Here is a 72089-nt window from a genome sequence, read left to right as displayed (position 1 = left end):
ACTGTGTGCAGAATTATTAGGCAAGTTGTATGTTTGAGGATACATTTTTATTATTGAACAACTACAGCGCTCTCGGTCAATCCAAAATGTTAATAAACCTCAAACCTGAATATTTAAGAAAGTCAAAGTGAGGTTTTGGCTTTCTTTGGAGAATATCTATGTGTGCACAATTATTGGGCAACTATTAGTGTGCAGAATTATTATGCAACTAAATGAAAAACGAAAAGTTCCCCATCTCACTTGTTTATTTTCATCTGTTAAAGTGAGAATAATAAACAAACAACTCAAAATATATAGATAAACATTTCTGACATTTCAAAAAAATAATTGACCAATGTAGCCACCCTTCTTTTCAATAATAGTCATAAGCCTTCCATCCATGGAGTCTGTCAGTTTCTTGATCTGTTGACCATCAACTTTTTGTGCAGCAGCAACCACAGCCTCCCAGACACTGGTCAGAGAGGTGTACTGTTTTCCTTCACCGTAAATCCTCCGTTTAACAAGGGACCACAAGTTCTCAATAGGGTTTAGGTCAGGTGAGGAAGGGGGCCATGTCATTATTCTTTCATCTTTAAGGCCTTTACTGGCTAGCCACGCAGTGGAGTACTTCGATGCATGCGATGGAGCATTGCCCTGCATAAAAATCATGGTTTTCTTGAAAGATGCAGACTTTTTCCTGTACCACTGCTTGAAGAAAGTGTCTTCTAAAAACTGGCAGTAGGTTTGGGAGTTGAGTTTGAGTTCATCTTCAACCTGAAAAGGTCCAACTAGCTCATCTTTAATAATACCACCCCATACCAGTACGCCACCTCCACCTTGCTGGCGTCTGAGTCGAAGTGGAGCTCTGTGCCCGTTACTGATCCAGCCACGGGCCCATCCATCTGGTCCGTCAAGAGTCACTCTCACCTCATCAGTCCATAAAACCTTTGAAAAATCTGTCTCCAGATATTTCTTGGCCCAGTCTTGACGTTTCAACTTATGTGTCTTGTTCAGTGGTGGTCGGGTTTCAGCCTTCCTTACCGTGACCATGTCTCTGAGCACTGAACACCTTGTACTTCTGGGCACTCCAGATAGGTTGCAGTTCTGTAATATGACAGCACTGGAGGATAATGCGTTCCTGGTAGCTTCATGTTTGATTCTTCTCAAATCTTTGGCAGTTAATTTGCATCTCTTTTTCTCAACATGGTTCTTGCGACCCTGTTGACTATTTGCAACAAAAGGTTTGATGGTTCTGTGATCACGCCCCAATATCTTAGCAATTTCAAGAGTGCTGCATTCCTCTGAAATACTTTTTAACATTTTTGACTTTTCACAGTCAGTTAAATCTCTTTTTTGGCCCATTTTGCCTGAGGAAAAGAAGCTGCCTAATAATTATACACACCTTATACACACCCTCCCTCATTACACAAATACACATCACCTGATATGCTTAAATCCAATAAGCATTCCAGTTTATACTGCTTGGAGTTGGGAAATATGCATAATAATGATGATATGGTCAATACTGACTTGCCTAATAATTGTACACACAGTGTAGAATCGGCTTCCTATTTCACAACAAAGCATCCTTCAGTCATGTTGCCAAACACACCCTTGTAAAACTGACCATCCTACCGATCCTCGACTTCGGCGATGTCATTTACAAAATAGCCTCCAACACTCTACTCAACAAATTGGATGCCGTCTACCACAGTGCCATCCGTTTTGTCACCAAAGCCCCATATACAGAGTTGGGAAAAAGTATTTGATCCCCTGCTGATTTTGTACGTTTGCCCACTGACAAAGAAAGGATCAGTCTATAATTTTAATGGTAGGTTTATTTGAACAGTGAGAGACAGAATAACAACAAAAATATCCAGAAAAACACATGTCAGAAATGTTATAAATTGATTTGCATTTTAATGAGGGAAATAAGTTTTTGAATCAGAAAGATTTCTGGCTCCCAGGTGTCTTTTATACAGGTAACGAGCTGAGATTAAGAGCACACTCTTAAAGCGAGTACTCCTAACCGCAGCTTGTACCTGTAAAAAAGACACCTGTCCCCAGAAGCAATCAATCAATCAGATTCCAAACTCTCCACCATGGCCAAGACAAAAGAGCTCTCCAAGGATGTCAGGGACAAGATTGTAGACCTACACAGGGCTGGAATGGGCTACAAGACCATCGCCAAGCAGCTTGGTGAGAAGGTGACAACATTTGGCGCGATTATTCGCAAATGGAAGATGCACAAAAGAACTGTCAATATCCCTCGGCCTGGGAATCCATGCAAGATCTCACCTCATGGAGTTGCAATGATCATGAGAACGGTGAGGAATCAGCCCAGAACTACACGGGAGGATCTTGTCAATGATCTCAGGGCAGCTGGGACCATAGTCACCAAGAAAACAATTGGTAACACACTACGCCGTGAAGGACTGAAATCCTGCAGCGCCCGCAAGGTCCCCCTGTTCAAGAATACATATACATGCCCGTCTGAAGTTTGCCAATGAACATCTGAATGACTCAGAGGACAACTGGTGAAAGTGTTGTGGTCAGATGAGACCAAAATGGAGCTCTTTGACATCAACTCAACTCGCCGTGTTTGGAGGAGGAGGAATGCTGCCTATGACCCCAAGAACACCATCTCCACCGTCAAACATGGAGGTGGAAACATTATGCTTTGGGGGTGTTTTTCTACTAAGGGGACAGGACAACTTCACCGCATCAAAGGGACGATGGACGGGGCCATGTACTGTCAAATCTTGGGTGAGAACCTCCTTCCCTCAGCCAGGGCATTGAAAATGGGTCGTGGATGGGTATTCCAGCATGACAATGACCCAAAACACACGGCCAAGGCAACAAAGGAGTGGCTCAAGAAGAAGCACATTAAGGTCCTGGAGTGGCCTAGCCAGTCTCCAGACCTTAATCCCATAGAAAATCTGTGGAGGGAGCTGAAAGTTCGAGTTGCCAAACGTCAGCCTCGAAACCTTAATGACTTGGAGAAGATCTGCAAAGAGGAGTGGGACAAAATCCCTCCTGAGATGTGTGCAAACCTGGTGGCCAACTACAAGAAACGTCTGACCTCTGTGATTGCCAAAAAGGGTTTTGCCACCAAGTACTAAGTCATGTTTTGCAGAGGGGTCAAATACCTATTTCCCTCATTAAAATGCAAATAATTTTATAGCATTTTTGACGTGCGTTTTTCTGGATTTCTTTGTTGATATTCTGTCTCTCACTGTTCAGATAAACCTACTATTAAAATTATAGACTGATCATTTCTTTGTAAGTGGGCAAATGTGCAAAATCAGCAGGGGATCAAATACTTTTTTCCCCCACTGTACTACCCACCACTGCGACCTGTACGCTCTCGTTGGCTGGCCCTCACTTCATACTCGTCGCCAAACCCACTGGCTCCAGGTCATCTACAAGTCTCTGCTAGGTAAAGCCCCGCCTTATCTCAGCTCATTGGTCACCATAGCAGCACCCACCCATAGCACGCGCTCCAGCAGGTATATCTCACTGGTCACCCCCAAAGCCAATTCTTCATTCGGCCGCCTCTCCTTCCAGTTCTCTGCTCCCAATGACTGGAACGAACTGCAAAAATCACTAAAGCTGGACTCTTACCTCCCTCACTAGCTTTAAGCACCAGCTGTCACAGCAGCTCACAGATCACTGCACCTGTACATAGCTCATATGTAAATAGCCCATCCAATCTACCTCATCCCCATACTGTATTTATTTATTTATCTTGCTCCTTTGCACCCCAGTATCTCTACTTGCTCATTAACCTTCTGAAAATTCTACCATTCCAGTGTTTATTTTGCTATATTGTAATTACTTCGCATCCGTGGCCTATTTATTTGCTTTACCTCTTTTATCCTACTTCATTTGCAATCACTGTACTTTTCTACTGTATTATTGATTGTATGTTTGTTTATTCCATGTGTGTGTTGTTGTATGTGTCGAACTGCTTTGCTTTATCTTGGCCAGGTCGCAGTTGCAAATGAGAACTTGTTCTCAACAAGCCTACCTGGTTATTAAATAAAGGTGAAATTAAAAATATATATATTGTTGCATGATTTAATTCAATCACGTAATCAATTAAACGTTAGGTAATGGATTTGATAAAATAGCATGTCATCACATTAAGGATAGTAAAGACACGACAGTATTGTGTGTAGATTGATGAGGATTTTTTACAAATTTAATCCATTTTATAATAAGGCTGTAATGTAACAAAATGTGGAAAGAGTCAAGGGGTCTGAATATTTTCCCGAAGGCACTGTACAAACATCACATTGAATATTCAACTCACTTTCAAAAAGCTCCATGAGGAAGAAAGGATTTCCAGAATATATTTTAGATGTTCTGTCTTCAGGATGTTCTGGGTTGATGGCTGTTGGAGAGGGGAGGAGCAGTTGAGTGAGCTGGGGCCTTTTATTGCCCTTCCTCTGGGAGCCTGTCAGCTTGTGACATGATGAGAGAGATAGAGTGAGAGGGCCTACCTGTTAGATATTTCGTGCCATAAACATACTTCTATTTGAAGAGGTTTTTGACCATTCAGGGACCTAATCTCCCCCAAAATATTGAATTTGAATTTAGTCATAAAAATGCTTTTTGACAAGTTATATGCATGAAAAAAAGATGCTTAAAAGATTTGTCATTTTGGAGAGGTTTCTGCAGACTATATGGGAGGCCTAAGCCTTGTTATGATAAATGTCTATAAAGAATGACTGGTATTAGATATCTGCTCCATTTTTGGGGAACATGTTGACAAGATGTTGGGGAATCACTGGAGGGGAATATTGACTAACTGAGCATCTCAGTGTACAGTTCAATAAACACAATAGCAGTTTTGGTACATTTCAGTCTTCTGTGATGTATTTGAAGTGTCATATTGGGATGTAAACTCAAATATGAATACATTTAAACTATATCTGACATAGTACTGGTGTCTTCTTTTTTTAGTCACACACTAAATATGGTGAGAACATCTGGAGACGATGTCATTAACAGGTCAACGAGAGGACAACCAAAGGACACAGAAAAAAAACACATCAATCACTTTTAGACAGCAACCATCTACTATAATCTCTCTCACAAACAATATCCCACTGGCAAAAACTGGTTGACTCAACATTGTTTTCACGTCATTTCAACCCAAACGATCTATGTGATGATGTTCGCAAAAAAGTAATCAACATAAAGGCATTTCATATTTTTTTTCACTCAACTTTTTACCTAAATTCAATGTGTGTCTTTGTGTGTGTGTGTGTGTGTGTGTGTGTGTGTGTGTGTGTGTGTGTGTGTGTGTGTGTGTGTGTGTGTGTGTGTGTGTGTGTGTGTGTGTGTGTGTGTGTGTGTGTGTGTGTGTGTGTGTGTGTGTGTGTGTGTGTGTGTGTGCATGAGTGTGTTGATCATTCCACTCAGAGATTAATTTAAATTGTGTAGATCAGTGATAATACTGACAGCTAGGTTCCTGCCAAGACCCCCTTTTTGATTGGCAATTGAAGTTTTTCAAATTTAATTTTAGGTTGCTTGTTGTACCAAATAAATATTGACATTGCTCTGTGAACTGTTTTAAAGAACTTCTCAGTGATATGATGGGAGATCATCTGCAAAGGATATAACAGCCGAGGGAGTACATTCATTTTAATTACCGCAATACATCTAACCAATAAAGTCTCAAAGATAATCACCTAATCAGATCCTCCGTTTATTGACTAATACTCTTTCTACTGAATAGGCTGCATGATTTATGGAAGATGACATCCAACAGTTCCCTGGAGAGGCGCCGGGTATGGACAACATTAATATGTGTGGGTATAGACAACATAAATATGTGTGGGTATAGACAACATTAATATGTGTGGGTATAGACAACATAAATATGTGTGGGTATAGACAACATTAATATGTGTGGGTATAGACAACATTAATATGTGTGGGTATAGACAACATTAATATGTGTGTAACTCTTGCCCAGGGCTGTGTGTGTAGACCTTTTGGGTCTGACACGGGTTCAGCCTTTTCGCTGCTCGAATGTACTGCAAGTTCCTGTGGTCCGTCCAGACAAGGAATGGGTGTTAATGACCCTCCTGCAAGTGCTGCCATTCTTTCAGCGCCTTCTTCACGGCCAACAACTCGCGATCCCCCACGTCGTAATTCTGTTCCGCAGGAGACAGCTTCCGTGAGTAGAAGGTGCATGGATGGAGTTTAGGCGGCGATCCAGTGCGTTGGGAGAGAACGGCCCATACTCCAACCTTGGAGGCGTCCACCTCCACGATGAAGGGCAGATACGGGTCAGGGTGAGCCAGAAGAGGTGTGTTAATAAAACGTTCCTTGAGCGCACGGAAGGCTTCGTTGGCCTCCCCAGTCCAGCCAGCTGTCGAGGATCTCCCTTCATTAGGGTGGTGAGAGGGGCCACCACTGTGCTGAAACCCCTAATGAAGCGCCTGAAATAGTTGGTCAAAATCAAGGAAGCGCTGCACCGCCTTGATGTTGGATGGAACAGGCCACGACCGTACTGCACTGACCCTCTGCTCTGCCATCTCCACTCCTGCGGTGGATATCCGATAGCCCAGCAAGGAGACCGCCTGCTGGAAGAAAAGGAACTTCTCCGCCTTGGCGTACAGGTGATGCCCTATCAGCCTCTCCAAAACGGACCTGACATGAAAGACATGTTGCTCGTGTGTAGTGGAGTACACCAAGATGTTGTCTATGTACACCACTACACTGCGACCCAACATGTCTCTAAACACCTTGTTAATGAAGGGTTGAAACACAGAGGGTGCATTTGTCAGGCCGTAGGGCATTACCCAGTATTCGTAGTGCCCGGTGCTGGTGCTAAAGGCAGTCTTCCATTCATCCCCTTTCTGACGCTCACCAGGTTGTAGCCACTGCCTAAATCCAATTTAGTAAAGTACTTAGCATGGTGCATCTGTTTGATCACAGTGGGTATGAGAGGCAGGGGATAACTGAATTTGACAGTAACCTAATTCAGTGTCCGGTGATCAGTACAGGGGCGGAGACCTCCCTCCTTCACAAAAAAGAAGATGGAGGCGACCGGAGAGGTGGACGAACAGATGAATCCTTGGGCCAGCGCCTCCTGGACGTAGGCCTCCCTGGCTTCGGTCTCCCTGGCTTCGGTCTCTGCATGCAAGAGACGGTAGATGTGTCCCCGCGGAAGGGTAGAACCAGACAGTAGGTCGATAGTGCAGTCCCATGGGTGATGAGGGGGCAGGCACGTGGCACGAGTCTTTGAAAAGGCCACCTGTAGGTCCCGGTACTCCTCCGGGATAGGGATGTGGGTGGCCTGGTTCGGACTTTCCACAGAGGTGGCACAAATCGACACAGAGAGACACCTCCCCTGACACTCCTGCGAACAACCTAACAACCTCATCTCTGTCCACGATATACTGGGGTTATGCAACTGTAGCCAGGGGAAACCTAAAACTAGTCTAAGATGAGGAAAGTGATGCGTTCATGGTGGTTGTGAGTAACTGTGAGGGAAATGGGAATTGTGGTCTGGCGCATCAGTCCTGTTCCTAGGGGATGGTTGTCTAGGGAAAGGACTGGGCTGGGGGTTGTAAAGAGACTAGAGGAATGCGTAGTGATAAGGCCACTGACCGGTTTAGGAAATTGCTTGCAGGACTCAATGGGGGACCAGGATAGTCAGGGAAGGTGACATGGAGGAGGACGGGCTGGGTGGACAGAGAGGAGCAAGGCACGTCCACGCCTACCTGGGAAGGTGCAGGAGCGCTCCTCGGCCTGTCGCTCCTCGCCTGGTTCTCCTTCTGGGACAGGTGTTCCAGGGGTGGTCTGACTCCCCGCTGTAGGAGCGTTGACGTTCCTCAGGGGGAAGGTGCGTCGTGCCCACCTCCATGGGCTCAGTCTCGCTGGAGATTCCTGGGAGAGACCCTAACCCCTGAGATGGGCGACGACGGGCACGCAGGAGGTTATCCAGGCAGAGGGCCATGGCGATGAGCTGGTCTAGTGTGAGGTCCTCATCGCGACAGGCCAGCTCGGTCTGGACGTCTGTCTGTAGCCGGCTGCGGAAAACCTGGTCGCTCCAGCCAGTGGATGCAGCCGCCGTCCGGAAATCCATAACGTACTCCGACGCTGTCCTGGACCCCTGGCAAAGACAGAGGAGAAACTCACCTCCCTGTCAGCCCTACCTCCCTCTCGCCTCCCCCTCACCTCCTTCTCACCTCCCCCTCGCCTCCCTCTCGGCCCTCTGTAGGGTGGTCGAAGATGGCATGGAAGAGTTGGGTGAAGCTGTCATAGAACTGCACTTCTGGTCTGTCCCTCTCCCGGATGGTGGAGCACCCACTCCAGAGCCCGGCCTGTCAGCACCGAGATCACCAAGGCCACCTTGTCCATCTCGGAGGCCGTCCCGGCATGACGGGCCAGGTGGAGGTCACACTGCAGGAGAAACTCCCTACAGTGAGCTGGGGTGTCATCAAACCGCTCCAGGAGGGGCAGGTGGACGTTGCTGATTGGACCGGGTGATGTAGATGGTGGTGGGATGGCTGGAACGACCGCGGGGAGCTGGGAAGGTGGTGGTGTAGCCTGCAGTTGGAGTATGGCCCGGAGCACCCCGTCCATGGCAGTCCCGAGGCGCTCCAGGCACGAGTCGGGGTGGTGGAGCTTCGCTCCTACAGAGGAGAGGTCGGGATGTCCTGCTGCTTCCTGTTTTCTTGGGTCGGTCATTCTGTCACTGGTGTAGAGAGGAGTAGGCAGGATGCAGTCACAGGTTTATAAATGCAGAATTGATTTAAGCACCACAGATCAAAGCGGGACGAAACCCAAACACCGTTGTGCTCAAATTATATTTTCATAAACAAAAAGGCACAGGCCCAAGGTGCAAAATATAAAGTAGGAACAATTCCTCTCCTGAAAAAAAGTAACATTTACAATGACCGACAAAGACAAATGGCAGAGGGAGTATATATACAGTGATAGACTGGGGATTGGAACCAGGTGTGTGTAATTATGACGAGACAAGTCCGGGGTTGATGAGTGGAGGGCGTTTGCCAGCATTTGGTTCGGCAGCAGCTAGAAGGCCAGCAACGCTGAACGCCTAAACTGGACAGGAGGGCGAGCCAAAGCGAAGGCTGGTGTGACATAATGAGAGAAAATCAATAGAATATTTAAGGCCCTATCAAATAAAAATAAAATGTTTTTACCTAATTCTGTTTTAGTTTTTTTTTTCAAATTCCACTTTCTCGGTTTAGTTTTTCCAGGTTTCTGATTTGTCCTTGTTTTTCACTTTTTCACTCTCAAAAACAGCAAAAGGAGACGACTTCAAATCTGAGAAAAATCAAAGACATTTTCATTTTTGTGTGTAGATACCCTTTAATTCAAGTGGCACCAACAAGAGCCTTGCTTGGTTAGTGGTGTCTCTGTAGCACACATGTGATTGCAGAGTTTGCTGAACAAATCACAACTGGATTGATGCAAATAATCATGATATCATTCTGCCATGTAGGCATAGACTACTTTGTAGTTAACATTTAATTGAAAAGTTATTTTTCCATCAACCAGAAGATGGTTGTCATTCGAATCATCGCTAACAACTACACATAGTGGTAGACAAACGCACACACCCAGACAGGGGCATTTCCGGGCTGTTTCCTCTTCAGAAACTTGCAGGCAGTGGGTTCAGAATAACTCAAACAGAAAATGGATACAAATTATACCACCACGCAAAAGGGCACTTTAGAGACAAGAAGTACAAAACAGCCCTGGAGGAAAGTATTGTCTGTAAGAACTAAGAGAAAACATAACACCTGGCTGTTTTAAAATGACATTTTATGACAGTGTTATCCAGATTAAACGTTCTAATGGAGAATTTTTCCAATCTGCGTTACCCACTCCAGTCAGCAGATGGCGATATGAGTATTTCAGGTGACGCTTCTGGCGTGACGTATAATCTAGTGGACGGACAGGAGGCTTCTTCAACAGCGACAAAAGGCTTCTGATTCTACAAACCAACGTGGTGGTTTGTAGCGACATAAAACTGAAACATTGAAGCTCTTTAGACCAATTTTGTGTATATTATTCTTAGTGTTTGGAACATAATTCTGTTTACTTGTCTACTAGTTCATTTAAACGTAATTTGCTTGTTAAATTGATACTGCACTTGGCATGAGTTCGCTGAACTAGACGGAGAAAGAAGCTCTGGTGAAAGGAGAGGAAGAAGCTTTCAGAATGGAAGAGGAGGCTATCACATTGAAAAAAGAGGACGATATTACAGTGAAAGAGGAAGATGGGAAAGAGGTTGTCAGAGTGGAAGAGGAGGAGGTAGAAGCTTTCAGAATAAAGGAGGAAGATGCCATAACACTGAAAGAAGAGAATGTAGTGAAAGAAGAGGAAGAACCCTTTGGAGTAAAAGAGGAAGAGGAGGCTGTCTCAATAAAAGAGGAGGAAGAAAACGTTTGGGGAGTGAAAGTGGAGGAGACTGAAGATCCGATTAACACCAGTGAGTATTGTCTTAGAAACGGGCACAAACGATGCAGTTGTTGTGGTTTTAAAGGGGCATTCTACTGAAGTTATACACTTGAATATGTTGTTCAGTACTGTAGGAATTGTTTAAGGGGCAATATGCCATTGGTACATATATTTTGGGGCTTTTACATTAATTTATTGAATTCTCCACGTGGTCTATATTAAAGTGCACTTCATCTAATATAACAGGCTTTTAAAATTCAATACTGGAGCATAATTTTTACTTCAAATGTCGAAGGGATGCAAAAGGCACCCATTTAGTGGAACGACCCTTTAACATTTACAACACAGTATTTTTTTATATTTTTAATCATGATAAAAGTGTAAATTTTAGGCCCTTTTAGACATATTAATGCTTCCTGTAAGACCCTATGATTGCAATAGAAGATCATAAGTTTACCATCTGTTTGATGTTCTCATTCACACAGGAGAGAGACATGACTATTGTGGATCCTTTGGGGAGCCTCAACAACATCCTGATGCTGACGAGGCAGAAAAGAGTCTCTCCAGATCAGAACACCAGATGGTACAGCTTGGTCTGGTCTAGCATACAGCTTGCTCTATCGGGGTCTGGGCTGGGTTTCTGTAAAGCACTTTATGACAACAGTGACATCAGCATCCATAATGATATGTGTCTGTGTCCCCTCTTTATGGTTACCAGGACAACGCTAGCCCTTCCTCCTTCTCGGAGTCCCCATGTCGTGCCTCTCCCGGTAGTGCCTTACTGCTGGGTATGAAGAGGTTGTCTGTGCTGCTGGTGGACTGCAGGAAAACAACGGGGCTGAGTGGAACTGTGAGAGGAGGAGAAGAGAAGAAAGGATCAGATTTGACTCATCAAAGTAAGTGCTGTAGTTTAGTTTGAACAAATACAATAGATCTGCCCACTGGTATCTGTTATCAGGACTGCCAATGAACAGAGAGAAGCCAATAGACCATATAAAACCTTGATGAATGTTAGCTTTAGAGAGACATTTTCAAGATGATCTGATTCTGGGTGAATATTTTACAAAAACTTTCCCTATAAAATTGTGGATGTTACATTGCCTGTCCCAGTCAACACCCTGTCTTTTCAAAACTATAGAAGAGGCAGACAAAACCCCAGACACTTCAATGTGGTCTGTATTGCTTCATTAACGTCTGATCTACAGAACTTGTTAAACATGCAAATGTACAGTTGTAGTCGGAAGTTTACATACACCTTAGCCAAATACATTTAAACTCAGTTTTTTACAATTCCTGACATTTAATCCTAGTACAAATTCCCTGTCTTACATCAGTTAGGATCACCACTTTATTTTAAGATTGTGAAATGTCAGAACAGTAGTATAGAGAGAGATTTATTTCAGCTTTTATTTCTTTCATCACATTCCCAGTGGATCAGAAGTTTACATACACTCAATTAGTATTTGGTAGCATTGCCTTTAAATTGTTTAACTTGGGTCAAATGTTTCGGGTAGCCTTCCACAAGCTTCCCACAATAAGTTGGGTGGATTTTGGCCCATTCCTCCTGACAGAGCTGGTGTTACTGAGTCAGGTTTCTAGGTCTCCTTGCTCGCACATGCTTTTTCAGTTCTGCCCACACATTTTCTATAGGATTGAGGTCAGGGCTTTGTGATGGCCACTCCAATACCTTGACTTTGTTGTCCTTAAGCCATTTTTCCACAACTGTGCAAGTATTCTTGGGGTCATTGTCCATTTGGAAGACCCATTTGGCACCAAGCATTAACTTCCTTATTGATGTCTTGAGATGTTGCTTCAATATATCCACATCATTTTCCTCCCTCATGATGCCATATATTTTGTGAAGGCCACCAGTCCCTCCTGCAGCAAAGCACCCCTACAACATGATGCTGCCACCCCCGTGCTTCAGGGTTGGGTTGGTGTTCTTCGGCTTGCAGGCATCCCCTTTTTCCTCCAAACATAAATGGTCATTATGGCCAAACAGTTATAATTTTGTTTCATCAGATCAGAGGACATTTCTCCAGAAAGTACGATCTTTGTCCCCATGTGCAGTTGCAAACCGGAGTCTGGCTTTTTTATGGCGGTTTTGGAGCAGTGGCTTCTTCCTTGCTGAGCGGCCTTTCAGGTTATGTTGATATAGGACTTGTTTTACTGTGGATATAGATACTTTTGTACCTGTTTCCTCCAGCATCTTCACAAGGTCGTTTGCTGTTGTTCTGGGATTGATTTGCACTTTTCGTACCAAAGTACGTTCTTCTCTAGGAGACAGAACGCGTCTCCTTCCTGAGTGGTATGACTGTTGCGTGGTCCCATGGTGTTTATACTTGTGTACTATTGATGAACGTGGTACCTTCAGGCATTTGGAAATTGCTCCCAAGGATGAACCAGACTTGTGGAGGTCTACAATTTTTTCTGATGTCTTGGCTGATTTTTATTTTTATTTTTCAATGATGTCAAGCAAAGAGGGACTGAGTTTGAAGGTAGACCTTTGAAATACATCCACATGTACACCTCCAATTGACTCAAATGATGTCAATTAGCCTATCAGAAGCTTCTAAAGCCATAACATCATTTTCTGGTATTTTCCAAGCTGTTTAAAGGCACAGTCAACTTAGTGTATGTAAACTCCTGACCCACTGGAATTGTGATTAAGTGAAATAAGAAATGTGTGGAGTGGTTGAAAAATGAGTTTTAATGACTCCAACCTAAGTGTATGTGATCTTCCGACTTCAACTGTATGTATATATTTGTAAACAAGCTGTGTCAGCCTTTTCTAAAACCTGTGAAATCTACTTTAACAGGTCAAATAAACTCCAACATATAGACTTTAAAGAACATTGTTGATTAACTTTTTTTTGTTCATGTAACTGACATCAGTGTGCTGCTTACAGTTTAGCTTCCTCCACTGTCCCCATACTTGACTCAAACTAGTGATCCTGTGCTTCTCAACATGCGTGACCTCTCTCCTTGACAATGAACCGATTGAGCTATACAAAAGGTACCAGTTGGATAGCTCCATCTGTGACGTTTCAAGCTAGCTGTGGAGTGATCTTACGGCACGTTCTTACCTCCGTTACACTTGTTCAGGTTGACTTTCCCACGGAATCAACCATATACAGTACCAGTCAAAAGTTAGGACACAACTACTCATTCAAGGGTTTTTCTTTATTTTTACTATTTTCTGCATTGTAGAATAATGGTGAAGACATCAAAACTATGAAATAACACTTATGGAATCATAGGGTAACCAAAAAAGTGTTAAACAATATGCCACACCTGTCAGGTAAATGGATTATCTTGGCAAACGAGAAATTTTAACTAACAGGGATATAAACATATGTGTGCACCAAATTTGAGAGAAATAAGCTTTCGTGTGTTTGATAAAAAATCTGGGATATTTCAGCTCATGAAACATGGGACCAACACTTTACATATTTATATTTTTAATAACATCTACCCCAAATATTTCACCTTCTTTTTTACTTTACCCAAAATATCATGACATTAACGATAGTTAAAATGTGTGAACGTCTAAATAAAGAAATGCCATTGTGTCGACCCCATCGACAATGGGGAGGTGTTACTGATGTGCTTTGTGTCTGTCTCCAATGTAAAAAAAAAATGTTGGTCTTCTTAAAACCTTATTTGAGGTTTTAAGGAAGTGTGTAGGTCGCATTCTGTATCATACAGCTATGAAGCTTATATATTTACAGCCACCTTCCTGATAGGAATCCAGTTCTGACTTGTAAAATAGAATGAATAAAATAAGTAATGTAAACATATCAGTAATTACCAGGAAGCTCTACAACATTTGTTTTAAAATCACACAAAGATTTTTGAAATGTTTGAAAGCTGGCCTCAGGTTATTGAGGGATCTGATTTGGTTTAACCTGTCTGGGCAAGGTGGGACGCTTGCATCCCACCCTAGTCAACAGCCAGTGGAATCGCGTGCCGCGAAATACAAATACCTCAAAAATGCTATAACTTCAATTTCTCAAACATATGACTATTTTACACCATTTTCAAGACAAGACTCTCGTTAATCTAACCACATTGTCCGATTTCAAAAAGGCTTTACAGCGAAAGCGAAACATTAGATTATGTCAGGAGAGTACCCTGCCAAAAATACTCACACAGCCATTTTCAAAGCAAGCATATATGTCACAAAACCACAGCTAAATGCAGCACTAACCTTTGATCTTCATCAGATGACACTCCTAGGACATTATGTTATACAATACATGCATGTTTTGTTCAATCAAGTTCATATTTATATCAAAAACCAGCTTTTTACATTTGCATGTGATGTTCAGAACTAGCATACCCACCGCAAACTTCCGGTGAATTTACTAAAGTACTCATGATAAACGGTCACAAAAAACATAACAATTATTTTAAGAATTATAGATACAGAAGTCCTTTATGTAATCGCGGTGTCAGATTTTAAAATAGCTTTTCGGTGAAAGCACATTTTGCAATATTCTGAGTACATAGCTCGGCCATCACGGCTAGCTATTTTGACACCCACCAAGTTTGGGGCTCTCTAAACTCAGAATTAGTATTAGAAAAATTTGATTACCTTTGCTGTTCTTCGTCAGAATGCACTCCCAGGACTTCTACTTCAACAACAAATGTTGTTTTGGTTCCAAATAATCCATCGTTATATTCAAATAGCTCCGTTTTGTTCGTGCGTTCAGGTCACTATACGAAGGGTGACGCGTGAGCGCATTTCGTGACAAAACATTTCAAAATATTCCATTACCGTACTTAGAAGCATGTCAAACGCTGTTTAAAATCAATTTTTATGCTATTTTTCTCGTAAAATAGCGATAATATTCCAACCGGGCAACGTTGTATTCATTCAAAGGTGAAAGAAAAAAATTTAGAATTCTCGGGAACGCGCATCTCAGTCTCACTGTCCCCAGGCTGACCACTCAAACTCTCCTGCTGTTCTTCGCCCAGAGACAGCAGACACCCCATTCCACTTTCTGGCGGCTTTAGAGAGCCAATGGAAGCCTTAGAAAATATCACGTTACAGCACAGATGCTGTATTTTCGATAGAGATGCAACAGAAGGACAACAAATTGTCAGACAAGGCACTTCCTGTATGGAATCTTCTCAGGTTTTGGCCTGCCATATGAGTTCTGTTATACTCACAGACACCATTCAAACAGTTTTAGAAACGTTTGTGTTTTCTATCCAAATCTACTAATTATATGCATATTCTCGTTTCTGGGCAAGAGTAGTAACCAGTTTAAATCGGGTACATTTTTTTATCCGGCCGTGCAAATACTGCCACCTAGCCCCAACAGGTTAAACCTCATAGCAAGGCGGTATTATCATGTGGAGATTTCATTCTGGTCTGTCTTAAAATAAACACTGTCTTTGGCAGGAGGAAAACCAAACTTGGAGGAACCAAAGATGTCCAAACCAGCAAGTCGACACCTCTGCTCCCAGATTGGAAAGAGTTTTAACAAGATAGGAAGCCTGAAAATACATGAGAGAATACACACAGGGCAGAAGCCTTTCCATTGCTCCCAGTGTGGGAAGAGTTTTAAGCGGTTAGACACCCTCAAAGCTCATGAGCGTATACACACAGGGGAGAAGCCTTACACATGCTCAGACTGTGGGATGACATTTTACTCTTCACACTCACTTAAAAGTCACGCGAGAATTCACACAGGGGAGAAGCCTTTCCATTGCTCCCAGTGTGAGAAGAGTTTTAAGCGGTTGGACACCCTCAAAGCTCATGAGCGTATACACACAGGGGAGAAACCGTTCCATTGCTCCCAGTGTGGGAATAGTTTTAAGCGGTTACTCACCCTCAAAGCTCATGAGCGTATACACACAGGGGAGAAGCCTTTCCATTGCTCCCAGTGTGGGAAGAACTTTAAGCGGTTAGACACCCTCAAAGCTCATGGGCGTATACACCAAGGGGCGAAGCCATTCCATTGCTCCCAGTGTGGGAAGAATTTTAAGCAGTTAGACACCCTCAAAGCTCATGAGCGTATACACACAGGGGAGAAGCCTTACAAATGCTCAGACTGTGGGAAGACATATTACTCATCACACTCACTTAAAAGTCATGTGAGAATTCACACAGGGGAGAAGCCTTACCTCTGCTCCCATTGTGGAAAGAGTTTTAGTCACTTTGGAAACATGAAAGCTCATGAGCGTATACACACAGGGGAGAAGCCTTACCACTGCTCCCAGTGTGGAAAGAGTTTTAACTATTCAGGAAACCTAAAAGACCACATGAGACTGCACACAGGGGAGAAGCCTTACAAATGCTCAGACTGTGGGAAGACCTATTACTCTTCACAGTCACTTAAAATTCATGTGAGAATCCACACAGGGGAGAAGCCTTACCACTGCTCCCAGTGTGGAAATAGTTTTAGTCACTTAGGAACCCTGAAAGTTCATCAGCGACTACACACAGGGGAGAAGCCTTACCACTGCTCCCAGTGTGGAAAGAGTTTTAACCATTCGGGAAAGCTGAAAAAACATGTGAGAATCCACACAGGAGAAAAATAATTACTTCTCCTTGACTTCTTAAAATTCATCAGAGAACATACACAGTGCTCCCAGTGTCTTATATTGTTGACTGAGAATGTGTTTACTTGTTTATACCATATGAATTTAAATTGTCCAATGCATATTCAAAATATATTTGTTTTTATTAGAAAACATGAATTGAATATGGAGTACAGTGGTTCGTCCTTTAAAAGTTGCAGCGTACTGTAGCACAGCTTGCATGGTGCCACATAATTCTATGGCATGTTATTTAAGTGTCAACCACTGTCACCATCAATGCTAGTTAGTGCTAGTTTGACCACCAGAGGACATCTTTGAGAAGCATTTAATCGCCTTCAATAGTGGCTGTACTAGAGAATGTAAAACTTTTTTGTAAGAACAATGTAAATAAGACTGATTTCAAGAAATGTTGCTTTATTAATTTGATTAATATTATGGTGTTTCTATTCCAAAAAAATGAAAAACCCTCGGTTTCCGTTTAGAATGGAACGTAAAATATGGCCCTGTACAATGTGACGGTCTGGAGTGGGCTACAGTACTGGGCTATTTAGCTAAAGAATCCCCATGTAGTGCGGGCACACCGGAGACCGGGGTTCAATTCCCCTATGGGGAGGAAGGAGTAGGCTGTTCTTGTAAATAAGAATTTGTTCTTAACTGACTTGCGTAGTTAAAGGTTACACTAAGAGCATAACATTTCTACACCATAATTGTATAATTGTAGTCTAACCAATACCCAAACGGAGAAAACAATCTAATTGATTGATCAAGACCAGTCCCCATGCTTGTCTCAGAGCAGCGCAAAACAGTGCTAAAATAGTTGTAGGCTTTTGCTTCAAATCCTATTGCTTCTAGCTTCAGTATGCTCTTTAAATAAATAAGACCTACACCACTTTAAACAGCACATTACTCAACACTCGTGTGACTCATGTCACCTACTGTAAATTGAAAAATATCACGTGACTCTCCGCCAATAATTACATATAGAGGATTCTAAATTAAAACCAAAAGCCGCCGCATTGGTCTCCCGGTGGCGGCCGGCACGGGTATCGAACCTGCATCAGAGAAGTGTTGGTAAAGGTATATTGTCCTGCTAATAGCCCATAACGGGCTATTATAATACTGTACGTGGTGTCTACAGTGAGGGGAAAAAAAGTATTTGATCCCCTGCTGATTTTGTACGTTTGCCCACTGACAAAGAAATGATCCGTCTATCATTTTAATGGTAGGTTTATTTGAACAGTGAGAGACAGAATAACAACAAATAAATCCAGAAAAATGCATGTAAAAAATGTTATAAATTGATTTGCATTTTAATGAGGGAAATAAGTATTTGACCCCTCTGCAAAACATGACTTAGTACTTGGTGGCAAAACCCTTTTTGGCAATCACAGAGGTCAGACGTTTCTTGTAGTTGACCACCAGGTTTGCACACATCTCAGGAGGGATTTTGTCCCACTCCTCTTTGCAGATCTTCTCCAAGTCATTAAGGTTTTGAGGCTGACGTTTGGCAACTAAAACCTTCAGCTCCCTCCACAGATTTTCTATGGGATTAAGGTCTGGAGACTGGCTAGGCCACTCCAGGACCTTAATGTGCTTCTTCTTGAGCCACTCCTTTGTTGCCTTGGCCGTGTGTTTTGGGTCATTGTCATGCTGGAATACCCATCCACGGCCCATTTTCAATGCCCTGGCTGAGGGAAGGAGGTTCTCACCCAAGATTTGATGGTACATGGCTCCGTCCATCGTCCCTTTGATGCGGTGAAGTTGTTCTGTCCCCTTGGCAGAAAAACACCCCCAAAGCATAATGTTTCCACCTCCATGTTTGACGGTGGGGATGGTGTTCTTGGGGTCATAGGCAGCATTCCTCCTCCTCCAAACATGGCGAGTTGAGTTGATGCCAAAGAGCTCCATTTTGTTCTCATCTGACCACAACACTTTCACCCAGTTGTCCTCTGAATCATTCAGATGTTCATTGGCAAACTTCAGACGGGCATGTATATGTGCTTTCTTGAGCAGGGGGACCTTGCGGGCGTAGTGTGTTACCAATTGATTTCTTTGGTGACTATGGTCCCAGCGTCGCTGAGATCATTGACAAGATCCTCCCGTGTAGTTCTGGGCTGATTCCTCACCGTTCTCATGATCATTGCAACTCCATGAGGTGAGATCTTGCATGGAGCCCCAGGCCGAGGGACATTGACACTTCTTTTGTGAATAATCGCACCAACTGTTGTCACCTTCACACCAAGCTGCTTGGCGATGGTCTTGTAGCCCATTCCAGCCTTGTGTAGGTCTACAATCTTGTCCCTGACATCCTTGGAGAGTTTGCTTCAAAAATATAACACTCTTACAAGAACCTTTGAATTCAATATAGACTTTAATACAGAGTAGCAAAGCCGAACCCTTCCACTAAAAAGACTAAATTCTCATATTACAGAGTCCTATCTTTATAGGATTCTGTCTTTGCTTAACGTATAGAGTCCCCTCCCTCTATATGAAAATAGCTTCCCTTGACCGTTCTTTACCATTATCTCTCCATATCAGTTGTTGCTTGATAACGCCCACATCTGACAGCTGTATAGGTTATAATGCTAGCAGGGCCTGGTCCTATATGTTCCATTCCTTATATAGCCATTCTGTTTAAGCTCTTCAAAGTGGACGACAGCTGTATAGGTTATAATGCTAGCAGGGCCTGGTCCTATATGTTCCATTCCTTATATAGCCATTCTGTTTAAGCTCTTCAAAGTGGACAGCCTAAATGCTGCTAATAATGGAAATGGAATCAGAGTCATGAGTTTTGCTCCCACACAAACCCCCCTTTGAGACTAAACAGTCTCACACAAAACACACAAACCACACATAGCCTTCCCTGAGGTTATCTCAGTTATTTAAAACATAAAGAAAATAAGAAAACCCTTATAAAGTCATTCTAAATTCGACACTTAAACAAGATCCTTCCTTACAGACACCTCTGTAACAACAGTGGAATCACAAATGAAAACACCTGCTAAAGGACTAAGGACATGGTCCATGGACACTTGTAACCGGAATTTCCCCATTTTACCCACAAGTCTAAGTAAACAAAATTCAGAAGTTCTAACTTAATTTATCCCTTGTCAAAGGTAGAAAGGAAATAGACAATACACTCCATAGTAAATGATTACCAGGTTATACATACTGCATCAGTCCAGTTTTCAATCAAGCACATTATAATCAGGTGCTTTACTAAAACAGGAAACCCTTGAACACAATCATTGCTATCATGTCCTCCTCCTGGAGTAACCCCATTTACTTAAAGCTAATTCCAACCTGTCCCAACCATGGGTTCATTGTCCTTAACCTCTTGTCACAATCCCTTCAGTTTGGTCATAGCTAAAGGAAAGTTCCATCTAGTACATTTGTTATTATTAGGTGTTATCCAAAGAAATATTGACTCAAACCCTGATTTAACCTCATCTCTTGGTTTGTATTCATCAGGAACTCCTCTCACCTGTCCAATCGCATCTAGATGTACTATGGGATCTGATTCATAGGCTTCCCTTACTCTATGCTTTACAGACTCATCCTGCTGTGATTTAATGATAGACACCTTTGTATCGTTCTAACCAAGGCACAGTCCAGCCTTCTGGTAAAACATTCAAGAGTTTGTTCTGCCCACACATCCCGAAACTATCAGCTATACCTCTATCCTGATTCTTTAATATTGCAAGAGATAATGCTACTTGAGTTATATTACCACATGTACCTTTGTGATCCATAATCATTCCTTTATCATCAAATTTACTAACTCCTGCAGTTTCTAACACCCAAATAGTTTAACAATTAACTGTAGTGTTTCTCACATCTATCCCATTATCTCCATAGCTGTAGAAACATGATCTACTTTTTACAATAGTAAACCTATCATTATGAGGACCATTTAATTCAGTTCTCATGTCATATGTTGCACATTCATGTTCTCCCAACATATTTTGGTTTAATTCACTTCTACCTTTAGTGCTACCTAATGCCAATCTGCATTCTATGTTACACAAAGGTATGTAGTATTGACTCTGAATACATTGAACATTTTCCATTTAACACATTCTTCAACAGATGCAAGTTCAGGTACTATTAAAATATTAGACGAATGTGATTTGCTAGACAAAATGCAATTGTCCATCCTATGTTTAGTTGCTTCTTACTGAGCCCACCTACACAAGCCATTTGTTATTGCTTTTCTACATTTTTTATCAATGTTTGATTCTTGGGTAGTTTCTTCATTGTAGCTACCCCAGTTGGTAACAGATGTCCAGATTTTCTGCAGCAACCCACTTTCTTATGGTTTTTCTATTGTTTAGTTGGTGTACTAGTCTCTATTGGGAGGTCATTTTACAATTTCTTCTAGGTTTGTTGCTGTTGCTGTCAAGACCATTCTACCATTCTTCATCCATCCTGTTTCACTGTCTGTTAAAAAGACCATGGTGAGGACAGAGAAGTTGATAAGAAAGTCTCCTTTCCATCCTCCTGTCGTTGTTTCTCCGTCCCCTTGAACAACACCTCTATCAGGGGTATCTGCCAGAGTAGGTATGTCATCAGGAGCAACAGGCATGTCACTCCTCCCCATCCCTGGACTCTCTGGATATTCAGGAGAGTGTCTGTTGGCTGTTGAAAGTTGCTCCTCGATCCACCTCCTCTTCGTCTCCTGCCTGGCTCCTGCCTGGCTCCTGCCTGTCTCCTGCCTGGCTCCTTGATCTCCTCTGCTCCTTCATGGCCTGGTGGTTGTCCCCTCCTTTCCGACGGGACTTTGGTACAGTGGTTTAGATGGTACCACGTGTTGCTTCCTTTCACCCGGACAGCAGTTAACATTGTTCGAGCCACCTTGTAGGGACCTTCCCTCCTTGGCTCATTCCATTCTTCCGGAACACTCGGACCAGGTCTCTTGGATCACCAGACGTGGAACCTCTGGTCCTGGTTCAGGTTTCTGCCTTCTTTCTGTGAGGCATTCAAACTTAGAGACTTATGGCCTCTGTTTTATGATCACACCATACATCCACTTATTTCCATCACTCATCATACACCAACTAACATTCCAGCTGAAGCTGGCGACCCCTCTCCTTCTGGTTCCTAAGCATAAGACTTGGAAAGTGAAAAACAAAAACACAACAGCATTATCAATGTGATATGTCATGCATAAATATATTAATGGAAACCGAAATCTGAGACCATGACAATTCCCGCTCTCTCTTCACCTGACTCTATGCCTCCAGGATACTTTCCTGCTGGGTTCCACAAAAATAAAAGCACTAAAAAGCTTCCTCATGCTTCCACCCAGTCTTCCCCTTTCGGCCCCAGGATCTGAGAGGTGTTCCCAAATCATGTCATTTTCACTTTGTTTTCCATCTGCTCCATTTCACCCGATAGGCATATCCCTAATCAACATTATATCTTATCTTCTTAATTCAACACTGTATATGCTTTCGCATTATTGCCGTCAACATGTTGTTTAGAGCACAATTACCCTAACATCTGTCCTTTTTCATATAATGCATTAACCAATAAAATAAGTAGCTCCCAAACCCAACAACTGTATGTCTACAGTGGAATCTAGTCTCTCTCTCTCCGCGTCCTCTGTCATGGTGCTTTCAAGCTCACCCATTATTCAGCTGGACCTTACTTCTTGTGAGAATTATGCGCCCACCGAAGAGAGACATGATGATCTTTACCACTGCAGGTGCTGTAAGAAGTATACCCCCAGCCTGGTGTATCTTGATGTACACTCAATCTCTAGAAGTCAGCCCATGCCCTTGGTTATTTCTGGCTTCTTATGTGCTGCTTTTCTCCTGAGGACATACACACTAACACATGGGTTATTTCCTGACAGACTTTCCTCTTATGTCAAGATCACTACTTTGTAATATTTAAATAACAGCCCTATGTAAACATTCTGTCTCAAATACCTGGCCTCCTGCCACAGATATACTTATACATAATGATAGTCACATTATGGTCCCTACAGCAACTGCTGTTAGAATAACATGTAATCAGTCAAGTGTCTTCCAGTTGGAAGAATATCCAACCTCTTAACTCCAAATCATAACTCTTAAACTTTTACCATAGTGTTAAATGTCACCACTATCACTTTTACTCTTACCTTAATCTAGGTATGTGTAATGTTCAATTTACTTAGAATTGTCCCTATATTTTACACAGCCAGCTGTCCTTTCTCTTCTGTGAGTTCTCTCTTCTATTAATATCCATAGTCTCTAGAAATAACACCCCTCTACTACCATAACCTTCATTTATGAGCCCCCTCAGATCCCCAATGCAGTCACAGTTCTTCTAACTTTTAACCCATAACACATCATTTCCTACTTCTAATTTCCTTCCACCGTTTGATACATACCAAAACATTCTCAAATCAATTTTAGTCAATTTATATCATTCCCTCCTCAGGAACAATAAACACACTTATGTTCCTTAAAACAAAAAGTAAATTGACCAGACAAGAAAAGGGGAAAAATAAATTACAATAACTGCATATTTGTAATAAGTGACCACTACTCATAATGTAACTAAACCTGGAGAAAACGTCCATCCGTTACGTTCTATGACCACTACTCATAATGTAACTAAACCTGGAGAAAACGTCCATCCGTTACGTTCTATGACCACTACTCATAATGTAACTAAACCTGGAGAAAACGTCCATCCGTTACGTTCTATGCCCACTACTCATAATGTAACTAAACCTGGAGAAAACGTCCATCCGTTACGTTCTATGACCACTACTCATAATGTAACTAAACCTGGAGAAAACGTCCATCCGTTACGTTCTATGACCACTACTCATAATGTAACTAAACCTGGAGAAAACGTCCATCCGTTACGTTCTATGACCACTACTCATAATGTAACTAAACCTGGAGAAAACGTCCATCCGTTACGTTCTATGCCCATGTTATGTTGGTCTCCTCCTTCATCCTTGTGTGTTATCGCAAAACAGACCATAAACCTTTTATGCAATTAATTATATCAATATAATTTAACATTAGAATTCTAATGAGATGATAAAACAAAAGAAACAAATACCTTTAATATAATCTTCTGTAAGTTCTGTCAACCTCCCTGTCTCAGGATTTAGTCTCCAGAGCTTCCCTAGGCCTAGTAAATTTAAACAGTTCTATGTCCAAATCATAACTAAAACGTTTTATAAATTGTCCAACCCAAATTCAGAATTCAGTCCTTAGTGCTTCATCCCCTTAAAAATGTACATTTATACTAAACTTGTAGTACCAGTAATATCTATTCTTATTACAGCCCCCCTTTGCCTCTGGTTTTCTGTCACGAGAGGCCTGGTAATGAAAGGTCAGTAACCTATTCCCCTTTAGTCTTCCTCCTCCAGCACATATCATTCCAGCATGTCTATTTCAGATACAGTTCACAGGTCATCAGACGCAGTTGTCCCTCACTCTTCCGCTGGTTAGGGAGAGTTAGAGCTTCACACACACTTGTTGTAAAAATATCTCTCCCATGCATTAAAGCATTCTGACATCACCTTCCATGATAACTCCCTTATTCTACTGGTGATCTCTCAGACGAGTTACAGATAATTTAACAACATAATCTCTCGCAAACTTCAATATCCCAATGTTGCAAATTTTGTATTGAAACAAAAACACACAATGAAATCATCTATACTTATATCATAATCCATTTGGAGTAACTGTCATCCCTTGTTAACAGATATTTCCTTTCTATATGCAGACTGAACAAAGCACATGTGTATATTTACCCAAAAACCATAACCCCATGGAACTGATCATTTTCCCTCTGAACACATGATTCAATAACATGTTAAATCAAAAAATACAATTATTTGAGTAACTAGTCAATTTAAGATTACAACTCTTCATCATTTTTATATGGAAATAATAGAATTTCAAAGTAATCGTACACTCTGAATAGAGACTGGTGTTTCTTAGTCATTTTATATTTAAATCCCACCTGTTCCAATAATTTCTAGTGAAGTTGATCAGTCTTCACGGGAAATGTTTAGGATTCAGGGCATTTGACACCATTAATTGTTTCCTCTCCCTTCTCTGTCCCTGTCCTTCAGAACCCATTTGGATACATTTCAAAACATTTCCATCTTCCTGTATACCCAGTTTAAAACTGAATTGAAAAAGGTCCATCCAAATTAAATCCCAGAGGCCCTTTCCAGTAATCTTATCATTTTAACCTGTGTCATTAGTTTAGTATAATACAAAACCATTGGTTAACCACTGTAGAACCTTCAAAAAGTTGATGTTGTCTTATCATCTTGTTAGTCAATACGTCACATGGTTCTCAAAACCCCAAATATGTTGTAATGAACAGAGTTGAACCAAACTTTCTGAATCATTACTTCCTACTATTATTCCCACCTGGCAGTCAAGCACCCAAGCTAACGTTTAACTATGCTGCTTGCAATAATTGTAATTATGTTTCTTCCCTGACGTTTACTGACACCGGCAATATTCAATCAGACTTCAAGCATTTGTAAACTAATCCGTTATTCTGCACTCTGGTATATCCATACTAGTGCTTTTGACATTCCACCAAAATAGCCTGAACAACATTTCCAAGCACCCCATTTTACACTAACGCATATTCTTTCCCGGTATGGTGTGTACTTGCTGGTAGGTCAAGAACACACAGGAACCGGGCTTATCCGGAACTCCATTTATAGCCTAATCCAGATACTTTTACTCTTAAAACGGCCGACTATCACTAACAGGGGCGAAAATCTGATATCAACTTTGGAGGGGACAATTACATTAAATTTTCTCAAGAGCAATTCCTGAGGGGGACACCAAAAGTAGTGCTGTAACACATAGCCTACATTGTAATATGGTAAATGTATATTGAGGAACCAAAGAAATAAGGTGTTTGCCGTACTCCTAACTACCGGTACCCAAAACTACACAACTAATCACAACAGCAATACCATTGCCTTTAACAAATCTTAGTTCAGTCACCAGTTTAAGTTGAGAGTGGTCTAGTCTTTGAGATATTAGGCTACTAGGGTTCTTACTATGCGTTTTGGTGTATTGAAAAATACTCTGATGTCCGTCTTTTATTTTTCTGCCATTTTTCTACCTGGCTGGCTGGCTGGCTACACACACAGTGTGTAGGTTATTTACAGTAGGAGATGGGCTTCTATCATCTTCAATCATTCTATTTGGGCTTCGATCTAAAAGGTAGCTAGCAAATGTGAAACGGATTAAAATGACAAGAGTTGACAGCAGTATGAGTTCACTATTTACACAACATATGCTGCAACCTATTGTAATTTTAATAGTTTGTTTCATATTGGCTGGCTTCCAACAATAGCTGAATTTGCAAAGCTAGCGAGCACCAATTCAGTTTCAGTGGTGTTTGCTATAATCTTTGCTACCCGGGTTAAATAAAGGTGAAATAAAATAAATAAATAAAAGTTCACTTGCGACAATTTAGCTTTTGCAACGAGACCATTAAATATATTTAAGACAATGGTAGAAGAGTGTAGTTCTGTTCAGTTTGGATTTCAGTTTATCGCTAACCTTATCACAGGGACTTTGAAGCACTAACTTACATCATCTGCATGCTGATTCCATCTTTGACGATGCCACATAAATGGAATAGGTACTAGCTAGCTTAATAGTTAATATTTGCGTGCTAGCTCTGCATATTCAGCTAGTGTGTGTGCGCGATTGACTGGATTAACCTCACGTCAGTTACGTGCATTGAGTGCCTTTCAGACAGTAGATATGACCCCTCTGTTACCTTGCCAACTAAGGAACTGGCAGTGGATCAAACCATTGTGAGGCAAAGGGTGGGGGGGGTTGCAATCTTTTGAAACTTAAAAACGCGTTATTAAATGTCTATAATCAGCACAATTGCTTTCATTGCGTATTATTATTTAAATTACATAGTTATGTTTCAGTGATGTATTGGGGGGGACAAATCATACTTTCCCCAGTATCGCAGTCTCGAAGGATATTTCCGACAAGAGAAAATGAAAACCCCTTCTGGAAAAGAAAGTGTACAATTCGTTAGTATTCACAATGTTACATTTTAATCAGCAAGCCAATAGTATTACATTATAATTATAATTCCACTATCCTTACTCCAATCATTAAATGTTTGTTTCAATCCATCACCATGTTCATAAACTAACCAAAACATTTTAAAAGTTTCATTTAAATTTGGCAATCCCAATGCTGACGTTTAACCCAATTATTTATTTAACTCGACAAACATTTCCTCACACTTTTGATTCCATTCTACAAGTGTTTTAACAGTTTCAGAGAATGACGGTATAAAATGTCTAACAAAATTGAAAACCCCTTACGTTTTCCTGAGCATGCGCGGAGAGTTTAGCCATGCCTCAGAACGCACAGTTTCTACCCGATCTGGGTTTTGTCTTGCCCTCAGAAATTGAAAACCTCAAACATGTTACATTTTGCTTTGCCTGGTCCTCCAACTAATTTACTAAGGTGGTGATCTCTCATATAAGTTTATTTTCTGTCGTTCGACGCTAATAACTAATCATCCTCGTATTTTATCAACACAGAAACTATTGTTTCAATGCAAAATTATACCAAGTGGGACTATTTGTAAATCCCATCGGTGCTCTAATAACAGTTAGGTAAAACGTGATCTAATACGTCTTCCATCACATAGAAACCGTAATCTCTATGAATCACTCATTGATCGAACAGAGATCATACACCGCTTTGTGAAAGTTCCATTCTTACTAACCTCAAAACGATTAGTTGTTGCTCTTTTGAAAAGGATGCAAACTCTCGTATAGCTGCATTTCCTGCTACTGCATCAGGCTCCAGTGTCTCCCTACACACATTCTTCCCACATTCTTCCCATAGTCCCATATCTAAAACAGGGAGCTATTACCTTACATTTTGATATTTTAAGGCTCTACTCTCCCCTCGCACGTCTGCGAGGCGAGCAGAGTCATATCTGGCCCCCATCATAATGTATTTTCTGATGATAGAATGCTGATTTCAAAACACTGGTAAATTGAGCTTCTTATTCTGGTTTTATGTGAGTGTATTTTATTTATCCAGTTTACCGGGTAATGTTGCCCTACATTATCCAGTTTGCTCTTTCACATTCAAGCCGAATTGGTGGAATTATTGTGCGCTTCTCTCAGCGACTCCATGGCTTTACTAAATTCCGCTATCTCCATATTCCAGGGAGAAAACAGTCCGTTCGTCATCATGCCACTATTTATTATTCCCTAAACGCTCCCGTCCATAATACACACCTTTTATTAACTATTCTCCAAGGTAGGGCTACTCATTCTCTCAGATAATAATTCATTAGTCACAGCACTTAATACCTCCTATTAAAGCCCACTATAATGTCTGCAACTGTATTACTGAACACTACAGACGACTCAATTTCTTATTCCAGTACAGCACCTCAAATATCACTGTGTGGTTCCCATTCACAGATATCATTATTATTTCTTTTTACATAGGAGTTGTTGCCCCTACGATCTCTACTGGTGTCCCGTTTATTGTATCAGTTTACATTATGTTAACCCCACCAATCCTATCTACTACATTCTTCTGTCCAACCCAGCTGCCCATAACATGTACACTTTCTTATCTCTTTATATTTATTCACTTATGATATTCTATCCTACTTAATGTCTTATTGTTTATATTCCTAATTTATCCTACCTATTCTCTACACTTGTAGAGTCTCTCCAGACCCACTCTCTCTCCTAGATGCTGTAACTTCCTAAGGGTCCTGCAGCTCCAGTGTTACCCACTGTTTTCCTCCTACCGTCCTTCTTCTTTATGTATTTGTTGTTACTATTTATTCTAAATAGTCTGAGTTTATTGTAACTATATAGTATATCTTTTGCTTATCTATGTTTTATATTCTCACTTCACACACCTTATATACATACTATGTGTCTTGTTTAATACTTTTTTACCACAAGTTCTATGCATTCCAGAATAGTTATTTAACACATTTATTATGTTAATGTGTTATCTTTACATAGTTCCTTTTGTCTAATATCTATTGATTTATTATTTCTTCTTCCTAGTACACTCTAGACACACCCTTCTCAAATTACACTCTGTCACAGAGAGGTTTGCGCATTCCTTCCCCTTGACTAGTTGGCACACACACACACACCAGTATATACTATATTTAACTGCAGTCTTTAGCTTCTCTGATTCACTTCCTCAACACAGAGAAGCTTCCACTCATTCAGACGTTTATTTACATCCATACAATTTTTATTCACATTCGTTCATTCACACCTCGTTTTACCTAAAACAACCTATAAACCTCAGTCTATTCCTGATACACTTCCTCAACACAGGATAACTTTGTACTATAGGATTTTGCAGTATGTCGGAAATTCTGCTTAATCGAGTCAGTTTCCCTTCACACTGTTCGCCCACCCGTACTATCCTCTGTCCCTCAGAGCAGCTACGCGGTGCGCCCTACTGATCTTCCGACCCCGTTAGCAAGGCGGAGCTTTCTTATGCGTAGGATTAGTTTTGCAGTTGAACCTCGCCTAATCGGGTCGAGTTTCTCCTGCTCCCTAACTATTCACTTCAAACGGACCCCTGTTAATTTGGGTGGTATCGTGAACAACCCACCCAAAGCAGACCTCTTCCTAATTCCTTTTGTAAGAGCGGTATCGTGGGATTTCTACCTACTTATTTATGCAGCCCTCTACTCCCGTAGAGCTGTATATCTAAGTAACCTATCCAAGCAGTCCTTCTACTAGTTTTGATCGAAGCGGTATCACAGGTTTTTCTATCTATTTATCAATTTGTTTTGACCACACGTGCAAGCAGCAGCAGTAGCCCCACATCAGGCGAGGCAGTCCGGTCAGAGAGAGCAAACAGGCGCACCCCCCGGGCCACACAAGGTCCACAGATGAATGGTCTAGTGAGAGGAGCAAACCAAATCACACACCCACCACGGTCCACCTGATCAGGCTGTGTTAACATCCCAAAACAGGTCCTGAAAAGGTTGAGCTCGGTCAAGCAGAATCAGACAGGATAACCCCACACAACCAAACCACCCACGTGGGTCCATTAGAACGGTCCGACAGCGCAGGCGCAAGCCCCCTCCGCTAAACACCCGACACCAGCAAGGTTCACAGCTTACCACACATTTTAGCCCTCACAGATGTACATATTTAATTATATTTAACAACCCCCAAAATTCATGCATGCAGTTCTATTGAATTCAAAAGCTCTTAGCATTACTAGGTTTTTTAGGAATGTAAGGAGAGACCTACGTGACGTCTTTTTCCGCTGAGACAGAATCCCTGAAACAATCTACACAAACATTTCAACTGCGTAAGAACAAGCTTACCTGTATACAGTTGGGCGGCCACCCGTTTGTGAGATTGTCCAGAGAATCTGTCACCAGCCAAGAACGACACTGTCCGAGGTCCCTTTGATCTCCTGGCATGCTCGCCATTTATGTCGTGGAACATTGCTTCAAAAATATAACACTCTTACAAGAACCTTTGAATTCAATATAGACTTCAATACAGAGTAGCAAAGCCGAACCCTTCCACTAAAAAGACTAAATTCTCATATTACAGAGTCCTATCTTTATAGGATTCTGTCTTTGCATAACGTATAGAGTCCCCTCCCTCTATATGAAAATAGCTTCCCTTGACCGTTCTTTACCATTATCTCTCCATATCAGTTGTTGCTTGATAACGCCCACATCTGACAGCTGTATAGGTTATAATGGTAGCAGGGCCTGGTCCTATATGTTACATTCCTTATATAGCCATTCTGTCTCCACTCTTCAAAGTGGACAGCCTAAATGCTGCTAATAATGGAAATGGAATCAGAGTCATGAGTTTTGCTCCCACAAGAGCTCTTTGGTCTTGGCCATGGTGGAGAGTTTGGAATCTGATTGATTGCTTCTGTGGACAGGTGTCTCTTATACAGGTAACAAGCTGAGATTGGGAGCACTCCCTTTAAGAGTGTGCTCCTAATCTCAGCTCGTTACCTGTATAAAAGACACCTGGGAGCCAGAAATCTTTCTCATTGAGAGGGGGTCAAATACTTATTTCCCTCACTAAAATGCAAATCAATTTATAACATTTTTGACATGTGTTTTTCTGGATTTTTTTGTTATTCTATCTCTTACTGTTCAAATAAACCTACCATTAAAATTATAGACTGATCCTTTCTTTGTCAGTGGGCAAACGTACAAAATCAGCAGGGAATCAAATACTTTTTCCCCTCACTGTAGGTCAGGATAACCAAAACATTTCTTTATTAAAGACTATCAGAAAGAATGTTGGTACTTATTTATTTTGATCCAAAGCCATGAATGAGTGAGTCACTCAGCTTTATGTAGGTGCCGGCTATATAACTGTGCCATCAACTTGATAATATATAATGATATTTTGGAGGTTATTTCGTTTTCAAAAAAACTAAAGTGAGCGATTTGTAATCTGAATAAAGGCCAGAATAATATTTGTAAAGGCCAAAACATTTATATCTGTTTTTAGAGGGAGAGAAACGCTGGGCCAGTTGTGCGCCGCCCTGTGGGACTCCCAATCACAGTCAGATGTGATACATAATACTTTTTGTTGTTTTATTTGTTTTGTCTTTTCTAGTGGATTAAACTGAAATTGCAACCAATCACGGCCGGTTGTGATTCAGCCAACCTAACTAAGAAATACATTTGATGATAGAAGTTGCCCCCTATCCTCCTTCTAGGCAAGTCTTTTGTCCAGCTACCTGCTAATAGCCATAATGGCGCTGTACGACATGACCGTGTGTGTTTTGAAACAGTATTTTCCAGTAAGCAACAATTTGTTTACCTTCATTAGACAAGTTTGTTCCAATATTTCTGTCATTCATTGCTATTTGTTCCCATAGTAATTCGTTATGGATCCATAACTAAATAAACATCTGCATTTTGAAAGAGTATTTTTATCACTATTAACGAAAGCATAAAGATGTTGATGAAGAAATACTGTACTGCTGTTTTGAGTTAGAAATGTAACACTTAAGAGTACATCGAATACATTGCAGGTAGGGGGATGTTCACACCTACAGTAGCCGGGATATAAAGAGTCTGTTGTCCTGCTAATCGGACTACAATTGTCTGAAAACCTGTTTTGAAAATGCCACCAGCTGTCCATCACTACTGTAAATAAAAACACAGCATCTTGTTTACATCTTGTTTACATTCTTTATTGTAACCACGTCACAAATCATTTGTATCTACCTTTCCAATTGCTTTTAGCATTTGGGATTTACAAATGTGCGCTTTTCATAGAATTTTTTGTTAAATCCAGTTCTATTTAAGTATAACTTTTGACTGATGCCTTTAGTGAGAGGTCTAATGCTTTAATATTTAATATCTGCCCTCCGAATTAATATCTAAGGTGCATTTTTCACACCATTATTACTTACATTGTTTTAGTTTGAACGTGCAGACAGGCACTAAGAACAGCGGGAGCGTTTCCCTAGTCAGCGCCATTATTAATGCAATGCCCCTTAAAGTGTTGCTCTGTGCTACCCAGTGGGGCGGGGGTCCACCCCCCTTCCTCCTCCCTTTCCCATGGGCTAGGTCCGTCTTCTGTGCGCGGCTCTGCGACCCATCCTGTGCCCCGTGCCCTCTTGCCTTGAACCTTGCGCGCCTTTCGCTGTTTCAGTGGATAAAGCTGGAGAACTGCAAGGCAATCCCATTGTGCGCCACTCTGGAGACATGACCAATATATATATTGTCCTGCTGATAACAGGGCTAATAATATATCTGTGAGAAGATCCAAGGAGATTTTATATCATTCTAAATTAATAATAATAATCGCTTTGTTTAAAAAAATTGTAAATAAAGCCAGTTAGTTATTTAGAATAATTTATTTCTGTTTTTAGAAGGAGAGAAATCAAAAGCCTCATGGGTCTCGCGGTCGCGGCCGGCACAGGTATTGAACCAGCATCTGTAACAGCACAGTTTGCATTGCGATGCAGTGTCTTAAACTGCTGCGCCACTCGGGAGCTGTACATTGTGTAACAAGAAGAAGAGGAGGGTGTTACAGTGAAAGAAGAGAAAGAACCTTTCAGAATGGAAGAGGTGGCTGTTATAGTGAGAGAGCATTTTAGAGAGGAAGAGGACGCTGTCTCAAAGGTGAAGAAGGAAGACATTTTGGGAGTGAAAGGGGAGGAGACAGAATATCAGATTAGCACCAGTGAGTACTGTCTTAAACAGGGTCACACTATGCCGTTGAACTAATGTGTGGTTTTTAAGGGTGATTCTACTGAAGTTCTACACTTGAATATGTTGTTCATTATTGTATAAATTGTTTAAGGGTCAATCTGCCATTGGTACATAAATTAGATTTATTGGATCCCTACAAATCTGAATCCCTACAAATAAGCTGGGCTAGACAATCTGGACCCTTTCTTTCTAAAATGATCAGCCAAAATTGTTGCAACTCCTACTACTAGCCTGTTCAACCTCTCTTTCGTATCGTCTGAGATCCCCAAAGATTGGAAAGCTGCTGCGGTCATCCCCCTCTTCAAAGGGGGAGACACTCTAGACCCAAACTGTTATAGACCTATATCCATCCTGCCCTACCTTTTCCAAAATATTTGAAAGCCAAGATAACAAACAGATCACCGACCAGTTCGAATTCCACCGTATCTTCTCCACTATGCAATCTGGTTTCCGAGCAGGTCATGGCGCTCAAGGTCCTAAACGATATCATAACCGCCATCGATAAAAGACAGTACTGTGCAGCCGCCTTCATCGACTTGGCCAAGGCTTTCGACTCTGTCAATCACCGCATTCTTATCGGCAGACTCAATATCCTTGGCTTCTCAAATGACTGCCTCGCCTGGTTCACCAACTACTTCTCAGAGTTCAGTGTGTCAAATCGGAGGGCCTGTTGTCCGGACCTCTGTCAGTCTCTATGGGGGTGCCACAGGGTTCAATTCTCGGGCCGAGTCTTTTCTCTGTATATATCAATGATGTTGTCCTCTTGCTGCATACAACTGGCCCTTCTTTGGACACTGTGTGAACAAACCTCCAAACGAGCTTCAATGCCATACAACACTCCTTCCGTGGCTGCCAACTGCTTTTAAATGCTAGTAAAACTAAATGCATGCTCTTCATCCGATTACTGCCCGCACCCGCCCGACTAGCATCACTACTCTGGATGGTTCTGACTTAGAATATGTAGACGACTACAAATACCTAGGTCTATGGTTAGACTGTAAACTCTCCTTCCAGACTCACATTAAGCATCTCCAATCCAAAATTAAATCTAAAATCGGCTTCCTATTTCGCAACAAAGCCTCCTTCACTCATGCTGCCAAACATACCCTTGTAAAACTGACTATTCTACCGATCTTTGACTTCGGCGATGTCATTTACAAAATAGCCTCCAACACCCTACTCAGCAAACTGGATGTTGTCTATCACAGTGCCATCCATTTTGTCACCAAAGCCCCATATACTACCCACCACTGCGACCTATATGCTCTCGTTGGCTGGCCCTCACTACATATTCATCGCCAAACCCACTGGTTCCAGGTCATCTATAAGCCTTTGCTAGGTAAAGCCCCACCTTATCTCAGCTCACTGGTCACCAAAGCAACACCCACCTGTAGCACGCGCTCCAGCAGGTATTTTTCACTGGTCACCCCCAAAGCCAACACTTCCTTTGGCTGCCTTTCCTTCCAGTTCTCTGCTGCCAATGACTGGAACGAAGTGCAAAAATCACTGAAGCTGGAGTCTTATATCTCCCTCTCTAACTTTAAGCTTCAGCTGTCAGAGCAGGTTACCGATGGCTGTGTACAGGTACAGCAAATCTGTAAATAGCACACCCAACTACCTCATCCCCATATTGTTATTTATCCTCTTGCTCTTTTGCACCCCAGTATCTCTACTTGCACATCATCATCTGCACATTTATCACTCCAGTGTTAATGCTAAATTGTAATTATTTTGCCTCTATGGCCTATTTATTGCCTTACCTCCCTACTCTTCTACATTTGCACACACTGTACATAGATGTTTCTATTGTGTTATTGAATGCACATTTGTTTATGTGTAACTCTGTGTTGTTGTTTTTGTCGCACTGCTTTGCTTTATCTTGGCCAGGTCGCAGTTGTAAATGAGAACTTGTTCTCAACTGGCCACCTGGTTAAAATAAGGTGAAATAAATACAAATAAAAAAATACCTTCATGAGTTTCTATAGTAGCAAGGATCTGACACCTCCGGAGGGCTTGATGGCTCAATCCACCAGAGGTATGGTTACAACATAGGCATTGTTCAAAGGCATCTCTGTTCAAGAGATCTGTAATGCAGCATGTTGTGGTGATATACCTTCATGAGGTTCTACTGACTGGACATCACTGCACATACGGTGAGTAGAGTGGGGACCTCTGAGGGATGATCCTGTCTTGGCATCAGAGAGTATATGAGCTCTATGGTAGTTGACTATATCCCCAAAGTGAAAGACTAACGAGTCATTGAAATAGAACTGAAGGTTCACCAGGTTACCTAACAGAACCCTGATTCTATGATATTCACCAGGTTACCTTTCACACATGGAAGATGGGAGCGACTATGTCCCTTATAAGGGAAGTGGCGTGGTCTGCTATTGGCCGTTGCTCGATTGACGTTGTTTGACTGGATCTACCTCGACTCCGCCCCTAATGAGGCTTATAATGTCATAGAACCGGGGTTATGTTAGGTAACCTTAAGTTACATGTCCTACTATGCTAATTTCTCTGTATTAAATGGCCCATAACTTTAACACTAGCAGACATCCTGAAACTGATATACCCTTAAAGTATATTATGTTCAACTATTTAAAAATAATATAAACATTTGTTTTCAATATTCATGTTTATATTTTTCAATATTCAAGTAGTAAAAAAAAACTACGGTTTTCAACTTCCACACTAGACGTTCCGCTAGCGGAACACCTGCTCCAATATCCAATGATAGGCGTGGTGCGAATTACAAATTCCTTTAAAATACAAAAACTTCAATTTTTCAAACATATATGACTATTTCACAGCATTTTAAAGACGAGACTCTCCTTTATCTAACCACACTGTCCGATTTCAAAAAGGCTTTACAGCGAAAGCAAAACATTAGATTATGTCAGCAGAGTACCCAGCCAGAAATAATCAGACACCCATTTTTGAAGCTAGCATATAATGTCACAAAAAACAAAACCACAGCTAAATGCAGCACTAACCTTTGATGATCTTCATCAGATGACACACCTAGGACATTATGTTATACAATACATGCATGTTTTGTTCAATCAAGTTAATATTTATATCAAAAACCAGCTTTTTACATTAGCATGTGACGTTCAGAACTAGCATACCCCCCGCAAACCTCCGGTGAATTTACTAAATTACTCACGATAAACGTTCACAAAAAACATAAATTATTTTAAGAATTATAGATACAGAACTCCTTTGTGCAATCGAGGTGTCCGATTTTAAAATAGCTTTTCGGTGAAAGCACATTTTGCAATATTCTGAGTAGATAGCCCAGCCATCATGGCTAGCTATTTAGACACCCAGCAAATGTAGCACTCATCAAAGTCAGATTTACTATAAGAAAAATGTTATTACCTTTGCTGTCTTCGTCAGAATGCACTCCCAGGACTGCTACTTCAATAACAAATGTTGGTTTGGTTCAAACTAATCCATAGTTATATCCAAACAGCGGCGTTTTGTTTGTGCGTTCAAGACACTATCCGAAGTGTAAATAAGGGTCACGAGCATGGCGCAATTCGTGACAAAAGATTTCTAAATATTCCATTACCGTACTTCGAAGCATGTCAACCGCTGTTAAAAATCAATTTTTATGCCATTTTTCTCGTAAAAAAGCGATAATATTCCGACCGGGAATCTGCGTTTAGGTAAACAGACAAAAGAAAACAAAGCATTCGGTCGACACGGGCACGAGCCTGAGTCTCACAGTACTGTAACCAGCCACTACCCAAACGCGCTACTTTTTTTCAGCCAGAGCCTGCAAAGCCACGATTCAGCTTTTTGCCGCCTTCTGAGAGCCCATGGGAGCCGTAGGAAGTGTCACGTAACAGCAGAGATCCTCTGTAATGGATAGAGATAATCAAGAAGGGCAAGAAATTGTCAGACAGGGCACTTCCTGCATGGAATCTTCTCAGGTTTTGGCCTGCCAAATGAGTTCTGTTATACTCACAGACACCATTCAAACAGTTTTAGAAACTTTGGAGTGTTTTCTATCCAAAGCTAATAATTATATGCATATTCTAGTTTCTGGGCAGGAGTAATAATCAGATTAAATCGGGTACGTTTTTTATCCGGCTGTGAAAATACTGCCCCCTAGCCATAACAGGTTAACACTGTCTTTGGCAGGAGGAAAACCAAACTTGGAGGACCCAAAGACGTCCAAACCAGCAAGACGACACTTCTGCTTCCAGATTGGAAAGAGCTTTAAGAAGTGAGGAAGCCTGAAAAGACATAAGCGGACACACACAGGAGCGAAGCCACACCATTGCTCCCAGTGTGGAAAGAGTTTAAAATTGTTACGAACCCTTAAAGGTCACGAGCGAATACACACAGGGGAGAAGCCATACCATTGCACCCAGTGTGCAAAGCGTTTTACCCATTTAGGAAGCCTGAAAGCTCATGAGCGAATACTGTTATAAGAATTTTATATCTTGATGATAATAATCAATAATCAATTCGCCTTGACTAATGCCCAAGGTTTGTAAGACAATGGGTTAAAATAATTAGGCAAGGACTCAGCTTTCTGCAAAAGGTTTCTGTAGCTTTATTCAGAGAACGTTCTGCCGTCAGGATAACAAAACAGTCATTATATAGTTCTTGCTTACTTACGCACATGCATTTACACACAATCTGTTGGTGACCTGCAACCCCCATAAACTTCTCACACTGTTTATCACCTTCTGGCTCAGCCTGTTCCTTTCCTTCAAGGTTAGGAACTCTCTGAAGTTTTACTCCCTTGACCATCTGCTTCTCTAGCTCTCTATACTAATTGCATACACACATTTCTTTCCCTCTCCAGTGGTTCCGGGACTTTCCGGAACTAATCAGACCAATCGATCCCTACATTGATCATTACATTGATTATTCATTAACCATGCTGTATGACTAATAATTCATCATGGTTTATTGATTCATTTACCTTTATTAGATAATTCTCTTATCAAATACACACAGGGGAGAAATCTTACAAATGCTTAGATTGTGGAAAGATATATTACTCATCACAGTCACTTAAGTCATGTGACAATCCACACAGGGGAGAAGCCTTACCACTGCTCCCAGTGCGCAAAGCTTTTTACCCATTTATGATGCCTGAAAGTTCATGAGCGAATTCACACAGGGGAGAAGCCTTACTGCTGCTCCCAGTGTGGAAAGCGTTTTACCCAGTTAGGAAACCTGAAAGCTCATGAGCGAATACACAATGGGGAGAAGCCCTACCACTGCTCCCACGGTGGAAAGAGATTTAACCATTCAGGAAAGCTGAAAGAACACACGAAACTGCACACAGGTGAGAAGTCTTACAAATGCAAGTCCAATATGAATGTTCAATACACACAATAGGTTGATCAGTAGCCAGCTAGCTAGATGTACAGTCCAATATGAATATTCCATACACACAATAGGTTGATCAGTAGCCAGCTAGCTAGATGTACAGTCCAATATGAATATTCCATACACACAATAAGTTGATCGGTAGCCAGTTAGCTGCTAAGTCTTAACACCGCTAGCTATCACAGCTAGCTATCAACAAAGTCAAAATGCACTGCAGAAATGGTGGTAGAGCCATACAGTATAAAAAACTCAAGACAGATGTGATGGAAACAGGTTTTCCTCAAACCTTTTACCTGGGCTTTGCTCCTTTCATATTTATTTTGATCCTGACAAACTCCCCAATCCCTGCCAGTGACAAGCATTCCCATAACATAATGCTGCCAGCACAATACTTATTGTGTGGTTTATCTCCAGGTCATCAGACGGTTAAATAGTCACCTCTAGCCGGCCTCCGCCCAGTACCCTGCCCTGAACTTTAGTCACTGTGATTAGCCGTCTACCACCCAGTAATCCACCCTGTATTCTAGTTCAGGCTCATCCTATATAACTACTGCTGTACATACCTTTTCTATTCATATACGGTCCGTAATGTCTTTACACACCATCATGTACATTGTAAACAAACTATATATTTATATTCCAGACTCTGGCATTGCTCGTTCTGCAATTTCTATATTTCTAAATCTTTAAAAGGTATCGTATGGATTTACATGGATTTTTTTGTATTGTTAGTTAACCTGTTAGGGACAGACGTTCCACTAGCGGAACGCCTCACCAATATCCAATGGTATAGAGTGGCGCGAAATACAAATACCTCAAAAATGCTATAACTTCAATTTCTCAAACATATGACTATTTTACTCCATTTTAAAGACAAGACTCTCCTTCATTGTCCGATTTCAAAAAGGCTTTACAACGAAAGCAAAACATTAGATTATGTCAGGAGAGTACCCTCCCAAAAATAATCACACAGCCATTTTCAAAGCAAGCATATATGTCACAAAAACCAAAACCATAGCTAATTGCAGCACTAACCTTTGATGATCATCAGATGACACTCCTAGGACATTGTTATACAATACATGCATGTTTTGTTCAATCAAGTTCATATTTCTATCAAAAAACTGCTTTTTACATTAGCATGTGATGTTCAGAACTAGCATACCCACCGCAAACTTCCGGTGAATTTACTAAATTACTCATGATAAACGTTCACAAAAAACATCATTATTTTAAGAATTATAGATACAGAACTCCTTTATGCAATCGCGGTGTCAGATTTTAAAATAGCTATTCGGTGAAAACACATTTTGCAATATTCTGAGTACATAGCCCGGCCATCACGGCTAGCTAATTTGACACCCACCAAGTTTGGCCCTCACCAAACTCAGATTTACTATAAGAAAAATTGGATTACCTTTGCTGTTCTTCGTCAGAATGCACTCCCAGGACTTCTACTTCAACAACAAATGTTGTTTTGGTTCGAAATAATCCATAGTTATATCCAAATAGCTCCGTTTTGTTCGTGCGTTCAAGTCACTATCCGAAGGGTGACGCGCCGGCGCATTTCGTGACAAAAAATGTCAAAATATTCCATTACCGTACTTCGAAGCATGTCAAACGCTGTTTAAAATAAATTTTTATGTTATTTTTCTCGTAAAATAGCGATAATATTCCAACCGGGCGACGTTGTGTTCATTCAAACACTGAAAGAAAAAAATGGAGTCGTCTCGTGCACGCGCACTCCAGTATCATTGTTCTCAGACGGACCACTCACAAAAACCCCTGCTTTTTTTCGCCCAGAGACTGCAGAGCTCTCATTCCACTTTCTGGCGCCTTCCTAGAGCCAATGGAGGCCTTAGAAAATGTCACGTTACAACAGAGATGCTGTATTTTTGATAGAGATGCCCTAGAAGGAGAACAAATTGTCAGACAGGGCACTTCCTGTATAGAATCTTCTCAGGTTTTGGCCTGCCATATGAGTTCTGTTATACTCACAGAGACCATTCAAACAGTTTTAGAAACTTTAGAGTGTTTTCTATCCAAATCTACGAATTATATGCATATTCTAGTTTCTGGGCAGGAGTAGTAACCAGATTAAATCGGGTATGTTTTATATCTGGCCGTGAAAATACTGCCCCCTATCCCAACCAGGATATTACAGCACTGTTTCACTACACCTACGATAACATTGTAGAAATGTGTATGAGACCAATAACATTTGATTTGATCTGGTCAGAGGTGTGCAGACAACAGACGGTGGTAGAGGTGTTTATGGTGGAGAGGACTGTTGACTCAGTGGAGGACATCCCAGCCACTTGGCAGTGTTGACACTGCTACTTCCTACCTGACTGGTAATAGGACTCACTGCTACTTCCTATCTGACTGGTAATAGGACTCACTGCTACTTCCTACCTGACTGGTAATAGGACTCACTGCTATTTCATGGTTTTGATGTCTTCATATATTATTCTACAATGTAGAAAATAAGAAAAATAAAGAAAAATCCTTGAATGAGTAGGTGTGTCCAAACTTTTGACTGGTTCTGTATACTTATGCTACTGTCACATAACAAAATACAATGTCAGTGTCAGTATATGCAGCCTTAGATGCTGTGGGAATGTGTTATATTGTGTACATGTTCCCCTTGTAGATATTCCTTAACATCTTAGATACTAGTACATTAGTAGTACATAACAGTGTTATAGTGTAGTACTACAGTACGGTCCTGTCTTGACAGCCTCGTTTGAAATGGAAAAGTTTATTGTCAGAACCAGCCTTCTGGACGTGTGTAGTATATAAAATATCAGGGAGTCCTTGATTCACCAAAGGTTCTTGTTTTCTACAGTTTGACATAAACAGTATTTCCCTCCTGTCTGAAAACATACTTTTGGATTATAAACATGTCAATAAAAAAAGATTACTAAAGTAGCCAATGTATCTTGTCATGTCATATACATCATAACCCAAGGGTGGTCAAAATTGTTGTTCAAATGTTGCATATAAAATCTTTAGTACCTAGGCATTGGGTTATATGTTAGAATGTCTAATAAACAACTATATTGTATAAATTAACAATGTTGTTTTGTCATAATAAACTGTTACCTGCATACAGACGATACAGTTGTGTACTATATTGCCCGCTGTTGATCAGGCTCTATCTGAACTACAGTAAACATATTACTTGTAACCACTTTTGAGAGCTGAAACGACACGAGAGATTACACACGGGAGGAGCCTTACCACTGCTCCCAGTGCGGCAAGAGTTTTAACCAGAAAGGACACCTGAACCAACACGAGAAAATACACACGGGAGAAGCCTTACCACTGCTCCCAGTGTGGAAAGCGATTTACAATGTTTGGGACTCAGAAAATACATGAGAGAATACACACAGGGGAGAAAGACTTACATGCTCCCAGTGTGCAAAGCTTTTGCCCAGGCTTACGAAAGCTCAGACTGTGGGAAAACATATTACTCATCACAGTCATTTAAACGTCATGAGAGAATCCACACAGGAGAGAGAATATTTACTTATCCTAGTGTGTAAATTGCTATTTCACATCAAATTGACTTAAAATTAATCAGAGAACCTACACAGTGCTCCCGTTGTCTTATATTGTTGACCAATAATGTGTTTACCTGTTTTTACCATATGAAATTGAATTGTACAAAGAATACTCAAACATATATTTGTATGTTTCTATTAGAAAACATGAATTGAATATTGAGTCTGTCAGTTTGAATATAAAGTAGATCAGAACCCATGTGTTTAAATGGTCCATTTTTAAACTCTGACTGTGTTTATCTGGGTGTGTCATTCCTCCAGCACTACAGATAATCAAGTGATATTTGGATGTGATGCATTTGCTCCATTGTTGACATTTGCATTGTTGGCCCAGTTGGTAGAGCATGGTGTTTGCAACGCCAGCATGGTGTGTGCAACGCCAGGGTTGTGGGTTCGATTCCCACGGGGGGCCAGTAGAAAAAAAAATGCATGAAATGAAAATGAAATGTATGTATTCACTACTGTAAGTCGCTCTGGATAAGAGCGTCTGCTAAATGACTAAAATGTAAAAAATGTAAATGTATATCATCAAAGTTCTTACAAGTCAACTTACACACAGCTCTGACACACACACTTATCCCACCAGACATGCCACCAGGGTTTTTTTCACAGTCCCCAAGTTTCCAGAACAAATTCAAGAAAGTGTACAGTATTATATAGGGCCCTTATTGCATGGAACTTCCTTCCATCTCATATTGCTCAAATAAACAGCAAACCTGGTTTCAAAAAACAGATAAAGCAACACCTCACGGCACAACCCCTCTCCCCTATTTGACCTAGATAGTTTGTGTGTATGCATTGATATGTAGGCCACGTGTGCCTTTTACAAAATGTATGTAGTTCTGTCCTTGAGCTGTTCTTGTCTATTGATGTGCTGTATTATGTGTCATGTTTTGTGTGGACCCCAGGAAGAGTAGCTGCTGCTTTTGCAACAGCTAATGGGGATCCTTATAAAATACCAAGCTCTGTTATTCTCTCTGAGCTCAGAAATAAAGAATCTTGGTTTGACTTGGACTCCAGCAGATCCTTATAATATCTACCACAACTCTCCCACGGATTGCTGTTTCATGATTGTCGCAATGAAGACTTCCTCACATTCTGTCACGTTCGTCGTAATGATTGGACCAAAGCGCAGCGTGAGTAGCGTTCCACATCTTTATTATAATGTGAAACTTCAGCAAAATACAAAAACAATAAATGATCAAACAAAACGTGAAGAGAGTGAAGTGCTAACAGGCACCTACACAAAAACAAGATCCCACAAAACACAATGGGGAAATGGCTGCCTAAATATGATCCCCAATCAGAGACAACGCTAAACAGCTGCCTCTGATTGGGAACCATACCAAGCACACCAACATAGAAATAAACAACATAGAACACCCCCAGTCACGCCCTGACCTACTATACCATAGAGAACCAAGGGCTTTCTATGGTCAGGGCATGACACATTCCACTTTCCTGTGGGCATTTACAAGCCTCCCACTGGTTGAATAAAGGCTGTTTCCACGTCAAATTAAAAAACATCTTTAACATTGATGAACCTTCACTATCTTCATCCCTAAACTAGCAACAATAACTATTGTCTATTGTTATTCTCAGTTACCTTCCTGACCTTATGAAATCCTAGCTAAATACAATGTTTCCACCAGTTTTCATGTCTTTGATTATGCAAACATTTGTTTATTAGATTCTATTTCTCATTAAGATGAATGTTGTTTTAATTCTATATGGGTCACGCATTGCTTTGGTCATGTGTTCTCTTATGGGTCAATGATTTTAATTAGAATATAGCAATGATGCTCTCTCCTCATTCACTTACAGTTTCTTTGGAAAGTATTCAGACCCCTTGACTTTTTAAACATTTTGTTACATTACAGCCTTATTCTAAAATGGATTAAATTAAACAATTTCTTCAGCAATCTACACACAATACCCCATAATGACAAAGCGGAAACAAGGTTTTTATACATTTTTGCAAATGTATTAAACTCAAAAAAATGATTTACATAAGTATTCAGACCCTTTGCTATGAGACTCGAAATTGAGCTAAGGTGCATCCTGTTTCCATTGATCATCCATGACATGTTTCTACAACTTGATTGGAGTCCACCTGTGGTAAATTCAATTGATTGGACATGATTTGGAAAGGCACACACCTGTCTATATAAGGTCCCACAGTTAACAGTGCATGTCAGAGCAAAAACCTAGGCATGAGGTTGAAGGAATTGTCCGTAGAGCTTCGAGACAGGATTGTGTTGAGGCACAGATCTGGGGAAGGGTAAAACATTTCTGCAGCATTGAAGGCCCCCGATTTAGCCCCCTGCAGTAAAAGGATATTCATGGGGTAAAATGATTTGTTTATGTCATTAGTAAAGGGCACATCGTTAAAGACTACAATTATCTTTTATTTTTTTGTGGTCTACATCCTCTCAATCATTTATTCCATCATAAACAGAAAACATATGTTTACCTAAACACAACATGTCTGCAAGGGCCCCTCTAGGTTCACAACCACTTGACCATTAAATCTGGATAGCTGACAACTATTTTTAAAGGGTAAAAGTGATCTGTTTAGGTCGTCAGTAAAGGAAGCATAGTTAAAGAGTACAATAAACCTTTCAAAGAGGATGGTGTGAGGCCTCTGGGGCTTTTTTGGGGGGGTTGACTGAGACATCCCTCGGACACTCTTTTATGGGGGGTAAAATGTATCTGTTTAGGTCATCAGTAAAGGGGACATCTTAAATATTACAATGACCCTTTCAAAGACTGAGACATCCCCCAGACATCTCCCCTATAACTATTTTTAAAAGGGTAAAAATGATCTGTTTAGGTCGTTAGTAAAACAGATGTTTTGAAAGACACCTGGGGGTCCAGGTTGTCAGTTATTTTGTGTACATATTGTTCTCCTGTGTGCAAGGGCCCCCCGAGATTCACAACTTCTTCACCCTTAACATTCCCAGTCAAGGGGGAGAGAGAGGGAGAGATAGAGAGAGATAAATGACCCTTTCAAAGACTGAGACATCCTACCAAGAAAAGACTTCCCAGGACAGTTGATCAACAAAATAAATCAACAGATCACTGTGGACTGTGCCTCACTGCTCAACGTCAGAACGGCTCACGTCCCCACTCTGACATGTCAACACTTATACGATAATGTACATCTTGATCAGGACAGTATCAGAACCTTTGCCAAGGACCTAAAAAATGCAACACTTGGCAGGGACCCACACACCCATCACCTCAGCAACAGAGGTCCCCCGCCCCACATTCTGAAACAACAGTACCTCCACCATCCCCAGGAGAAAAGAGCCAGACACGGCTTATTACAGCACAGCTCTACTAGACCAGGCCCAACACAACACAGATTTACCAGACCCGCCTCAGGACAGCACGACTAGACCCGTCCCATCACAACACAGCTCTACTAGACCAGGCCCATCACAACACAGCTCTACTAGACCAGGCCCATCACAACACAGCTCTACTAGACCCGTCCCATCACAACACAGATTTACCAGACCAGACCCGCCTCAGTACAGCACGACTAGACCTGGCCCATCACAACACAGCTCTACTGGACCTGGCCCATCACAACTCAGCTCTATTGGACCTGGCCCATCACAACACAGCTCTGATCACTACTCCAGGGTCGGACAGAACACTGTCCTTCAGAGAAGTACAGTACCAGTTCTCTATGGTTCATAGATCCTTCCCGCCCTAGGGACAGGACATCATAATCCTACTGGAAACATGGTGTCGTGGAGACATAGATACTCAGTGTCCCTCAGGCTATAGAGAAAGTTTACTACCATCAATCAAACATAATGTGCAATAAAAATAAAAAACCAAAGAACAGAATTATTTTCACAATGTCGAGGTGTGAGACAAGGCTGCAGTTTGAGTCCAAACCTTTTCAACATTTATATCAATGAATTAGCAGACATGTTGGACCATCTCCAGCCCCAGGACTCACACTATTTGACACAGAGGTGAAATACCTGCTATATGCTGATGACTTGGTACTTCTATCACCAACCAAAGAAGGTCTTCAACAGAACATTAATATTCTAGAGCAATATTGCCATAATTGGGCCCTGGCAGTAAATTTCCAAAAAATGAAAATCATGATCTTCCAAAAGAAAACCAGATGTCAGAAACAAATATAAATTCACCCTGAACAACACCATCATTGAACACACTAAAAATTACACCTACCTTGGTCTGACCATATCTGCATCGGGAAACTTTAATGTGGCAGTGAATGCACTCAAAGAAAAAGCCCGCAGAGCATTGTGTGCAATAAAAATGAAATTATTCAAAATCAACATCCCAATTAGAATTTGGACCAAAATATTTGACAGTGTAATCCTACTAATAGCTCTTTACGGAAGTGAGGTTTGGGGGCCACTCAATAAACTGGACTTTAAAATGTGGGACAAACATCCAATTGAAGCCCTACATGCAGAATTCTGTCGGAAAATCCTACAAGTCCAGAGAAATACACCAACTAATGCATGTAGGGCAGAATTGGGCCGCTTTCCAGTAATAATGAAAATACAGAAAAGATCATTAAAATGTTGGCTACATCTAAATTCAAGTCCAAATTCAAGTCTGCAATTTAAAGCACTCCGAACCCAAGAGCTGAGCCCAGAAATGAGCCCTCTCAGTCAGCTGGTGTTGGACCTCACCAACCAAGCTGACACCAGCACTGCTTCAAAAGAAAGAATTCAAATAAACAAAATCATGAACCAATCAAAGGACTCATATTTACAACATTGGAAAAACTAAACAAAATCCCAAAGCCGACTAAATTGCTATCTGACCCTAAACAGAGAATATGAATTGGCTGATTATCTCTACTCTGTCAGAGATACGAAGCAGAGACAGATCCTTATCAAGTACAGGCTGAGACCGGCAGACATAAAAAGACATGGCTACCCAAAGAGGAGCGTGTATGTGGTCACTGCACGACAGGGGAGGTAGAGACAGAGATGCACTTTCTCCTTTACTGTGATAAATATTCCTCACAAAGAGATTCCTTATTCACAGAAATGACTACATTTATTCCACATTTGAACTTATTAAACCCAGACGAAAAACTAAAAATACTCATGGGCGAAGGAGCAATGGCTCCTCTTGCAGCCAAATATGTATTTGCCTGCCATAGCATGAGGGACACTGAATAATAACATCTGCATAGTAAGCAGTAACTTACTTATTATTACTATTATTGTTATTACTATTATTATTGTTGTTGTTTATCATTCCAAATAGTAGTGGTATGGGTGGTAATGATAGCAGTTTAGTGATGGTGGTGGTGGTAGTAGTGGTAATGATGATAGTAGTTGTAGTACTGATGTAATGGTGAAGATGACCGTTATTTAGTTATAACTTAGTTATAGATTCATTTTCCATATTTAGAGTTTTATATTTATTACACTCTACTATTTTACTATTATTTTACTACTATTCTATTGTTATTATTTTTATATTTAATTTTGTATTATTATTTAATGCCATTTTATATTATTTGTTATTGTTTATAATTGTATTACAATGTATATTGTATACATTGTTGCTTTGGCAATATTGACACAATGTTTTTCATACCAATAAAGCAGCTTGAATTTGAATTTGAGAAAGATTTAATTCATTGACAATTACATTTTCTTTCAAACCTTTTATTTTATTCAAAAACTTTAGAACATACATTTAAACATACATATTACAATTAATAAAGTTTACTATGTAATATTAAATACTAAATTATGTCACTCATGTTTTATTACTAAAGAAATGTATATAAATCACATATGTTATTATTACATGTTGCAACACCACATGACAACAACATGGTAGCAACACAACATGACAACAACATGGTAGCAGCACAACATGGTAGAAGCACAACATGGAAGCAACACAACATGGTTGCAACACAACATGTCTGCAACACCACATGACAACAACATGGTAGCATCACAACATAACAACAACATGGTAGCAGCACAACATGTCAGCAACACAACATGGTAGAAACACAACATAACAACAACATGGTAGAAGCACAACATGGTAGGAACACGACATGGTAGCACCACCACATAACAACAACATGGTAGCAACACAACATAACAACAACATGGTAGCAGCACAACATGGTAGAAACTCAACATGGCAGAAACACAACATGGTAGAAACACAACATGGTAGCAGCACAACAAGGTACAAACATTATTGGGCACAGACAAGAGCACAAAGATCAAGAAGGTAGAGACAACAATACATCACACGAAGAAGCCACAACTGTCATTAATAGTGTCCATGATTGAGTCCTTGAATGAAGAGATGGAGATAAAACTGTCCAGTTTGAGTGTTTTTTTGCAGCTTGTTCCCGTCGCTAGCTGCAGCGAACTGAAAAGAGGAGCGACCCAGGGATGTGTGTGCTTTGGGAACATTTAACAGAATGTGACTGGCAGAACGGGTGTTGTATGTGGAGGATGAGTGCTGCAGTAGATATCTTAGATAGGGGGGGGAGTGAAGCCTAAGAGGGTTTTTATAAATAAGCATTAAACCAGTGGGTCTTGTGACTGGAAGACAGAGATAACCAGTTTACAGAGGAGTATAGAGTGCAGTGAGGTTTCCTATAAGGAGCATTGGTGGCAAATCTGATGACCAAATGGTAAAGAACATCTTGCCGCTCAATGTATCCTACCATGACTATATCCAACCCAACTCCATGTGTTTCCACTATCATATATCCTACCATGATTATATCCAACCCAACTCCATGTGTTTCCACTATCATTTCTCCTACCATGATTATATCCAACCCAACTCCATGTGTTTCCACTATCATGTATCCTACCATGACTATATTCAACCCTACTCCATGGGTTTCCACTATCATGTATCCTACCATGACTATATCCAACCCAACTCCATGTGTTACCACTATCATGTATCCTACCATGACGATATCCAACCCTACTCCATGTGTTGCCACTATCATGTATCCTACCATGACTATATCCAACCCAACTCCATGTGTTGCCATTATCATGTATCATACCATGACTATATCAAACCCTACTCCATGTGTTGCCACTATCATGTATCCTACCATGACTATATCCAACCCAACTCCATGTGTTACCACTATTATGTATCCTACCATGACTATATCAAACCCTACTCCATGTGTTGCCACTATCATGTATCCTACCATGACTATATCCAACCCAGCTCCATGTGTTGCCGCTATCATGTATCCTACCATGACTATATCCAACCCTACTCCATGTGTTTTCACTATCATGTATCCTACCATGACTATATCCAACCCAGCTCCATGTGTTTCCACTATCATGTATCCTACCATGACTATATCCAACCCAGCTCCATGTGTTGCCGCTATCATGTATCCTACTTGGCTGAAGCTTTGATCCAGTGGAAGAAGTATTGAGGATCAGGGAGGTTAAAGGTCACTTCAGGCTACAGCTGTTACTCTACAGTATCCCTAGATAATCCAGTAATGAGAGAAATGTATAGATTATTTAGGGCCCTATAACATCTCTATCTGTATATAACATCTCTATCTAATCTGTTTTCTTTTCTCTTTTTTTTACCTAATTCCATTTTCTCCGTTTAGTTTTTCCAGGTTTCTGATTTGTCCCTGTTTTTCTGTTTTTCTCTCTAAATCACACTGTTAATAGAAAAACAACAACATTGGATGTTCTAAGTCCTCAACAATACTTAAACCACATCAGGAGACCACTTTTGAAGTCTGAGAAAAATCTAAGACATTTTCATTTTGGGATGTAGATACCCTTTAATTCAAGTGGCACCAGCAAGAGCCTTGCTTGGTAAGTGGTATCTCTGTAGCACACATGTGATTGCAGAGTTTGCTGAACAAATCACAACTGGATTGATGCAAATAATCATGATATCATTCTGCCAGGTAGGCATAAACTACTTTGAAGTTAACATTTAATTGACAAGGTTTTTGGGAAAGCTTTTCTATCAACCAGAAGATGGTTGTCATTAGCAACAGCTACACATAGTGGTAGACAAATGCACTCAGACAGGGACATTTCCTCTTCAGAAAGTTTAAGGAAAATACAAATCACTTAGGCAAATTTAACAACGGCTTGCAGGCAGTGGGTTCAATATAACTATGACAAAAAAATGAATACTCTTTAATCTGTCACCTAATCCTGCCTAATGGGCAGGTCAGCCCTGGAGGAAAGTATTGGCTGTAAGAGGTAAGAGAAAACAACATCTGGTTGTTTTTAAATGACTTCTTATGACATTGTTCGCTAGAATAAACATTGTAATTAATATTTTTCCAATCTGCTTTACCCACTCCAGTCAGCAGATGGCGATATGAGTATTTCAGGTGACGCTTCTTGCATGACGTATAATCTAGTGGACGGACAGGAGGCTTCTTCAACAGCGACAAAAGGCTTCTGATTCAACCAACGTGGTGGTTTGCTAGTGAACATACAACCGAAACATTGAAGCTCTTTAGACCAATCTTGTGTATATTACCATTAGTGTTTTCAACATAATTCTGTTTACCTATCTACTAGTTAATTTAAACGTAATTTGCTTGTTAAATTAGTAAATGTGTTAAATTGATACTGCACTAGTCTAATCGACCGGAGCATGAGGTCAATAAACTAGACGGAGAAAGAAGCTCTGGTGAAAGGAGACGAAGAAGCTTTCAGGATGAAAAAGGAGGAAGAGGAGGCTATCACATTGAAAGAAGAGAATGTAATGAAAGAAGAGGAAGAACCTTTTAGAGCAAAAGAGGAAGAGGAGGCTATCTCAATAAAAGAGGAGGAAGACGTTTTGGAAGTGAAAAAGGAGGAGGAGGCTGAAGATCGGATTACCACCAGTGAGTACTGTCTTAAAAACAGGGACACTATGCAGTTGTAGAACTAATGTGTTGTTTTAAAGGGGCATTCTACTGAAGTTCTACACTTGAATATGTTGTTCACTACTGTAGGAATTGTTTAAGGGACAATCTGCCATTGGTACATATTTTTTGGGGACTTCGATGTATTGAATTCTCATTCTCCATGTGGTCTTCATTAAAGTTCATCTCATCTAATATAACAGGCTTTTAAAATTCAATATTGGTGCATAATTTCTACTTAAAATATCAAAGGGACGTAAAAGCATCCATTCCGTTTAAATGACCCTTTACATTTGCAAAACAAACAATGTTTTACAAAATCATGATGAAAGTGGCCTTTTTAGGCCCTTTTTAGACATATTCATGCCACTTGTAAGACTATGATTGCAATAGATGGTCATGGGTTTACAATCGGTTTGATGTTCTCGTTCACACAGGAGAGAGAAATGACTATCGTGGATCCTCTGGGGAGCCTCAACAACATCCTGATGCTGACGAGGCAGAGAAGAGTCTCTCCAGATCAGAACACCAGATGGTACAGCTTGGTCTGGTCTAGCATACAGCTTGCTCTATCTGGGCTGGGTTTCTGTAAAGCACTTCATGACAACAGTGACATCAACATTCATAATGTTATGTGTCTGTGTCCCCTCTTTATGGTTACCAGGACAACGCTAGCCCTTCCTCTCTCCTGGAGTCCCCGTGTCGTGCCTCTCCCGGTATCACTTTACTGCTGGGTATGAAGAGGTTGTCTGTGCTGCTGGTGGACTGCAGGAAAACAACGGCGCAGAGTGGAACTGTGAGCGGAGGAGAAGAGAAGAAAGGATCAGATTTGACTCATCAAAGTAAGTGCTGTAGTTTAGTTTGAAGAAATACAATAGATCTGCCCACTGGTATCTGTTACCAGGACAACCAGCAGAGTTCTGTTAGTTGACAGGAAGATAGACTGGTGGATATGGATGTTATGAATATCATAACACTGAAAAAGGATTCTGCCAATGAAAAGAGAGAAGCCAATAGACCATATAAAACCTTGATGAAAGTTAGATTTAGAAAGTTTCAAGATGATCTGATGTAAGGTGCATGTTTTACAAAAACATTTTCTCAAAACATTATGGATGTTACATTGCCTGTCCCAGTCAAACCCCCCTGTCTTTACAAGACTCTAGAACACACAAACTAAACTCAAGACACTTCAATGTGGTCTGTATTGCTTCATTAACATCTGATCTACAGATATATTATTCTACACTACTGGTCAAAAGTTTTGCCTCCAAAACATCCGGTGATTTTGTATCAATTTACAGAAATACTCATCATAAACGTTGATGAAATTACAAGTGTTATGCATGGAACTTTAGATCAACTTCTCCTTAATGCAACCGCTATGTCAGATTTCAAAAAAGCTTTACCGAAAAAGCACACCATGCTATAATCTGAGTACGGCGCTCAGACACAAAAACAAGCCATACAATATCCGCCATGTTGGAGTCAACAGAAGTCAGAAATAGCATTGTAAATATTCACTTACCTTGTGATCTTCATCAGAATGCACTCCCAGGAATCCCAGTTCCACAATAAATGTTTCTTTTGTTCGATAAAGTTCATCCTTTATGTCCAAATACCTCCTTTTTGTTCGCGCCTTCAGTTCACAAATCCAAATTCACGACGCTCAGGCCAGACGAAAACTCAAAAAATTCCATTACAGTTCGTAGAAACATGTCAAACGATGTATAGAATCAATCGTTAGGATGTTTTTATCATAAATCTGCAATAAGGTTTCAACCGGAGAATTCCTTTGTCTTCAGAAATGCAATGGAACTCAGCTACCTCTCACGGGCGCGCGCATGGCTGAACTCATGCCTTATTTTGGGACACCTGACTCTTCGAGCTCTTATTCTCTCCCCATTCACAGTAGAAGCATGAAACAAGGTTCTAAAGACTGTTGACATTTAGTGGAAGCCTTAGGAAGTGCAATAGGACACCACAGACACTGTATATTGGATAGGAAAAGACTTGAAAAACTACAAACCTCAGATTTCCCACTTCCTGGTTGGATTTTTTCTCAGGTTTTTGCCTGCCATATGAGTTCTATTATACTCACAGACAGCATTCAAACAGTTTTAGACACTTCAGAGTGTTTTCTATCTAAATCTACTAATAATATGCATATCTTAGCTTCTGGGCCTGAGTAGCAGGCAGTTTACTCTGGGCACGTCAGTCATCCAAGCTACTCAATACTGCCACCCAGCCATAAGAAATTAACACTTGTGGTTACTACGTTATTCCATATGTGTTTTTAATAGTTTTGATGTCTTCACTAATATTCTACAATGTAGAAAATAGTAAAAATAAAGAAAAACCCTTGAATGAGTAGGTGTCCAAACATTTGGCTGGCACTGTACATTAACCTCTCTGGGCTAGGTGGGAAGTGACCGTCCCACTCTATTCAACAGCCAGTGGAACAGCGTGGCGCGAAATACAAAAACCTAAAAAATGCAATAATTTACATTTTTTAAACATAGGACTATTTTACACCATTTTAAAGATAAGACTCTCGTTAATCTAACCACGTTGTCCGATTTCAAAAAGGCTTTACAGCGAAAGCAAAACATTAGATTATGTTAGGAGAGTACATAGCCAAAAATAATCACACAGCCATTTTCCAAGCAAGCATATATGTCACAAAAACCCAAAGCACAGCTAAATGAAGCACTAACCTTTGATCTTCATCAGATGACACTCCTAGGACATTATGTTATACAATACATGCATGTTTTGTCAATCAAGTTCATATTTATATCAAAAAACTGCTTTTTACATTGGGGTGTGATGTTCAGAAAATGTATTCCCACCAAAAACTTCCGGTGAATTTACTAAATTACTCATCATAGACGTTGACAAAATACATCATTATTTTAAGAATTATAGATACAGAACTCCTTTATGCAATCGCTATGTCAGATTTTTTGGCGAAAGCACATTTTTCAATATTCTGAGTACATGGCTCAGCCATCACGGCTAGCTATTTTGACACCCGCCAAGTTCGGTGCACACTAAACTCAGAATTAGTATTAGAAAAATGGTATTACCTTTGCTGATCTTCGTCAGAATGCACTCCCAGGACTGCTACTTCCACAAGAAATGTTGTTTTTGTTCCAAATAATCCATAGTTATGTCCAAATACCTCCGTTTTGTTCGTACGTTCAGGTCACTACCCAAAGGGTAATGCGCGAGCGCATTGCGAGACAAAAAAAATCTAAATGTTCCATTACCGTACTTAGAAGCATGTCAAACGCTGTTTAAAATCAATTTTTATGGTATTTTTCTCGTAAAATAGCGCTAATATTCCAACCGGACAATAGTGTATTCATTCAAAGAGGAAAAGATAAAACAGCGTGGTCGCGTGAACGGTTATAGCCAATCTCTTTGTCACCAGGCAGACCACTGAGAAACTGAGCTACTATACTCTGCCCAGAGACAGGAGACGCCTCAATCCGCTTTCTGAAGGCTTTAGAGAGCCAATGGAAGCCTTAGAAAGTGCTACGTAACCCCACAGATACTGTAGTTTCGATAGAGAATCAAAAGAACTACAAATTCTCAGACAGGCCACTTCCTGCTTGGAATTTTCTCTGGGTTTTGCCTGCCATATGAGTTCTGTGTACTCACAGACACCATTCAAACAGTTTTAGAAACTTCAGAGTGTTTTCTATCCACCTCTACACAGACTCGTTTCTGGGCAAGAGTAGTAACCAGTTTAAATCGGGTACGTTTTCTTATCCGGACGTGAAAATACTGCCCCCTAGCCCAGACAGGTTAAATTCCCTGGCAACAGCTCCAGTGGACATTCCTGCAGTCAGCATGCCAATTGCACGCTCCCTCTGAGACATTTGTGGCATTGTTGTGTGACAAAACGGCACATTTTAGAGTGGCCTTTTATTATCCCCAGCACAAGGTGCACCTGTGTAATAGTCAAGCTGTTCAATCAGCTTCTTGATATGCCACACCTGTCAGGTGGATGGATTATCTTGGCAAAGAATAAATGTTCACTAACTGGGATGTACAAAATTCTGAAATCTGTTTTTTTTTTCAGCTCATGAAACATCCAACACTTTACATGTTGCAATTATATTTTTGTTTATTGTAGTTACTATCAGTTTTAGGAACATCTACCCAAAATATTTCACCTTATTTTTTTACTTTACCCAAAATATGAAATCAGCAATAGTCAAAATGTTGAAAACCTATGAACATCTAAATAAGAAATTGGTCCATTTAACCTCTCTGGGGTATGTGGGATGCTAGCGTCCCACTCGCCAACAGCCAGTGAAATAGCAGAGCGCCAAACTCAAAACAACAAAAATCTCATAATTCAAATTGCTCACACATACAAGTATTATACACCATTTTAAAGAAACTTCTCGTTAATCAAACCACAGTGTCCGATTTCAAAAAGGCTTTACGGCGAAAGCATACCATTAGATTATGTTAGGACAGCACCTAGACAAGAGAAACCACACAGCCATTTTCCAAGCAAGGAGAGGCGTCACAAAAACCAGAAATACAGCTAAAAGGAATCACTAACCTTTGACGATCTTCTTCATATGACACTCCCAGGACTCAATGTTACACAATACATGTATGTTTTGCTCGATAAAGTTCATATTTATATCCCAAAAAAACCCATTTTACATTGGTGTGTAATGTTCAGAAATATTTTACCTCCAAAACATCCTGTGAATGAGCACTGGCTAACCTCTGGCTAACGTTGGAGTTCAGCTAGCCACGGTTAGCGGTCCTCAGCTATCCATTAGCTCGAAAAGCTATCGCCAGTTTTTGTACAGCGCGACTCAGACCAGAGCATACCGGACCTTTTCTCTCTCCATATCCCCGGATTTCTATCGCAGGCTCTGGACATTTACACCTGGATCTTGCAGCTAGCTAGCTGCTACCTGAGTGACTATTGGCAACGTCGGTCCCGGAGTTAACATAAATTATTCTGGAGCTAGCCAGCTGAAGAGTTCCATCAGCCTCTCCTGGGCTACAATCACCTATCCGGACCCGTTTTACTGCCGATGCGGAGCCCCATCGGGCCTTCACGACTGGACCACCGACGTTATCTGCCCAAGGGAGTTATCTAACTGGCCCCTCCGTCGAGATGTAACCTGAATGCTCATCTGCGGCCCGCTAATCGTTAGCTGTCTTATCGGCTGCTATCTGAATAGGTCTATCGGACAATTTTCTTGGGCCACTATAACTAACTATTTTGCCCCCCTACCACACGGAACCCCACTAATCTACAGACGGAAACGCACGAGGTGGCTAAAAACAGACCTCCCTCCATCTTCTACCAGCTTGCTACCTATGGCTCGGCTAGCTATCTAATTCTCACTGGACCCTTTGATCACTCGGCTAAGCATGCCTCTACTTAATGTCAATATGCCTTGTCCATTGCTGTTCTGGTTAGTGTTTATTGGCTTATTTCACTGTAGAGCCTCTAGCCCTGCTCATTATACCTTATCCAACCTCTCAGTTCCTCCACCCACACATGCTATGACATCTTCTGGTTTCAATGTTTCTAGAGACAATATCTCTCTCATCATCACTAAATGCCTAGGTTTACCTCCACTGTATTCACATCCTACAATACCTTTGTCTGTACATTATACCTTGAAGCTATTTTATCGCCCCCAGAAACCTGCTCTTTTTTCTCTCTATTCCGGACATCACAGACGACCAATTCTTATAGCTTTTAGCCGTATCCTTATCCTCATCCTTCTCTGTTCCTCTGGTGATGTAGAGGTGAATCCAGGCCCTGCAGTGCCTAGCTCCACTCCTACTCCCCAGGCGCTCTCTTTTGATGACTTCTGTAACCGTAATAGCCTTGGTTTCATGCATGTTAACCTCTATGGGCTAGGTGGGATGCTAGCGTGCCACCCGTGGTGCACTCCATCAACAGCAGGTGCATTTCAAGAGCGGCAAATTTGAATCCAAATAAATGTCAAAATTCAAATTTTTCAAACATACAACTATTTTACACCCTTTGAAAGATAAACATCTCCTTAATCTAACCACGTTTTACGATTTCAAAAAGGTTTTACGGCGAAAGCATAAATTTAGAGTATGTTAGGACAGTACATTTACAAGAGTTGTGTGTAATGTTTCATCAATTCAAAGACAGGGTCACCAAAACCATAAAACCAGCTAAAATGATGCACTAACCTTTTACAATCTCCATCAGATGACACTCCTAGGACATTATGTTAGACAATGCATGCATTTTTAGTTCTATCAAGTTCATATTTATATCCAAAAACAGCGTTTTACTATGGCATTGATGTTGAGGAAATCGTTTCCCTCCAATAACCGGCAGTCAAGTCAGCGTCACAAATTAAATAATTAAAATTAGAAAACATTGGTAAAATATTATATTGTCATTTAAAGAATTATAGATTTACATCTCTTGAACGCAATCAACTTGCCAGATTTAAAAATAACCTTACTGGGAAATCACACTTTGCAATAATCTGAGCACTGCGCCCAGAAAAATACGCGTTGCGATACAGACTAGACGTCATGTTGGGGAGATCTAAAATCGAAAATACTATGTAAATAATCCATTACCTTTGATTCTCTTCATCAGATGTCACTTCCAGGTATCACAGGTCCATAACGAATGTAGTTTTGTTCAAAAAAGCTCATCATTTATGTCCAAAAATCTCCGTCTTGTTAGCACATGATCTAAGCCAGCCGGACTTCTCGTCATGAACGAGGGGAAAAAATATATTTCCGTTCGTTCAAACATGTCAAACGTTGTATAGCATAAATCATTAGGGCCTTTTTTAACCAGAACATGAATAATATTCAAGGTGGACGAATGCATACTCTTTTATAACGTATTGGAACGAGGGTACCCAACATGAACTCGCGCGCCAGGTGTCTAATGGGCCATCATCGTTCCGTGGCTCTTGTTCGGTCAGATCTCCCTCCAGAAGACTCAAAACACTTTGTAAAGGCTGGTGACATCTAGTGGAAGCAATAGGAAGTGCCAAAATATTCCTCAGCCCCTGTGTTTTTCAATGGGATAGGTTTAAAGGTAATACAACACATCAGGTATCCACTTCCTGTCAGAAAATGTCTCAGGGTTTTGCCTGCCAAATGAGTTCTGTTATACTCACAGACACCATTCAAACAGTTTTAGAAAATGTAGGGTGTTTTCTATCCATATATAATAAGTATATGCATATTCTAGTTACTGGGTAGGAGTGGTAACCAGATTAAATCGGGTATGTTTTTTTATCCAGCCGTGTCAATACTGCCCCCTAGCCCTAACAGGTTAACATTAGAAGCCTCCTCCCCAAGTTTGTTTTATTCACTGCTTTAGCACACTCTGCCAACCCGCATGTCCTAGCCGTGTCTGAATCCTGGCTTAGGAAGTCCACCAAAAACTCTGAAATCTTCATCCCTAACTACAACGTTTTCAGACAAGATAGAACGGCCAAAGGGGGCGGTGTTGCAATCTACTGCAGAGAGAGCCTGCAGAGTTCTGTCCTACTATCCAGGTCTGTACCCTAACAATTTGAACTTCTACTTTTAAAAATCCATCTCTCTAAAAACAAGTCTCTCACCGTTGCCGCCTGCTATAGACCACCCTTGGCCCCCAGCTGTGCTCTGGACACCATATGTGAACTGATTGCCCCCCATCTATCTTCAGAGCTCGTGCTACTAGGTGACCTAAACTGGGACATGCTTAACACCCCAGCCATCCTACAATCCAAGCTTGATGCCCTCATTCTCACACAAATTATTAATGAACCCACCAGGTACCACCCCAAAGCTGTAAACACTGACACCCTCATAGATATCATCCTAACCAACTTGCCCTCTAAATACACCTCTGCTGTTTTCAACCAAGATCTCAGCGATCACTGCCTCATTGCCTGCACCCGTAATGGGTCAGCGCTCAAACGACCTCCACTCATCACTGTCAAACGCTCCCTGAAACATTTCAGCGAGCAAGCCTTTCTAATCGACCTGGCCCTGGTATCATGGAAGGATATTGACCTCATCCCGTCAGTAGAGGATGCCTGTTTTTTTTTTTTTTAAATGCCTTCCTCACCATCTTAAATAAGCATGCCCCATTCAAGAAATTTAGAACCAGGAACAGATATAGCCCTTGGTTCTCCCCAGACCTGACTGCCCTTAACCAACACAAAAACATCCTGTGGCGTTCTGCATTAGCATCGAACAGCCCCCGTGATATGCAACTTTTGAGGGAAGTTAGAAACCAATATACACAGGCAGTTAGAAAAGCCAAGGCCAGCTTTTTCAAACAGAAATTTGCTTCCTGCAACACAAACTCAAAAAAAGTTCTGGGACATTGTAAAGTCCATGGAGAATAAGAACACCTCCTCCTAACTGCCCACTGCACTGAGGATAGGAAACTCTGTCACCACTGATAAACCCACTATAATTGAGAATTTCAATAAGCATTTATCTACGGTCTACGGCTGGCCATGCTTTCCACCTGGCTACCCCTACTGCAGTCAACAGCACTGCACCCCCCACAGCTACTCGCCCAAGCCTTCCCCATTTCTCCTTCTCCCAAATCCATTCAGCTGATGTTCTGAAAGAGCTGCAAAATCTGGACCCCTACAAATCAGCCGGGCTAGACAATCTGGACCCTTTCTTTCTAAAATTATCTGCTGAAATTATTGCAACCCCTATTACTAGCCTGTTCAACCTCTCTTTCATGTCGTTTGAGATTCCCATAGATTGGAAAACAGCTGCTGTCATCCCCCTCTTCAGAGGGGACACTCTTGACCCAAATTGCTACAGACCTGTATCTATCCTACCCTGCCTTTCTAAGGTCTTCGAAAGCCAAGTGAACAAACAGATTACCGACCATTTCGAATCCCACCACACCTTCTCCGCTATGCAATCTGGTTTCAGAGCTGGTCATGGGTGCACCTCAGTCACGCTCAAGGTCCTAAACGATAACGTAACCGCCATCGATAAGAAACAATACTGTGCTGCCGTATTCATTGACCTGGCCAAAGCTTTCGACTCTGTCAATCACCACATCCTCATCGGCAGACTCAATAGCCTTGGTTTCTCAAATGATTGCATCGCCTGGTTCACCAACTACTTCTCTGATAGAGTTCAGTGTGTCAAATCGGAGGGCATGTTGTCCGGACCTCTGGCAGTCTCTATGGGGGTGCCACAGGGTTCAATTCTTGGGCCAACTCTTTTCTCTGTATACATCAATGATTTACATTTTTACATTTTAAGTCATTTAGCAGATGCTCTTATCCAGAGCGACTTACAAATTGGTGGATTCACCTTATGATATCCAGTGGAACAACCACTTTACAATAGTGCATCTAAATCTTTTAGGGGGGGGGGGGGGGGGTTAGAAAGATTACTTTATCCTATCCTAGGTATTCCGTAAAGAGGTGGGGTTTCAGGTGTCTCCGGAAGGTGGTGATTGACTCCGCTGTCCTGGCGTCGTGAGGGAGCTTGTTCCACCATTGGGGTGCCAGAGCAGCGAACAGTTTTGACTGGGCTGAGCGGGAACTGTGCTTCCTCAGAGGTAGGGAGGCGAGCAGGCCAGAGGTGTATGAACGCAGTGCCCTTGTTTGGGTGTAGGGCCTGATGCGAGCCTGAAGGTACGGAGGTGCCGTTCCCCTCACAGCTCCGTAGGCAAGAACCATGGTCTTGTAGCGGATGCGAGCTTCAACAGGAAGCCAGTGGAGAGAGCGGAGGAGCGGGGTGACGTGAGAGAACTTGGGAAGGTTGAACACCAGACGGGCTGCGGCGTTCTGGATGAGTTGTGGGGGTTTAATGGCACAGGCAGGGAGCCCAGCCAACAGCAAGTTGCAGTAATTCAGACGGGAGATGACAAGTGCAATGATGTCGCTCTTGCTGCTGGTGAGTCTGATCCACCTCTACACAGACGACACCATTCTGTATACTTCTGGCCCTTCTTTGGACACTGTGTTAACAACCCTCCAGATGAGCTTCAATGTCATACAACTCTCCATCCGTGGCCTCCAACTGCTCCTAAATACAAGTAAAACTAAATGCATGCTCTTCAACCGATCGCTGCCTGCACCTGCCCGCCTGTCCAGCATCACTACTCTGGACGGTTCTGACTTAGAATATGTGGACAACTACAAATACCTAGGTGTCTGGTTAGACTGTAAGCTCTCCTTCCAGACTCACATCAAACATCTCCAATCCAAAGTTAAATCTAGAATTGGCTTCCTATTTCGCAACAAAGCATCCTTAACTCATGCTGCCAAACATACCCTCGTAAAACTGACCATCCTACCGATCCTCGACTTCGGCGATGTCATTTACAAAATAGCCTCCGATACCCTACTCAACAAACTGGATGCAGCCTATCACAGTGCCATCCATTTTGTCACCAAAGCCCCAAATACTACCCACCACTGCGACCTGTACGCTGTCGTTGGCTGGCCTTCGCTTCATAATCGTCGCCAAACCCACTGGCTCCAGGTCATCTACAAGACCCTGCTAGGTAAAGTCCCCCTTATCTCCGTTCACTGGTCACCATAGCAGCACCTACCTGTAGCACGCGCTCCAGCTGGTATATCTCTCTGGTCACCCCCAAAGCCAATTCCTCCTTTGGCTGTCTCTCCTTCCAGTTCTCTGCTGTCAATGACTGGAACGAACTACAAAAGTCTCTGAAACTGGAAACACAAACATCTCCCTCACTAGCTTTAAGTACCAGCTGTCAGAGCAGCTCACAGATCACTGCACCTGTACATAGCCCATCTATAAATAGCCCAAACAACTACCTCTTCCCCTACTGTATTTATTTATTTATTTTATTAATTTAGCTCCTTTGCACCCCATTATTTCTATTTCTACTTTGCACTTTCTTCTACTACAAATCTACCATTCCAGTGTTTTACTTGCTATATTGTATTTACTTTGCCACCATGGCCTTTTTTGCCTTTACCTCCCTTATCTCACTTCATTTGCTCACATTGTGTATATAGACTTATTTTTCTACTGTATTATTGACTATATGTTTGTTTTACTCCATGTGTAACTCTGTGTTGTTGTATGTTGTCGAACTGCTTTGCTTCATCTTAGCCAGGTCGCAATTATAAATGAGAACTTGTTCTCAACTTGCCTACCTGGTTAACCTGTTGGGGGTAGGGGGCAGTATTGACACGGCCGGATAAAAAACGTACCCGATTTAATCTGGTTACTACTCCTGCCCAGTAACTAGAATATTCATATAATTATTGGCTTTGGATAGAAAACACCCTAAAGTTTCTAAAACTGTTTGAATGGTGTCTGTGAGTATAACAGAACTCATATGGCAGGCAAAAACCTGAGAAGATTCCTTACAGGAAGTGCCTTCTCTGACAAGATCTTGTTCTTCTTGTCTCTGTTTATTGAAGACTGAGGATCTTTGCTGTAACGTGACACTTCCTACGGCTCCCATAGGCTCTCAGAGCCTGGGAAAAAGCTGAATGATATCGAGGCAGCCCCAGGCTGAAACACATTTGCGCTTTTGGCAAGTGGCCGATCAGAGGACAATGGGCTTAGGCGCGTGCACGAGTCGACCCCATGCTTTATTTTCTTTCGTCTTTTTACCTAAACGCAGATTCCCGGTCGGAATATTATCGCTTTTTTACGAGAAAAATGGCATAAAAATTGATTTTAAACAGCGGTTGACATGCTTCGAAGTACGGTAATGGAATATTTAGACATTTTTTGTCACGAAATGCGCTGTGCTCGTCACCCTTCTTTACCCTTTCGGATAGTGTCTTGAACGCACGAACAAAAACGCCGCTGTTTGGATATTACAATGGATTATTTTGGACCAAACCAACATTTGTTATTGAAGTAGAAGTCCTGGGAGTGCATTCTGACGAAGAACACCAAAGGTAATCAAACTTTTCTAATAGTAAATCGGAGTTTGGTGAAGGCTAAACTTGCTGGGTGTGTAAATAGCTAGCCCTGTGATGCCGGGCTATCTATTTAGAATATTGCAAAATGTGCTTTCACCGAAAAGCTATTTTAAAATCGGACATATCGAGTGCATAGAGGAGTTCTGTATCTATAATTCTTAAAATAATTGTTATGCTTTTTGTGAACGTTTATCGTGAGTAATTTAGTACATTTTTAGTAAATTCACCGGAAGTTTGCGGGGGGTATGCTAGTTCTGAACGTCACATGCTAATGTAAAAAGCTGGTTTTTGATATAAATATGAACTTGATTGAACAAAACATGCATGTATTGTATAACATAATGTCCTAGGGTTGTCATCTGATGAAGATCATCAAAGGTTAGTGCTGCATTTAGCTGTCTTCTGGGTTTTTGTGACATTATATGCTAGCTTGAAAAATGGGTGTCTGATTATTTCTGGCTGGGTACTCTGCTGACATAATCTAATGTTTTGCTTTTGTTGTAAAGCCTTTTTGAAATCGGACAGTGTGGTTAGATTAACGAGAGTCTTGTCTTTAAAATGGTGTAAAATAGTCACATGTTTGAGAAATTGAAGTAATAGCATTTCTAAGGTATTTGAATAACGCGCCACGGGATTTCACTGGCTGTTACGTAGGTGGGACGAAATCGTCCGACTGGCCCTAGAGAAGTTAAATAAAGGTGAAATAAAAATAAATAAATAAACATCAATTTACAGAAATACTCAAACGTTGATAAAATATAAAATTGTTATGCATAGAATTAAAGATACACTTCTCCTTAATGTAACCGCTGTGTCAGATTTCAAAAAAGCTTTACGGCGAAAGCACACTTTGCAATAATCTGAGTACAGCGCTCAGTCACCAAAACAAGCCATACAGATGCTCGCCATGTTGTGGAGTCAACAAAAGTCAGAAATAGCATTATAAATATTCACTTACCTTTGATCTTCGTCGGAATGTCCATATTTATGTCCAAATACCTACTTTTTGTTCGCGTGTTCAGTTCACTATTCCAAATTCAGAAGGCGCATGCACTAAGTACAGACAAAAAGTCAAAAAAGTTGCATTACAGTTTGTAGAAACATGTCAAACAATGTATAGAATCAATCTTTAGGATGTTTTTATCATAAATCTTCAATAATATTCCAATCGGACAATTCCTTTGTCTTCAGAAATGAAAAGGAACTCAGCTCGCTCTCACGGCCGCGCACGTGACTGAGCTCATGGCATTTTTCCAGACACCTGGTTCAAACAGCTCTTATTCTCTCCCCATTCACTATTTTGGATAGGCAATCACTTGAAAAACTACAAACCTCAGATTTCCCACTTCCTGGTTGGATTTTTCTCAGGTTTTCGCCTGCCATATGAGTTCTGTTATACTCATAGACATCATTCAAACCGTTTTAGAAACTTCAATGTTTTCTATCCAAATCTACTAATAATATGCATATCCTAGCTTCTGGGCCTGAGTAGCAGGCAGTTTACTCTGGGCACGCTTTTCATCCGGACGTGAAAATACTGCCCCCCTACCCCAAAGAAGTTAAACAGCGTGTGTCGAACCCTTTCAACAACGGGGAGATTTTTTTGATGTGCTTTGTGTCTTTGACGTAAAAACAAGTTTTGGACTTCCACACAAAATTACTACTTTACTTATTTTATGTTTAAGGAAGTGTGTAGGACGCGTTCTGTATTATACAGCGATTGGAATCTAGCGAAGTCTGTGTCTTCAATGTCCTAGAACTGTTTAGTTTTTGTGTTCTGACTTCTAAAACAGACTTAATAAAATAAGTAATGTAAACATTATTAGTAGTTACCAGGAAGCTCTACATTTGTTTTAAAATCACATTAAGATTGTTAAAACTGGCCTGAGGTTATTGAGGGATCTGATTATTATTTACCCTCGTAGCAAGGCCGTTTTATCATGTGGAGGTTTCATTCAGGTCTCAATTTTTTTTTTTAAACACACTGTCTTTGGCAGGAGAAAGACCTGACTCAGAGGAACCAGAGCCAGGGACGTCCAAACCAGCAAGACGACTCCACTGTGGAAAGTGTTTCAATCATTTAGGAAAGAGTTTTAACTGGTTAGGTGCCCTGAAAAGACATGGAAGAATACACACAGGAGAGAAGCCTTACCACTGCTCCCACTGTGGAAAGAGTTTCATCTGGCCAGAGTTGCTGAAACGACATGAGAGAATACACACAGGGGAGAAACCTTACCACTGCTCCCAGTGTGGAAATAGTTTTTGTCTTTTATGGAACCTGAAAAGACATGAGAGAATACACACAGGGGAGAAGCCTTACCACTGCTCCCAGTGTGGAAAGAGTTTTAACCGGTTAGGTGCCCTGAAAAGACATGGAAGAATACACACAGGGGAGAAGCCTTACCACTGCTCCCAGTGTGGAAAGAGTTTTAACTGGTTAGGTGCCCTGAAAAGACACGAGAGAATACACACAGGGGAGAAGCCTTACCACTGCTCCCAGTGTGGAAAGAGTTTCAGCGGGCCAGGGGAGTTGAAACAACATGAAAGAATACACACAGGAGAGAAACCTTACCACTGCTCCCAGTGTGGAAAGAGTTTTTGCAGGTTAGGTGGCCTGAAACAACACGAGAAAATACACACAGAGGAGAAGCCTTACCACTGTTCCCAGTGTGGAAAGTGTTTCAAGCAGCCAGGGGAGCTGAAAAGACACGCGAGAATACACACAGGGGAGAAACCTTACCACTGCTCCCAGTGTGGAAATAGTTTTGGGCTTTTAGGGAACCTGAAAAGACATGAGAGAATACACACAGGGGGAGAAGCCTTACCACTGCTCCCAGTGTGGAAAGAGTTTCAGCTGGTCAGGGGAGCTGAAACAACATGAGAGGATACACACAGGGGAGAAGCCTTACCACTGCTCCCAGTGTGGAAAGAGTTTCATCTGGTCAGGGTCTGAAACGACATGAGAGAATACACACAGGGGTGAAGCCTTACCAATGCTCCCAGTGTGCAAAGCGTTTGCCCATTTAGAAAGCCTGGAAGAACGCATGAGACTGCACACAGAGTAGAAGGCTTATAAAAATGCTCAGACTTTGGGAAAATATTACTCATCACAGTCACTTAAACGTCATGAGAGAATTCTCACAGGAAACAAGACATTCTTCTCCTAGCATGTATATTGATATTTCACATCACATTGATTTAAAATTCATCAGAGAACATACACAGTGCTCCCGTTATATTGTTCACTCAGAATGTTTACCTGTTTATACCATATGAAATTGAATTGTACAAAGTATACTGAAACATATATTTGTGTTTTTATTAGAAAACATGAAGTGAATATGGAGTATGTCAGTTTGAATATAGTGTAGATCAGATTCCATGTGTTTAAATGGTCCTTTTTTAAACTCTGACTGTGTGTGTGTTTATCTGGGTGTCATTCCTCCAGCATGACAGATAATCAAGTGATATTTGGATGTGATGCATTTGCTCCATTGTTTGCATTTGCATTGTTGGCCCACTGATGGTTTAATGAAATGAAAACGTTCACAGACTGTAATGGAAAATGGTAATTGTAAACTAAGCAAAAAAGAAATGTCCTCTCACTGTCAACTGCTTTTATTTTCAGTAAACTTAACATGCGTAAATATTTGTATGAACATAAGATTCAACAAATGAGACATAAACTGAACAAGTTCCACAGACTTGTGACTAACAGAAATTGAATAATGTGTCCCTGAACAAAGGGGGGGTCAAAATCAAAAGTAGCATTCAGTATCTGGTGTGGCCACCAGCTGCATTAAGTACTGCAGTGCATCTCCTCATGGACTACACCTGATTTGCCAGTTCTTGCTGTGAGATGTTACCCCACTCTTCCACCAAGGCACCTGCCAGGTTTCCGAACATTTCTGGGGGGAATGTCCCTTAAAATGTTCAGACTCCGTAATGGAGAATATTAATTGTATGTGTCCACATAAATGAGTATGTGACTAACCTTGTGAAACTGTCCTATTATAATCTCCTGTTCTTGTGTGTAACTTCCTGTGTTGCAAACCAATTTGCACCTGCGTCCTTGTAGAAATAAAGTCCTTCCGAGGAACAGGAAACTATAAAGATATGTGTTCGTCTCCCAATGCTCCGGAATTCTCCACTTCGCTGTGTAACTAGTGTATAAGAGATCATACAAAGATTTTTCTGTGACTTGTGGATGATGTTATAATTATTTGTTGGTCTGATTTGATTAATGAGGAGCATCCAGACGCTGCACTTGATGACTTTATGAAATTGCTTCTTCCAATTATTGATAAACATGTACCTGTTAAGAAACTGACTGTTAGAACTTAATTCTCCATGGATTGATGAGGAATTGAAAAACTGTATAGTTGAAAGAGATGGGGCAAAAGTAGTGGCTAATATGTCTGACTGCAAATCTGTCTGGCTTACTTACTGCACATTGAGAAATGATGTGACCAAACTCAACAAAAAGAATAAACTTTATTATGAATCCTAGATCAATGATATAAAGAATGGTGGAAACAAACTTGTAAAAAAACATAATGAAAGAAAAGCAGTGCAAGTATTGAATTTTGTAAAGTTAGTGTGGGAGAGGTGGAAGAATTGTTATCGATCATGAATGACTGTCACGTCCTGACCATAGTAAGATGTTATTTTCTATGGTAGATTAGGTCAGGGCGTGACGGGGTGTTTTGTGTTTTTCTATGTTTTCTATATCTATGTTTAGTTCTAGTTTTCTATTTCTATGTTGTTTTTGGGGGGGATGATCTCCAATTAGAGGCAGCTGGTCCATTGACCATTGCCTTTCTAACACACAGTGACTTAGGGTTCATTTTGCACTTCCTAAGGCTTCCACTAGATGTCAACAGTGTTTAGAACCTTGTTTCAGGCTTTTGCAGGGAACAGAGAGCAAACAAGAAGGCCGGGAAGTCGGTGACTCAGAAAATGACATGAGTTCATTGGCGCGCATTCACGTGAGCAGGTAGCTGTGTTCCATAACGTTTTTCAAGACATTGGAATCGTCCAGTTGGAATATTATTTACGTTTTATGTAAAAAGGCCCTAAAGATTGATGCTATACAACGTTTGACATGTTTCTACGAACGTAAATAGAACTTTTTTTGACTTTTCATCGTGAAATTTTGGGCGTGCTTCCTACATTTGGAGTAGCTTACTGAACGCGCAAACAACAAGGAGGTATTTGGACATAAATTATGGACTTTATCGAACAAAACAACATTTATTGTGGACCTGGGATTCCTCGAAGTGCCTTCTGATGAAGATCATCAAAGGTAAGTGAATATTTATAATGCTATTTTTGATTTTAGATGACTCCAAAATGGCAGGTATCTGTATTGCCTGATGTATTTTTCTGAGCGCCGGACTCAGATTATTGCAAAGTGTGCTTTCCCCGTGAAGCTTTTTTGAAATCTGTCACAGCGGTTGCAGTAAGGAGATGTTTATCTATAATTCTTTGAATAACAGTTTAATATTTTATCAACGTTTATGGTGAGTATTTTTGTAAATTGTTGTGCTGATTCACCGGCAGTTTTGGAGGCAAAATATTTTCTGAACATCACGCGCCAATGTAAAATGGGGTTTTTGGATATAAATATGAACTTTATCGAACAAAACATACATGTATTGTGTAACATTGAGTCCTAGGATTGTCATTTGATGAAGATCGTCAAAGGTTAGTGCTTAATTTTAGCTGTATTTCTGGTTTTTGTGACCCCTCTCCTGCTTGGAAAATGGCTGTGTGGTGTTTCTTGATGGCACTCTGTCCTAACTTCATGCTTTCGCCGTAAAGCCTTTTTGAAATCGGACAATGTGGTTGGATTAAGGAGAGGTGTATCTTTAAAATGGTGTAAAATAGTTGTATGTTTGAGAAATTTGAATGATGAGATTTTGTTGTTTTGAATTTGCCGCCCTGATATTTCACGCTAGCGTCCCACATAGCCCATAGAAGTTAAGGAAGTGTGTATGTCGCATTCTGTATCATAAAGCTATGAAAGTTATAAATTTAGAACCACCTGCTCGATTGGAATCCAGCGATGTCTGTGTCTTCAGTGTCCTAGAACTGTTTCATTTTTTGTGTTCTGACTTGTAAACAGAATGAATAAAATAAGTAATGTAAACATATCAGTAATTACCAGGAAGCTCTACAACATTTGTTTTGAAATTACACCAAGATTGTTAACTGGCCTCCGGTTATTGAGGGATCTGATTAGGATTTACTCTCATAGCAAGGCCGTTTTATCATGTGGAGGTTTTATTCAGGTCTCTATTTAAAAACAAATCAGTGTCTTTGGCAGGAGAAAGACCAGACTCAGAGGAACCAGAGCCAGGGACATCCAAACCAGCAAGACGACACCAGTGCTCCCAGTGTGGTAAGAGTTTTAACCAGAAAGGACACCTGAACCAACACGAGAGAATACACACAGGGGAGAAGCCTTACCACTGCTCCCAGTGTGGAAAGCATTTTAAGCAATTAGACACCCTCGAAGGTCATGACTGTATACACACAGGGGAGAAGCCTTACCACTGCTCCCTGTGTGGAAATACTTTTAGTCATTTAACCTCTATGGGCTAGGTGGGACGCAAGCGTCCCACCCGTGGTGCACTCCATCAACAGCAGGTGCATTTCAAGAGCGGCAAATTTGAATCCAAATAAATGTCAAAATTCAAATTTTTCAAACATACAACTATTTTACACCCTTTGAAAGATAAACATCTCCTTAATCTAACCACGTTTTACGATTTCAAAAAGGTTTTACGGCGAAAGCATAAATTTAGAGTATGTTAGGACAGTACATTTACAAGAGTTGTGTGTAATGTTTCATCAATTCAAAGACAGGGTCACCAAAACCATAAAACCAGCTAAAATGATGCACTAACCTTTTACAATCTCCATCAGATGACACTCCTAGGACATTATGTTAGACAATGCATGCATTTTTAGTTCTATCAAGTTCATATTTATATCCAAAAACAGCGTTTTACTATGGCATTGATGTTGAGGAAATCGTTTCCCTCCAATAACCGGCAGTCAAGTCAACACCACAAATTAAATAATTAAAATTAGAAAACATTGGTAAAATATTATATTGTCATTTAAAGAATTATAGATTTACATCTCTTGAACGCAATCAACTTGCCAGATTTAAAAATAACCTTACTGGTAAATCACACTTTGCAATAATCTGAGCACTGCGCCCAGAAAAATACGCGTTGCGATACAGACTAGCCGTCATGTTGGGGAGATCTAAAATCGAAAATACTATGTAAATAATCCATTACCTTTGATTCTCTTCATCAGATGTCACTTCCAGGTATCACAGGTCCATAACGAATGTAGTTTTGTTCAAAAAAGCTCATCATTTATGTCCAAAAATCTCCGTCTTGTTAGCACATGATCTAAGCCCGCCGGACTTCACTTCATGAACGAGGGGAAAAAATATATTTACGTTCGTTCAAACATGTCAAACGTTGTATAGCATAAATCATTAGGGCCTTTTTTAACCAGAACATGAATAATATTCAAGGTGGACGAATGCATTCTCTTTTATAACGTATTGGAACGAGGGTACCCAACATGAACTCGCGCGCCAGGTGTCTAATGGGCCATCATCGTTCCATGGCTCTTGTTCGGTCAGATCTCCCTCCAGAAGACTCAAAACACTTTGTAAAGGCTGGTGACATCTAGTGGAAGCAATAGGAAGTGCCAAAATATTCCTCAGCCCCTGTGTTTTTCAATGGCATAGGTTTAAAGGTAATACAACACATCAGGTATCCTCTTCCTGTCAGAAAATGTCTCAGGGTTTTGCCTGCCAAATGAGTTCTGTTATACTCACAGACACCATTCAAACAGTTTTAGAAACTTTAGAGTGTTTTCTATCCATATATAATAAGTATATGCATATTCTAGTTACTGGGTAGGATTAGTAACCAGATTAAATCGGGTACATTTTTTTATCCAGCCGTGCAAATACTGCCCCCTAGCCCTAACAGGTTAAGGGACTGCAAAAACCATGAGAGAATACACACAGGGGAGAAGCCTTACCACTGCTCTCAGTGTGGCAAGTGTTTTAACCTGCTAAGAGCCCTGAAACACATGAGAGAATACACACAGGGGTGTTCCCATTGTAAAAAAAAGTTTTAAACACATAAGCTACTTGAAAAAACATGAGAGAATACACACAGGGTAAAAGTCTTACAAATGCTCAGACTGTGGGAAGACATATTACTCATCACAGTCACTTAAAAGTCACGTGAGAATCCACACAGGAGAGAATAATTACTTATCCTAGTGTGTAAATTGATATTTCACATCACATTGACTTAAAATTCATCAGAGAACATACACAGTGCTCCCGTTGTCTTATATTTTTGACCGATAATGTGTTTACCTGTTTATACCATATGAAATTGAATTGTACAAAGTATACTCAAACATATATTTTTATGTTTTTATCAGAAAACATGAATTGAATATGGAGTATGTCAGTTTGAATATAAAGTAGATCAGATTCCTTCTGTTTTAAATGGTCCTTTTTTAAACTGTGTTTGTCATTCCTCCAGCACTACAGATAATCAAGTGATATTTGGACGTGATGCATTTGTTCCATTGTTTACATTTGCATTGTTGGCCCACTGATGGTTTAATGAAATGAAAATGTTCACAGACTGTAATGGAAATGTGTGTCCACATAACTGAGTATGTGACTAACCTTGTGAAACTGACCTATTATAATCTCCTGTTCCTGGGAGTATCATCCTGCGTTGCAAACTAGCTTGGACCTGTGTCCTTGTATGAATGAAGTCCCTCCCAGGAACAGGAAACTATAAAGATATGTGCTCATCGAATTCAGACTGTCTCCTCTACGCTGTGTAACTCTGTTATTCTCTCTGAGCTCAGAAATAAACAATCTTGGTTTGACTTGGACTCCAGCAGATCCTTATTTTATAATATCCACCACAACTCTCCCACAGATTGCTGTTTCATCGTTGTCTCAATGAAGAGTTCTTTGTTTTACTTTCCTGGGGGCAT

At 40.9% G+C, this 72089-nt stretch overlaps 1 protein-coding gene, 1 long non-coding RNA gene and 1 pseudogene across 3 annotated transcripts; 2 read left to right on the top strand and 1 right to left on the bottom strand.

Annotated features, from left to right (window-relative positions):
• Positions 1–5293: 5293 nt before the first annotated feature.
• Positions 5294–30549, bottom strand: LOC145859394 (uncharacterized). The gene is made up of 2 exons (XR_014379581.1): positions 30352–30549; positions 5294–11279 (listed from the first exon to the last, which is right to left on the bottom strand). It is a non-coding gene; the product is annotated as an uncharacterized LOC145859394 (long non-coding RNA).
• LOC106564064 (uncharacterized) lies at positions 13677–18647 on the top strand. The gene has a single exon (XM_082958524.1). It carries the CDS (start codon positions 15871–15873, stop codon positions 16981–16983), a length of 1113 nt encoding a protein of 370 aa, XP_082814650.1. The 5' UTR covers positions 13677–15870; the 3' UTR covers positions 16984–18647.
• A 2529-nt stretch (positions 30550–33078) lies between the features above and the next one.
• LOC123725389 (uncharacterized) lies at positions 33079–66910 on the top strand (annotated as a pseudogene). Its single transcript, XR_014379545.1, has 8 exons — positions 33079–33202; positions 35555–35613; positions 38236–38589; positions 41797–41967; positions 50844–51057; positions 51516–51613; positions 51743–51920; positions 65024–66910. The product of XR_014379545.1 is annotated as an uncharacterized LOC123725389 (transcript).
• The last annotated feature ends 5179 nt before the right edge of the window (positions 66911–72089 follow it).

Source organism: Salmo salar, chromosome 12 (assembly GCF_965601325.2).
Source record: "Salmo salar chromosome 12, fSalSal1, whole genome shotgun sequence".
Classification (NCBI taxonomy): Eukaryota; Metazoa; Chordata; class Actinopteri; order Salmoniformes; family Salmonidae; genus Salmo; species Salmo salar.
This window is presented reverse-complemented; position numbering and strand designations above follow the sequence as displayed.

Bases quoted from the DNA above. Each gene is read 5' to 3' on its own strand.
- LOC106564064 (XM_082958524.1), top strand. From the start codon at position 15,871: ATGTCCAAACCAGCAAGTCGACACCTCTGCTCCCAGATTGGAAAGAGT.